General features: G+C 48.4%; 14 protein-coding genes across 14 annotated transcripts in view; 10 read left to right on the top strand and 4 right to left on the bottom strand.

The window, feature by feature from the left end:
- Nucleotides 1-796, top strand: part of BC939DRAFT_463306 (CCR4-Not complex component, Not1-domain-containing protein) — a 7,661-nt gene extending 6,865 nt beyond the window's left edge. The window contains exons 7-8 of the mRNA XM_051557211.1: nt 1-367; nt 461-796. The exon at nt 1-367 is cut by the window's left edge and continues 4,061 nt beyond it. Of these exons, the coding sequence (XP_051408345.1) occupies nt 1-367; nt 461-638 (545 nt within the window). The 3' untranslated portion in view covers nt 639-796. The remainder of the gene's footprint in view (nt 368-460) is intronic.
- A 981-nt stretch (nt 797-1,777) lies between these two features.
- Nucleotides 1,778-2,599, bottom strand: BC939DRAFT_506622 (uncharacterized protein; the record flags this gene model as incomplete). The annotated part of the gene is made up of 1 exon (XM_051560806.1): nt 1,778-2,599. The coding sequence occupies one exon, from the start codon at nt 2,597-2,599 to the stop codon at nt 1,778-1,780; it is 822 nt and encodes a 273-aa protein (XP_051408344.1).
- Nucleotides 2,600-4,372: 1,773 nt separating this feature from the next.
- On the top strand, nt 4,373-8,198 carry BC939DRAFT_295491 (uncharacterized protein). Its single transcript, XM_051551330.1, has 9 exons — nt 4,373-5,025; nt 5,119-5,193; nt 5,300-5,369; nt 5,458-5,621; nt 5,717-5,774; nt 6,041-6,375; nt 6,467-6,707; nt 6,807-7,147; nt 7,251-8,198. Exons 1-9 carry the CDS (start codon nt 4,585-4,587, stop codon nt 8,094-8,096), a joined length of 2,571 nt encoding a protein of 856 aa, XP_051408343.1. The 5' UTR covers nt 4,373-4,584; the 3' UTR covers nt 8,097-8,198.
- A 3,246-nt stretch (nt 8,199-11,444) lies between these two features.
- BC939DRAFT_506620 (auxin efflux carrier) lies at nt 11,445-13,471 on the top strand (the record flags this gene model as incomplete). The annotated part of the gene is made up of 3 exons (XM_051560805.1): nt 11,445-11,578; nt 11,666-11,795; nt 11,903-13,471. 3 exons carry the CDS (start codon nt 11,445-11,447, stop codon nt 13,469-13,471), a joined length of 1,833 nt encoding a protein of 610 aa, XP_051408342.1.
- A 5,087-nt stretch (nt 13,472-18,558) lies between these two features.
- BC939DRAFT_463280 (uncharacterized protein) lies at nt 18,559-19,482 on the top strand (the record flags this gene model as incomplete). Its single annotated transcript, XM_051557210.1, has 1 exon — nt 18,559-19,482. A coding segment is annotated over exon 1 (371 nt), but the record flags the coding sequence as incomplete, so codon positions are not given.
- Nucleotides 19,483-20,609: 1,127 nt separating this feature from the next.
- Nucleotides 20,610-22,407, top strand: BC939DRAFT_380433 (VTC domain-containing protein; the record flags this gene model as incomplete). The annotated part of the gene is made up of 4 exons (XM_051551737.1): nt 20,610-20,777; nt 20,894-21,632; nt 21,684-22,270; nt 22,375-22,407. Coding segments are annotated over 4 exons (1,527 nt in total), but the record flags the coding sequence as incomplete, so codon positions are not given.
- An 11,566-nt stretch (nt 22,408-33,973) lies between these two features.
- On the bottom strand, nt 33,974-34,378 carry BC939DRAFT_480430 (uncharacterized protein; the record flags this gene model as incomplete). Its single annotated transcript, XM_051558941.1, has 1 exon — nt 33,974-34,378. The coding sequence occupies one exon, from the start codon at nt 34,376-34,378 to the stop codon at nt 33,974-33,976; it is 405 nt and encodes a 134-aa protein (XP_051408339.1).
- A 2,956-nt stretch (nt 34,379-37,334) lies between these two features.
- On the top strand, nt 37,335-38,611 carry BC939DRAFT_295047 (uncharacterized protein). The gene is made up of 2 exons (XM_051551329.1): nt 37,335-38,099; nt 38,449-38,611. Exons 1-2 carry the CDS (start codon nt 37,436-37,438, stop codon nt 38,457-38,459), a joined length of 675 nt encoding a protein of 224 aa, XP_051408338.1. The 5' UTR covers nt 37,335-37,435; the 3' UTR covers nt 38,460-38,611.
- Nucleotides 38,502-40,354, top strand: BC939DRAFT_295038 (uncharacterized protein). Its single transcript, XM_051551328.1, has 2 exons — nt 38,502-38,703; nt 38,914-40,354. Exon 2 carries the CDS (start codon nt 38,973-38,975, stop codon nt 40,254-40,256), a length of 1,284 nt encoding a protein of 427 aa, XP_051408337.1. The 5' UTR covers nt 38,502-38,703; nt 38,914-38,972; the 3' UTR covers nt 40,257-40,354.
- Nucleotides 40,355-40,740: 386 nt separating this feature from the next.
- Nucleotides 40,741-43,926, top strand: BC939DRAFT_463245 (VHS domain-containing protein). Its single transcript, XM_051557209.1, has 12 exons — nt 40,741-40,909; nt 41,008-41,095; nt 41,228-41,303; nt 41,411-41,713; nt 41,838-41,891; nt 41,978-42,058; nt 42,182-42,319; nt 42,418-42,496; nt 42,595-42,840; nt 42,970-43,116; nt 43,193-43,393; nt 43,521-43,926. Exons 1-12 carry the CDS (start codon nt 40,858-40,860, stop codon nt 43,856-43,858), a joined length of 1,803 nt encoding a protein of 600 aa, XP_051408336.1. The 5' UTR covers nt 40,741-40,857; the 3' UTR covers nt 43,859-43,926.
- Nucleotides 43,927-44,577: 651 nt separating this feature from the next.
- On the top strand, nt 44,578-47,116 carry BC939DRAFT_463243 (uncharacterized protein). Its single transcript, XM_051557208.1, has 4 exons — nt 44,578-45,064; nt 45,163-45,642; nt 45,729-45,792; nt 45,878-47,116. Exons 1-4 carry the CDS (start codon nt 45,017-45,019, stop codon nt 46,984-46,986), a joined length of 1,701 nt encoding a protein of 566 aa, XP_051408335.1. The 5' UTR covers nt 44,578-45,016; the 3' UTR covers nt 46,987-47,116.
- Nucleotides 47,117-49,196: 2,080 nt separating this feature from the next.
- On the top strand, nt 49,197-60,677 carry BC939DRAFT_495988 (uncharacterized protein; the record flags this gene model as incomplete). The annotated part of the gene is made up of 18 exons (XM_051559668.1): nt 49,197-49,283; nt 49,388-49,683; nt 49,774-49,960; nt 50,058-50,174; nt 50,268-50,358; nt 50,442-50,474; nt 50,573-50,829; nt 50,942-51,369; nt 51,473-53,624; nt 53,708-53,904; nt 53,998-54,164; nt 54,264-54,422; nt 54,508-55,872; nt 55,966-56,606; nt 56,696-59,054; nt 59,151-59,952; nt 60,021-60,206; nt 60,316-60,677. The coding sequence occupies 18 exons, from the start codon at nt 49,197-49,199 to the stop codon at nt 60,596-60,598; spliced, it is 9,807 nt and encodes a 3,268-aa protein (XP_051408334.1). The 3' UTR covers nt 60,599-60,677.
- On the bottom strand, nt 60,678-62,558 carry BC939DRAFT_463235 (uncharacterized protein). Its single transcript, XM_051557207.1, has one exon. It carries the CDS (start codon nt 62,368-62,370, stop codon nt 60,853-60,855), a length of 1,518 nt encoding a protein of 505 aa, XP_051408333.1. The 5' UTR covers nt 62,371-62,558; the 3' UTR covers nt 60,678-60,852.
- On the bottom strand, nt 62,559-66,048 carry BC939DRAFT_463234 (uncharacterized protein). Its single transcript, XM_051557206.1, has 7 exons — nt 66,003-66,048; nt 65,783-65,882; nt 65,569-65,646; nt 65,051-65,455; nt 64,839-64,962; nt 63,807-64,753; nt 62,559-63,705 (listed from the first exon to the last, which is right to left on the bottom strand). The coding sequence occupies exons 1-7, from the start codon at nt 66,005-66,007 to the stop codon at nt 62,989-62,991; spliced, it is 2,376 nt and encodes a 791-aa protein (XP_051408332.1). The 5' UTR covers nt 66,008-66,048; the 3' UTR covers nt 62,559-62,988.
- Nucleotides 66,049-67,918: the final 1,870 nt, after the last annotated feature.

Raw genomic sequence — 67,918 nt, 5'->3', positions numbered from 1 at the left:
TGTACTCTGGTGGATCCAAGTACAATGTTCCAATGATAAACTCGTTGGTTCTGTACGTCGGCATCAGCGGCATTGCACAGTTGCATGCCTCGAAATCGGAGGAAAACAGTAGCACTGATAGCAGCAACATGTCTGTGTCGTTACCCGAGGCAGAATTGTCGTCGCCATCGCCGATTGCGCAGACAGCATCAATGGATATCTTCCAGAAGCTGCTGACGGAGCTGGACTCTGAGGGTCGATACCTGTTCTTGAGCGCGATTGCCAATCAGCTGAGATACCCTAATTCGCACACGCACTATTTCAGCCGTGTACTACTCTATCTCTTTTTCGAGGCCAACCAGGAGACGATCAAGGAGCAGATTACAAGGTAATAGATGGGGCTGGATGGTATGCAAGGACTCAGCAATGGACATGGTGATCATTCAATGCCCACACTGACAACGTCACTTATTTATTTTAGGGTGTTGCTGGAGCGTCTGATTGTGAATCGTCCACACCCTTGGGGCCTTTTGATCACGTTTATTGAGCTGATCAAGAATCCACGCTATGCATTCTGGGATCATGCCTTTACCAGGATCGATCCTGACATTGAGAAGCTGTTCGACTCAGTGTCGCGTTCCGTCAAGCGATCCGCGTAAAGGACATATCCTTCTTTCGTTTTAACTTAACCATCATACGTGGCTATTTTTCTCCTCATCATTTATTTCTTCAACCTGTATCATACACCAACGTTGTTCAAGAACAGTTTTTTTTTTTTTTTTGCAGTCAGTCAGTCAGTCAGTCAGTCAGTCAGTCATGTTATGGTAGTAGTGGATTTTTGCTTTGGGTTTGTTCATAATGTGTTCAATAATAAACGCGCGTATTGTTTCGTCTTTTGTATTGCCATTGATATCCCTCGGTCGTAGAAATGTGTGCAAAAAAAAAAAAGAGATGGGGCAGGCCTACAAATAGAATGGGACAATACGACGAACTTCCGCGGCGCGATGTGCCAGTGATAAGCTCGGTATCCGAGCTGAGGAGAAAAGGAGAAAAGGGAGTGTGGCTCTCAAGATAGATCAATCGGGCTCTCACAAGGCTTGGTGAGCGGTCCAACTGGACAAGCGAGATCGAACCGGGGGCTAGAATCGAATCGGAGGGCTAGAATCCGAATCTGGACCGACGCTGCGGTCCACTAACGATAATAAGATTGTACATGTACGCGACAAAAAAAAAAATGCTATCCCCCCGGCTCTGCAACATCACTGAGGACTCCATTGAGTTCAGATGGCAGGATTGTAGGATTATAAGATGATATGTGTTGAATGAACCCTCTTGTTTTGCAGTCGGAGGAGATGTGTGTGGCAATGTGGCAGTGTGACAGTGTGACAGTACCTGTGTGAGCTGTTCATATCACTCTTCATGAACTGTGAACTGTGTGCCTAAGACCATGTCATGCCGCGTGGTCGAGACACAGTTGCTCTGCAAAATGAGCACTTTCCACTCCAGTGGCAAAAAAAAAAAAAAAAAGAGCAGGAACCGACATTTTTGCTTTGTTTGTTTGTGAGAGGACTTTTATTTTTTTATTTTATGATGCTGTTTTACATTGATAGTAAGAGAAAAGAGAGAGGAGGAATATGCTATGATACAATTTTTAGATGAGATGATGAAAATAAAAAAATAAAAGCAATGGGCGATCGGATGAACGGACGCAGTGAAGAAGAACGAGCAAAGTAATATACAGGAGATCGCGTGTATCATCCAGTCATGAACTCGTTAAATAAACCAGGCAAGATCTTGTTCACGTCCTGGCGGAGAAGGCAGGCAGGGTCGTTTGGAACGAGAGTGTGTATCCCAAGAACTTTCTGCCGCTGCCAATGATCTCAACCTTGATCTGGTACTTCGTCAGGGGAATATCCTTTGGCAGGAGCACATAGATGAATCCAACCTTGGCGTCAATGTTCGTTGCCAACGTCCTCACGACCTCATCCTCGGGAGAGACCAGCAGGATGTTCACGCGCACATGTCGCTCGCCTTCCAAAGCCTTGGGGATTGTCCATCCGAGGGTATAAGGCGCGCTGAGGACGAGAGTTCCACGCATGGGCTGGTGGGTCAGCCTGACGAGCTCGGATTCCTGGACCACGTTCAGACTGTTGTTATAAGCTTCAGATTTAGAAGGACTCAAGATCTCCTGCTCGGGGTCAACGGACTCATCAGAGACAAGGATCAGGCTCTGGACGAGCGAACGACCAATGACGGATGAAGTGCGGCCGTTGTAGACCGTGAGAAGCAAAGAATAGGTACCGGGGACGATCTCAGGGCGGAGGTTGACGGGGATCGAGGCCCGGCGAGCGGGGACATAGCGGCGGAGGAGGATAGATTCTTTTTTGGCGTGATGGAGGAGGGCAATGTCGAGGGTTGAGCCCTCAGGCATCTGAGTGGCGTCCCAGGAGACGGTTGGAAGGGAGTTAACGAGCCAGACGGCGTCGAGTTCAGGAGAACTGACGGTGAAGCGGAAGGGCTGCGGTTTGAGGGATTGGGGGGCAGGGAGGGCGGAAGAGATGGTGGCGAGGATGGCGAGGAGGGTGAAGAAGAGGGCGATTGTGAAGTGATGTCTGGACATTTTTGAAAGTGTGATATGAGTTAAAGGTGTGAGAAGCTCGTTACGGAGGGGAGTGCGTTAGTTGGTCTTGTATGGGGAATCGAAGTCGACTGAAAAAAGAAGAACAAAGGACGAAGTGAGGATTATATAGTGGATGAGGATGTCAAATGGGCAGCGGGGTGCAAAATGCCGGGGAAGGGTATGAAAGCGAGATATGAAAGATAGTTCCGAGGAAGTCGAGGGAGGTCTGGAGCTGTGCCTGGGCCCCAATGAGAAAGATGGCAAAAGGACCAATTGGGGTTTCGCAGCTGAGAGCGGTTGCTATAGTTACAATGCGTGTTGAAGGGGGCGATGAGATGAAAAGAGTAGCTGAAAGAGGGAAAACGAGGGCCATGCGCACTGCTTTATATATGGTTCTGAGGCAGATATGGCGGGCAGAGCGCAGAGGGCGTGTATCTGTGCTTCTGACCTGGCTGGCTGTCTTCGACTGACTGGGCCGACTGAATGACCAACATCCTGTTGAAGTCTTTATCCTGCCGTCGTCACTCCTATTTGTTTGTGTTGTGCCAGAAAATAGAATGGCAGTGCCTATATTTATCCCCTAATACATTCCGCGGTCAAAGGTGTCCAATCCCTGATTGCGCCCCAAATTATCCCCTGCCTCTCATTCCCTTGTGTCTCTCTTTGTCCTGTCTTGGTCTCTTCCAATTGCTTTGCAGAGCAAAACAGCTAGCAATGCGAACTTTGCCCAAATGGCCGAGATCTATGATCCAGAAGAGCTGATGCAAAAAATGAAGAGCAGGGGTGAGACTTATCCACATGCAGCGTACGGAAGAGCTGACTATCAAGTCCGGGCTGAATGGGAAGAAAAAAACCTGCATGGGCGCAATCATGCACTTTTTCTTTTTTGGGGCAACTCTCACTCCTGACGCTTTTTCGTGTTACCGGCCTTTAGGCTCGTGAACGATGCTCCCCTCCCACATAGGGATTGACCACCCCAGGCCTTCGGCTTTTACTGGCAAAGGAATGCTTCTTCCACTAGTTCTCTTCATTTTTCCCAGCCGGTTGCTGACTTCAGGGGAGACACGCTACCAAAAAGAAACTACGTCGTGCGTACCAAATAGATAAGTCCACCCAGTTAGGGGGACTATGGTGACGGTACTTCCAGTCTCTGTCCAGGCGCAGCGGGAATCCGGCCTATTTTTAACAGTATGGTTTTTTTTCTTGCGCCTTTGTGAACAGTAAAGTCGAGGAGAATAGTCTACTCGCACGGATAAAGCTGCAGCATGGCAGGATCATGACCACATCGTGAGCATTGTAGACGACCGATATTGTATAATACAAACGTGCGTGGGAGCAGTCTGCGGCAGTTGGTGTGGATGTGAGCCGCCGCGGTGTGGCACTGTTCAGCTCTCTTCATCCAGAAAGAGAGAACGCATTGGCATCGCCATTGCCATCATCGGCTCTAGTAAGAGAATCTTCCTTGATCAGAGGAGCCACTCCCATTAACGCCGTGGCGGTGTGCAGTAAGAAGACTAGACAGAAGAGAAGCCCGCTGCATCCAGAACGGCCAGAGTTCATACGCGGGATCAGCCGCCCCCTAAACCTTGGCCGCCGTTCCTGGTCTTCCACATCCACTTGAAACTCAAGGAAAGGTTGTCTCTCGGATGAGACAATGCTTCGGACGTCCTGTGGGCTGCTCCTCCTAGTTCGTGATAGTAGGCTAAGTCTCTTAGTCTCGATTGCAGAAACCTTTTTCCTTGGAACGCGCGCGCCTTCAGACTACCGCCTGCACGATGACGGCATTGGGGGCCATTCCTGCCTTACAGTTGCAGGTACAAGCACGTCTATTGTTGGTAGTCTACTCGGTGCGCCTAAACGACTCCCGAAAAGACGTTCTGGTACGTCAATTGAACCAGCCAGTCACAGCACGTTCTTTTTGGACGGAATGCAAAGATGCTCCCCTCGAATCACCTCCATCGACTCTCCAACCTACTTAAACCGCCATGCAAGAACAGGACTTAGCAGCAGGCCGCAGGAGAAGCAGAAGTCGAAGCAGGGACCGGAGCCGCAGCAGCATTAGAAGCAGAAGCAGGGACAGGGACTCTCGTTATCCCTCCAGCCGTCATGATGGCTCAGAAACCAGCAGCAGGAGTCGAGGAGGAAGTCAAAGCCCGCACCGCGAGCACAACTCCTATAAGGGCTCCAGCTCAGACAAGTCGCCTCATAGACTACAGCGCGAAAGAGAGCGGGATAGGGAGTGGGATAGGGATAAAGACAGAGTCAGAGAAAGAGACAGGGACAGAGATGCTGGTTATGAGGCGAGATCCTCGGACAGAGACTACCCCAGCCGGTCTGATAGAAACCAGCATAGAGGCTGGCAGTCTAGCTCGGGTCACGACAGTAATGGACGCCAACGCCAACAGTCAAACTGGCGCAGAGGCGAGGTAAGCATACCGTACTATTGTTTACCTTAGCTTAACTGAGGGCCTAGCAGTGTCATCGGAGGTTTCTAATGCCATGAACCCGATATTCCATAGAACGATCGCGCGCAAGGAGATCCGCAACTTGAAATCATCTTGCAGGGATTGCCCCCGAATTGTCAGGAGGACGATGTAAGGACATTGGGTGTTGCTGAGTCCCTGATAGTGAAAAGATGTGCATTGCAGTGATGAATGTGGATTACTGATTCTCAAACACATCCCTGCCTATTTTTTGCAGATTCGAGCCATTATTGAGCAGGATGACATTGGGCTGGAGGCCGTTCGATTGGCTCGCGATCGACGCACCGGTAGCATCCACGTTTCTACTTTATTGCTGACGCCGCTGTGTAGAAGCATTTCCATGACCTGATGTCTATATTCTATTTTCTTCCGCAGGTGAATCAAGGGGATTTGGCTTCTTAAAGTTCCTTACGCTGCAACATGCGCAGGATTTCATGAAGAAGGTCTCGCCTTCGGTCAAAATCGGCCAGAATTTGGTCAGAGTTGCGTACAGTAACAACCCCAGCGGTTCACGAGACATACAGCGTCGTTGCCCTGAGGTAATAAGACATGAATATTATACTGGGTGGATATGCCAGTAAATTCATCGGTGCTAGTTCTAACCCTGCATTTCATTTGAACGACTTTCTGATAGTGTGGAATGAACGATGGTCATCATGAGAGCTGCCATCAGTTTTTGTCAAGCGCGCAAGGTTTGACAGTCGCTTGGACTCATCGCTACGAATTTCCATTCAACTGCCCCCAATATATTGCAGCCCAGCCTTCCCTCGAACCACAGCAATTATGCCTTTGCACCTGATTTGAACTGCAAGAATCCTGATTCTGACCATATTTTACCTGCGCCAAATGCTTCCTTGGATATCTGCCAACGTTTCCCGCCGATTCTCGTACTCACGGATTGGACCGTTTGTTCTATATCCCGCCGATTTTACCATGAATGTGCTATTCATTTTCCCAGGCGGCAGCCAATTCGATGATCAAACCTGGAGAGGCCAAGCGGCCGCAGCAGGGTCCCATGTAGATTTCCAAAACCAGCACCACAGGGCGTATCCTTCCCAGGCATATCCTCTCAATTATCCCGCCCAACAGCCTGTTCTGAACACAGGCGAGCGCGATGTCGGATCAGTCCCCAACTCCATCCTGGTTGTGACCAACTTACCGCCCATGGTCAATGAGTCTGGGATCTGGAACGCTTTGTCATTGTTGGGACCCCTTGTCCGGATTATGCTGGCTAAAGACAGGCAATCTCGGATCAGCTGGGGCTTCTGCTTTGCGGAATACTCTGATGTTGCGGTAACTTTTACCTCTTGTTGGCAGAGTAATAGATCGATATCTTTACACATGCGCTGATGTTCCTGACCAGCGATTGTTTCCTCAACTTTAGAGCGCCACGCGTGCTTTGGAAAAGTCGAACTCTGATAACTTCACAATTCAAACCAAGCCAGTCGAGGTTCATTATGCTCATCATGGATCATTTATCCCGGCCTATGCCCCAACACAATGGACTATCACATTGGGAGATGAAGGCAAACTGGCTATCTATTGGGATGAACAGGCGTTCCTCTCAGTCTATGTGAACCCGTCAGCAGCGACAGCAACTGCATCCAAGCGAGCAGCCGTATATGGTAATGTACTGGTCTTACAATTGGCTTCTGGTGCATGTCAACCGTATGGCCGGTCCATCTGGATTAACGCGCCGCCAAAAACTTGACGAATTTCTTCAGTGGCTGAGAAAGCGCCTCCAAAACCAACCCCCACAGACGAACTGGACGCATTTTATGCTGCCATGGGTAATGTGCTAAACTCAGGACCAGTATCTGGAGCGGATGCCTCAGTTTTCTCAGTCCCTACCACAAAAGTCACACCAGCACCAACACCCACACCAGCACTAGCGCCGGTACCTGTGATTCAGGATCTGCCTACTTTACCTACGACAGCAAAGATGGATAAGGTTCAACTTGCGGGTATTGCTGCTGCACAGGCAGCAGAGCAGCTCGCAAAGGTCGAAGAAAAGAAGCGCAAAGCTGGACAGTCCTCTATCGGGATCGGAGGCGGAGGAAAGAAGGTACAATAGGATTTGCCGTTTATGCATATTGTTCCTGTGATGTCCCTGATGAAAAGATGCCCATAATACTCATTCGTGTTCGCTCCACTGCATGATGCCATAGGTATCGATACAACTGCAGAAGTGGTCGAATAAGCAAGTAGAGCTGCAATCAAGCGAGGTGACTTCTCAAGCACCAGAGCCAGAGCCGGTCAAAGCAACAGTGCAAACTACTAGGCCACTGGATGAGCAAAATCCGAGTTATGAGCCCGATGAACTACTGGATTTTGTCTTGACCGCGTGTCTGCTCTGTCAGCGTCGACTGAAGAGTGTTGAAGACCTACGCAAACACCAAGCTCTCTCTGAACTGCACAAGAAGAACCTTCAGGATCCTCAGGCAATCCAGGCAGCGCTGAAGAAGAGCAGAGGAGCATCGTCGTCCAGCGCACAACAGCAAGAAACATCAACTAAAAGCTCTACATCAAGTGCAGTAAGCAGCTTTTCTGTGAATGTATTGCCGCAAAAGACAGAGGAGGAGCCAAAGTATCGCGACCGAGCTGCTGAGAGAAGACAAATCTTTGGCCAACCTGATTATCCATTACCGCCTACACCCGCTGGCAGAGAGTACGGCGGACGTGGTGGTGCAGGTCGATATGTCGGTCATGACAAAGGCGGTTATGGGGACCATGAAATGATTATACCAGAGCAACCGACCAAGGATGGTATCAAGGAGGACAACATTGGCAACCGGCTGTTGAAATCCATGGGGTGGAAGGAAGGCCAGGGCTTGGGTAAGGATGGTGAAGGAATCAAGGCGCCAATTGAGGCGAGTGGATACTCCAAAGGTGTCGGTATCGGGGCAGGGCTCGTTCGCAAAGCTGACGGCGCCAACGAGATCAGAGGGCCGCTAGGCAACTATGCAGAATCCGCAAAGGAGCTGGCTAGGCGACGGTACGAGCAATCGCAGTGAAACAAGAGCTGTGGACGAAAAGGAGCATCTGCCGGGACGACTTCGATGAGTTGCACAATTTTAGGTAGAAAACAATAAAAGGGTCGTGCACCGCTATCTCCTTGTTGCCTAGCGTCAGACGATATTCTTCGAATGATTGTTTATGCCGCGAAGAACGTTCCAGGGTTTGGAAGGGAGACAAAGGTTCGACTGGGATGGGATTGAATGATTCCTCTTGGGCGCAGCAGATGCGAAGTGTGCATGAATGTCCGTGCCCCTTCTTGTCACCCTTCGTTATCAAATCAACCCCGCAGAAAACAAAAACAAAATAAAGCACATACGGATAATCGTCAAGTGAGCAGCAAAAGAGTGATGTGGGTTTGCACCAAAAGGCGTTGGGCAGACTGAACTGCTGCTCGCTCGGTTTGGTAGTAATTGCAATTGTAGTTGAAGTCGCTGTTGGAGTTGTGTAGAGAGGATAGGGAGGATCGAGGTCCTGGATGGACGGGTTGTTCAGTGCTACGTAATTGTCACGGACTGAGCGCTGTTGTTACACAAAGGCCAAGGGCGGGAAAAGTAGAAAGTTTGCAGAGACCACGGAGCACTCAAACGTCCGCGTCCGTGTGCATGTGTAGGGTAATAAAGAAGAAGGAAAGAGACCATTAGGCTTGACAAGGCTCTTTTTGAGATGACTCTCCTTTTGTTTCTTCCCCTTGTGCGCTTTTTTCATCTATTTCTTAATGGCATGGCGCAAAGTGAATGGATGGGAAGTTCTGATGGTAGCGAAGACGAAAAACGCATTTCTTGCCTTGGTTTCTCGCAGCATCCCTTGGTACCCGGCCGAGTACCTGTCTGAACCTAGCGCCTGTGGCTCCCCTTTATTTCTCTTTTCCGCCTTTTCTGTCGGCACTCGCACTTCTCCCCATAGGCCTTGCCTCTTCATTCCTTTCCTTTCTTTTTTAGCATCTGGTACAGCTGGACTGGCCTTCCATATTCCGCTTCGAGTTCATCCTTCCTCTTCCATCTTCAGTATTCGATCATCGACGCTGATACATATTTCGGGTCCTCTCTCTCTTATTTGCCATACAGCATCACAAACACTATCGCTATCCTCCTGGCATCACTACACGCGCTATTTCTTCAGTAATACTAGAACTCTTATCCATCACAGCAATCTTCATTTCACAGCCTGCACCTCACATTTTCTCACTACCGCGTTGTCCACGCCTCTATCGCCTTGACGCATCTTTTTCTGTCACGTCATCTATTCACGCCCTATTTCAGTGATCAAGCTGCTATAACGACTTCCCAACTCTTCTTTCACGATCTCCAACGACCTTATTCTCGCACCGATCTGCTCATTCAAGGTGAGTGCTCGAGGACCCAGTTTTTACTCTTCCGAATATACCAATTCATCGACCAATCGGGTGATAACAATCTCGATCTAAGCACAGACGGATCATGGTGCCATGCCTGGGTGCCTTATCTTCCTTGGGCGCTCGCTTCTTACTCCAAGAACAGAGGCGTGCAGCTTTGCGCCTTCTTGGGCGGTAAAACTTCTTGTGATACAACGAAGGCTATGGGCTATCTTTGAGTTTTTCCTTTTTGCTCTCACGCCTTACCTCGACTCCTTTTTTTTTTTTTTTTTTTTGTGTGTGTGTATGTGCTTTTACCTTCCTCTCTAGCCTGGGTATCTGCTTATTTTTTGTTTGCTAGTACCCGTGTGTGCCACTTTTCGTCTTTGTGCTGTTGAGGGCGATCCTTGCTTGGTCTGTTTTAAGTTTTTGGATCTTCTCTGTTTGTTCGTCTCCATGCTCACTCCTTTTTTTTGAGTGGTACCTTGCTGTGAGCACGCGTCTCACTCCTTCGGGCTTATGTGATATGATCGTTGGTTATCAATGGAAAGGGGACGGATGGAGTCGCAGTATAAGTACAGTATCTAGCTACTACCTCTTCTACATGCAGCATCGAACCCGTTTCCCTCACGACTCATTCTGGCTCCTAACCCATGTGTACAGCTTTTCATTCTCAACATCGCTTCCTCTACCACAGCGATATCTTTACTGCTAGTTTCCACGCAATATGTTTGTTGAAAAGGAATGAGGAACCTTATTGCACCTCAGCTTTTGGGTACATTTAAACCTTTTTATTTCAGTTTCCGGTTACAAACCACCATTGATATTTTTGTTTACTCCGGATGCCGTTTTTGTGCTTTCGGGTTTATCTCTTTTCTTGGTATAAAAAGAAAGGACGTCTTCCAGGAGGTGCGAGGAGGCTACACCTCCATTTGTTTCATTGCCTCCGTCGTTTTGTTTTTCTGTCTCACGGCCCATTTTATGATCGCCATTTGTTATTGCACAACAGGACTATCGTTGTCACTATCCTGTTCATATCTAGCCTATCGCTCCATACTGTACCATATACCCGTCCTGACCCCATCATAGGCCTCTGACACCCTGAGTCCGCATCTCGTATGCACCATCAGAAAGCGCAAACGTCGATCTCATACATTTTTATTGCTATAGGTAGTGCCTCGTACTCGACACTTCAAACCGTCAGGCCACAATCCCATTATCATTTTCTCGGGAACGAACCAAGCAACGTACAGAAGCAACAATATCCATCACACCCACAGTAACCCGTCGTGGTGAGAGAGACCTTGTTATCGCCTGCGTCAGCCAACTCCTTCCTCCCCTTGAAAATAACAGCGGTAAAAAACGGACTGTTCAAGGGGCGGATTCATACACACGCCCAACACTCACGCAACGCTTCTATCCAAGCTAAATATCGGATACCCCATTCGGTAGTGACCCATGGTTGCCCTATCGACACTCTTCTGGACCAGTGCAAAGTAAGATTGTAGATAACAATTAATCTTCACTATCCTCCTACCCCATCTCTTTTTCTCCCTTCGCTTCTACCCTCTTTGTAGCTTTTCTCAACATATTTTTAAATACAATGGGCAGCAAATACTTTTATTTGTCCCCATGCCAACGCGTCGTAGCAGATATACTCCATTCTGTATTCCATGGTGTCTATGATCTGTGGCATGAAAATCTGTGCTGTGCACAGCAATCAAAGAGCCAATCACTGGTTCTCTGCCAGGGGCACTAACCGGGATGAACCTCCTTTTTGTACCTGCCACATCTCACATTCATCTACACAAACAAATAAAATGAAACAAACGCTGTTACCCCAAGGCCTATCATCAAGTTCCTGGTGCTGGGAGGTAAGCAAAACCAGGGAGCAAACCTGGCCCCATGCATGCTTGAGCATGGAACAGTAGGATGTAATTGGTTCCTGCTCATGCATAAGTAAGGACTGACATATTACTATTTCATCCGTGTGTGCTCAGGATGTGGTGCCCTCATGGCCAAGCGTGGCCTACTCACGCCTGCAGGAGCCAAGGTGGTCGCCGGCCTGATTCTCAACTACACGCTGCCAGCACTGCTCTTTGCCAAGATGCTAACATGTGTCAGTCCGGACAATGCTGAAGAGCTGGGGTAGGTCTTTCTTAGGCCTTTGAATTTGATATTCTTACATGTGCTGGGCGTCCAGTTGTAGTGGTTACTAAATTTATGTGCTTTCAGATTTGTCGCAATGATAGCGGTGTTTTACATTGCCATGGGTGCTGTGTTTGGATTTCTGATCCAGAGAACCAAGTTGGTTCCCAAGAGGCTCTACTGGGGCATCGTTGCAGCCACAATGTTCACGAACTTTGTAAATCACCGCTCATCACACTAATTAAAAATGTTATCCCACTTACCTATTAGTTCTTTGCATCATTTACTAACGTTTTATTCCCTTCTCCGCTCATGTCTATACAGGGTGACCTACCGATTTCTATCATTTTGGCTGTATCAGATCACCCACCGTTCCTGGTGGGCGATGGCGCGCAAGGCACAGCTTACTCGAGCGTGTTCATCTCTGTCTTTTACCTGTTCCTCTTCCCCTTGGGCGGGTACCGTCTAATCCGGTACGATCATGTCAAGGAATCTAAACGTTTGAGGAACTTGACGGCTTCACTCCAAGAGCACGAGTGCGTACAATCTTCGCCTGATTCAAGCGGCTTCGCGCTATCGGGCGACGTCATACCCTCAAGTCCTAGACAGTCTCCACGACAACAGAACCGGCGCCGTTTCTCATCTCCTGGCGAACACACCCAGCAACAAGAGAGCGGAGTGCAGTCTTCGTTCTCGGCAACGTCAACGATGATCAGCATGGACTACATCTCGGAAGACAATGCCAAAGAGTTGAGGTACCGACCGTATGACCAAGAGCTGGCTCATTCTCCAACATTGCATTCGCCACAGGACCGATATGAAGGACCGCTATCATCGAGAGAGACCAATCCATTCGTGCAGAACTCGTATATAAGCAGTAGTAGCGGTCGCGGTAGCAACAATGATCAACCTCTGCCATCATGCCCGCTGCAGCTCCTCAAATCCTCTGAGACTCAGCAGAGGTACAGTGTTGAGAGCATAGCGAGCAGTGGCACGGGCATGACACGCTTCTCGGCAGGAAAACAATCCCAGAGATCACCCCTGAGTAACGGATATCGACCCCCGCTACTGCAGCAACCTAGCGGTAGTTCAGGATCCTCAAACTCATCGCGATCCAATACATTGGCCCCAACTAGTACAGTTTTACCTTCTGCGCACGTAAGTGACCACAAACCTCCAACTCCGGAACCTACGATCGCTATCGGAAGTACGGCTTCCAACGTTGCAGAACCTATGGCGGCGGTGCCGTTGCCAGACCCACTGCCCAAAGTTCCACCGGCCCTCCAGAACGCACACATGTCTAATCGCTCAAAAGTCCACTGGTTCTGGCGGGTCTTTCACTTGACACGCGAGTACCTCACCCCTCCGACGATCGGCCTCATACTCGGTCTCCTAATGGCACTCACGCCCCTCCGAGCACTCTTCGTCTCAACCCCAAACCCTCTCCCCTCCCCGGATGAGCTTCCTCCATTGAGCTTCATCCTCGAGATCACACTCATGCTCGGAGGGTGCTGCGTTCCCTTGGGCTTGACAGTGTTGGGTGCATCTCTATCACGCCTGAAGCCCGGGCGGATGCGGCCGCTGGTGCCGGCGTTGACGATGATCACGGTAGTGAAGTTGGTGGTGATGCCGTTGATTGGGATCGTGACCGTCCAGATGTTGTTGGTAAAGCAGTGGAGATGGGTCAGTGCTGAGAACCATATGTTACAGTTCACGCTGATGCTGATGTCGGGGTCGCCGACGAGCATTACGTGCTTTGTGTTAGCCCAGGTGTGGGATCGGAGGACGAATAATGCGGGGGCGGAGATGGCGGCATTGATTGCGGTGCAGTATGCGGCCGCGACGGTGGTCTTGACGGTTGAGTGTGCTTTTATGATGTATTTCCTGTTTTGAGGAGGAGGAGAAGAAGGTGGTAGTGGTGGTGGTGGTGATGGTGCTGGTAGTAGCGGCCGCTTTTTTTTTTTTTTTATGAATGAATGATAATGTCTTACGAAACAATAATAGGGGGGAACATATCGATGTTGATAGAGACATAGAAGAAGCATAGAGAGATAGATGGTCCTTTGTAGCCGCGTCTTCCTATCCTATGGACATGATACCAATCACGATAAAGGTTATGTTGACTCTTCCTATGCCTAGTCCGAAAGGCATATATTTGGTTAAATTTTTTTTTGTCCCTCGGTTAGATATCCCCCATGGAGATCTAATAAACAGGCAATGGCAGAAAGATTCAGTTTCCGCCCGTGTTTTCTAGAAAATCGCGTAAAGAGAAGAAAAATCTAGGGACTACAGTTTTTGTGTGCGGATTAAAAAGGTAGCTGCTCGGACAAGGTTCTGTCCAATGGGCTCCATATACCTTCGCACGATGGATGTCCTTACAGTCCCATTTGACGATCTGGGGCGTACAAGGGGGGGGGGGAGACAAGAAACTCAAGTCCGCTGTGCAGTCAACGTTTGTGTACAGTAGGAGATGGTGGAAATGGCCCGAGAAGCGGAACTAGAACGGAAAGAGGGCGAATGTTTTTTTTTGTACCCCCAAACATAGATGAATAAGCAAAAGCAGAGCCCAGAGATTTTGAGGATGGACGGATCTTCATTGTTTTTTTTTTTTTTTTTTTTTTTTTTTCGCTCGCGTGAGTGGGGGTTCTGTGTAATGTCTCGTGGCACAATTAAGTTCAAAGAAAAGGGGATTCATAACTAATAGCGATAAACCCCATCTTTCTTTTGACAACGTTTCCCTTCTCCGGTACAAAGGGAAATAAAGGAAAAAAAGAAAATAGGAGATGAGGCGTGTCGGATCTAGAAGTGAGGAGGGTTTTCTAATTCATTACTCGTGGTCCATCTCACCCATCAACTCCACCAAGAGTGCATATCCTGCTATCCGAACAAGAAAGCAAGGACGTATACAAACATGCCCATCTCGCATCCCTGAATCCCTACATCCCTATCCGCACTCGACACAGAGATTTTTTTTGTACCCCATCGGCCGTAAACAAATCAGCACAGCACAGACCAACCATGCCGTTAGAAATGCTATCCATTTTTGGACAAAGCTTGTCCACTCATCAGGTCCACGTGCGTCGCTGATTGGTGGAAAGGCCGCGTTGTTTACCCATAGCTGCATGCAGTCTCCTATGTTTTTTAAAGTTCGAAAAATGTATCGAAGGGGATAGACTAGGAGTGGGCTTTTTTTTTTAGAGAGAGAAAGCATCTTCATATGGAATGGCGCCCATACCCTTCTCATTGCTATTAAGTGCGGGGGCCAGCCGTCGGAGCATGAACCACCTTGGGTCACTCGACCCGGTGGAGCGAAAATGAGCAAAGAATGGACCACTTATTCTCAGTTTGATCCGATTGTGTTTTTTAAGAGCTGTTTTGGATAGTTATACTACAGGAAATGTATGTGACATAGGCCTTTAACGGGGTAAGAAACAGAGATCGTGCGTTTTACTTTGGAGAGGACCTTATATTTAATATGTTTTACCAGTGCAGAGCGAAGCGCTTTCTGAGCCTGGATGAGAGGGAGCTTGGAAAAAGTAGTGCTGTTGCTGAATGGAAGGAGTACAGGAAAGAACACCTTTTTATTTTTTCCTTTCCTAATCAGCAAAAAAAAGGGAATGGGAATGGGAACTGCAGCGCAGATATTTCTGGAGGTTAATGCGGGTGTGTTCGAGATAATAAATGGCAAAACGTTCATGAGGCATGACAATCCGCTCTCCCTTCTTTTTTCTTTTTGTTCATGCTACAGTGAACCCCTCAAGGCAAAACAAAGCGCGTTTAGGCAATCCATGGACCTTCCTTTTGACAGCCTCCTCCAAATCCTTCACTCCCTATTTTTTTACGCTAACGTCAGGATGATTTAAAGAAAAGGTCTGCCTAGTTTCGACCAATAAGAGAAAAAATATATAGACGATAGTAACCCATGAAGCAGTAGGGTGGTTTTTTTTTGTTCCCATCCGCGATAGCTATTAGACTATCTATACAGCCGGTGGAATAACATTTTTGAACCTACTTTGTGTTGTCCAGGTGATGCTTGAAACCGCGCTTTCGACATGTCTTGTTGTCACCAATAAAAGCAATACAAATCGCGGACAATATTATTAAGGATGGGCGTGCATAAAAAAGAACGATCATCTAAAATGACAGCCCTCGGCAGAGCTCTGAGGAGGGCTAGAGCCGCAACGCAGCCTACGAATTTCAAGCAGTACTCCGGGTGGTACTCATCAACAAACAACAAATCCCCCAAGCAGCATCAAGGTTGCTGATGAGAAATTCTGCATGGCATCGCATCGTAAATTCAAAGAGTACATACTTGCATACACAGTATGCTCGTATGTACCTCGGATAGTGCCGGATTAAGACCAACAAACAAGCAAGCCCTTCTTTTTGGCCAAGAATGGCATGTAGAAACCCAATGCGTGTGCTAGGGAAAAAATAAAAGAGGTGCTTTAACTTCACACATTGCTATGCTAGCCCGCGTGATCCCTGTAATATGGGCACGGTAGTCCTTGTGGGGGAACCGTTTTACTCGATCGTGCTGCGGAGACGGTGTGAATGAGATCAAGAATTAATGTCTGTTGCTGCTGTTTTTTTGTTTTGTTTTTTGATCGATGGAGGTGCATCAGGCGTTACACAGTTTCGTCGGCCATTTTTTTTTTGACAGCCCAGGAGCCCTGACCTTGAGGTTGACAGCTACACATTCTGGAGTGCGCTTCTGCATCCCTATAGCTGCCCTTGCTACCTTCCTCGTTGCATTGTCAATGTGGGATTGTTTTAATCAGAGTTCTTTCTTTAATTGCTCGTGTGCGTGCTAGTTTGCCAGCTCGCATTGTAAAGTATAAGGCTCATCCCATTGACCCCCTCTCCCCAGGCGTTGTGGTTCAATCTAACCAGAAAGTGATAAAAACAAGATGTATGGCAGTATCGCTAAACACGATTTCCTCCCCCACCCCCCTAACATGGGAGACAAAAGTTATGCATGAAGAACACGTTTTTTTTTTTTTCACTTTCATTCATAAACACACATATCTTGCGGCATAACATGGAAAGTTTGGCCATTGACAGCTGACAGCTAACTTGTTGCTTCTTTTCCCGTGAGCTACTGGGAGGAACGATTACCTCCCTATCCATCCCCCTAGTCTAGATTTCAGGAAAGGGTGTTTCTGCGTAGAAAAAAAAACAGAAAAGGGGGCAACAAGAGAGAGGCATAGGTGATGGAATGTCTACCATGCATTCTTACCGCCCTAAACCCCATAAACATTGCCTGGGACGAGAAAAGGAAGGAGCAGGGATAAGCTGTTGCTGTTCTCCCTTTCACGGGCAATTTCGATCTTCAAAATATGTCGACCAGAAACGGACAGTCGATTGCCGTGTTACGAGTCGGCCCAAAGAATTTTTAGGCTACAGAGGAGAGAAATGGTTATTGGTCGTGTGGGGTCACACAAGGCAATGAAGGAGTTGAAATAGAGCCGGAGATAGTGACTATTTGTTCTTTTTATTTTGTCGGTAACGATTTACCTTTCCGCCCTGTTGCAGGAATTGGTTATGCGCCCTTTCGGTCAACCACGAACGTGGGCGGTAAGCGAGGGCGCATGAGGCTAGGCAAGGGGGAAAGCAGGAGGTGTTTCTTCAAATACCTAGGGGTCCATCTGACCGACAGAAGCATGTCTCCGATATTTTCTCGCTACATCTCAAGCAGGCAAGGAATTGTTGCTGAAACGTAAGAACTGACAGCGGTCTTCAATTGTTAACATGTGTATGATTATGAAGTAGCGTCCAACACTCTAGCATGGACTGGGGCACCCTTTTCGTGATCAGAAAAAGAAAAGAGGAGTTATGGTTAGCAAGAGTGCTTAATCGTGTTCTGCAGGGTTTTTTTACGAGGCGTCAATGTTGGTAATGCTAAGCACCATTGTTGCAAATACCTCAGATCTGTACTCCATTGCTGCACAGCTGCGTTTTCCGACGAGGTTTTTTTTTTTTTTTTTTTTTTTTTTTTTGGAGGTGAAGGACATGACACTTGTCGTGGCGATTCATAATAGGAATTAACTGAATTGCTGATTCTAGAGATGGCCGGATGCTGTTGTGGCCGTAGAGGGCTTCTCCGCGGCCAGTTAGCCGAGAGGGGACTCTTTTTTTTTTTTTTGCTCCGCACCCGATCTTTTCAATAATAAAGAGATTCATTCAGAGCGCCACGCCTTTGTTCCTGTTCCGCTTAAGTTTGAATTGTTTTCAATAGGAAATATTCAGTCGAGTAAAGTTGCAATTCATTCACGCGCCCATGGGTTAACATGGACGATGCTAGGCTAGCGTTGGCCCGTAGACATATAAAGCCTATGCCCAATTGGCATATTCCCCTCCACTGCATTCTCCCTTTGCCCTTCTCGTCGCGAGTCCGTTCTTTCTTCTAGATCCTTCCCAACGCTTTCACAGCAGCACAGCATTGCTCAATCCTGTCCTCTCTTGCCATTCTTTAGACCCTGTTGGAATTATAAAGTTTCCATTTGCTCGTCATTCCCTCCCGTTCCCTCACCATACTCTCTTTGTCGCTTGCACCACCACCCCCGCGCCATTGCTCTCTTTTTAACAATCTACACCTTTTCATCAAAGGTAAGCATAAACCATTGAGAACACACAGCTATAACAAAGACCAAGCGGTCTATCGCGCCTTTACCGTGCCCAGTCCTCATTCATCCTGCTGTCTCGCGTGTCATCCGTGCCATAATTACGTTCATGCACCGATGTACCTGAACACGTATAGTCGAGAGTTGCTTAACATGTGGTGGCCTGTCGAGGGCGTGTTTCCGCCCTGTCTTGCGTTATCAATATTTTTCTCTGTCGGATACGGTACACTGTCATTCCCGACCCTCTTCGCTTTTCCTGCTTGTCTTGGTCTCTGGTCTATTTGCAAATGTGTCGGTCCGCGCACAATAGTCGCTATGGTCGTAGAACGAACTACAACGGGGTGTTCTGTTTGGTAGCCCCCCCCCCCCCCCCCCCTTTTCTACCACTCGACTGTTTACTTTTCCAGCACGATTCAATACACTACGCTCGTCTTATTGACTACTTGCCCCTCTCCTCTCCTCCCATTCAGCTCGCCTGATTCAACACCTCCCATTCAGCTCCATTGCCATCACTCGCCTCATTCACACCCGCCTCTTCCCCCCTTTCCTCCTTTCCTCCCCTCCTCTCCTCCTTTTCACACTTATCCGCCGTCAATTGCACACCTTCATCACGTCGTTTTTGTTAATTCATTGTACCACCCTCAACAAACAGACGTAAGTCCATCGTCCTCTCTTACACATCTCCACAAACATCTTCACGAGCCGGATCAAGGATGACATAGGTGGGGGATCTACCATCGATATGGCTGTGCATGCAGCATCTCGCTTGAAGCTAGAGATCCCATCCGAGAAACCAAAGATCCTGCTAGGCATCTTTTATTTCATCTCAATGGTTTCCAGTCCTGCTTGCACGTTTCTCTGTCGCTCGCATACCATGGCTTCCTATACCTGTTTTCATTCGATGCATCCTATCGTCATGACGATAATTCGAGCGATGTCCTCAATGGACGAAAGGGCCCTTCTGGGCCAGAGAACCTTCATGGTGTCATCAATTCTTTTCGTCTATCTGCTCTCGGGTGTGGGTGCGGACACATTTTTTTTTTTTTCATTCTGGTCTATGTGGTCCAGACTGATGTGGATCAGGGTCTTCCCGCAAGCGTTCCATTCGTCTAATATCTTTCCATAGACTCCTTTTTTCTTTGTAAGGATAACTAAGCCCACACAGCCCCACTCTTACTCATCCATTCCCATTCCCATCTTGGCCTTCCCACCCCTTCCTTTTGGCTGCTTCACTTTCCTCCCTTTCGATACATTTGGCTCTCAAGCTCTGCATCCCCTCTCCCTTCGATGCTTGCATGTCGAACAGTATTTGGATGGTCAATGGGTGTGTAGGAGGAATGCGCTGGGGAGGGAGATCCAAGGAGAGTTTGGATGAAGGGGATGGGATGCATAAAGCGGAGAGTGGCCTGTGTGTTTCCGTTTCATTTGCAGCCATTCGATTGCACCACCACCACACGACCAAAAAAAAAAAAAAAATGGGTTGTGAGCAATTGAGTAGCTTTGTTATTGCTTACATTAGTCTACATGCCACTGCCCTTTTATCAGCTTTGAGGGATGGGGGGGGGGGGGTTCGGGACCGATTATTCCCTTGAGCGAAAGCCACCCCTATCTGGGAAGCATTACCGAGCATCCCATTTTTATGCATGAGATCTGTGTATGCTTCAGGGCAGCAGTGTCATCTATGATCTTTTCTCAGCACTTTATTTCGGCACTCACACTCCGTCTCAACTGCCTTCCTCGCATTCGTTTTTCTGGAATCTATCACCCTTCCTTCCAATCCGCTCGTTCTCCCTTCATTTGAAACGTCAGGCGTAATGTTGGCTCAGCAACTACTACGTGACATGGTATATGAATATTATGAATATTTCTATGTATATTAACGGGCTGTTTTTTGTTGTTGTTTTTGTACCCTTCCGCATATTCTTTTTTCTTTTAGTTCCAATAGACCATACACACAAAGTTAATCCCAAAAACCAAGTTGAGGTAAGGTCAACTTTGAGCAATACCATCATCATTGGGAGGTTGACGACCAGTGACGGCGGATGATGCTGGTGCCACCACGGGAGGATCGTGGACAGGAATCTGTGGGGGGAAGCAGCAGAAGCATTAACACATGTGCAGCGACAATGATGATGGGAGGTGGAATGGGAAGTTGGGAGAGATACTTCACCTCCTTTTCGTTCAAAAAGAAAAAATTATCTTTCGATGCCCGATGCGGAGACTTGCATTGGTCGTGTGTGGTGAGAACACGAACAAACCCCGACGAGAATGTGCGCCAAGCGCATGCATCATAGTAAAACGCATATGGTACTCACACCGCTTGGTTTCTTGTTCCTCTTTCTCTCTTTTAATCCCTTTCCCTTTCACGCCTGTTCATACGCTCGATCATCCAGTCATAAAGGCAGGAAATGAAATTCGGCACGCAGCTCAAGGCTCACCGGGCATCCCATTGGAGATACCACTATGTCGATTATGATGGCCTCAAGGCCCAGCTCAAGTCCAAAAGCCAAGACCGCGAGTTCACAAAACAAGATGAGGTCGAGTTCGTGAAGCAATTGAACACCGAGCTTGAGAAGGTAAGAGGACCCAACTATCGTCAAGTTTTAAGCAGTGCATTGCGCCTCCTGACGTTTGTTCCCCTTCTCAACGAACTGCACCGCACTAACATACTGTCACCCTTCTGAAAAATTAGGTCGCCTCGTTCCAAGCTCTCAAACTGGGCGAAATTCAGCGGAGGACAGAGCACTGTGAGCACACAATCGAACAACATCAGCAGCCTTCTGGAAAGTCGTCGGAAAGACTGACCCTTTCATCCTTTGTCGAGACAGAGTCTGAGATCAACAGAATTACACATGATTTACAGGATCTGGCCCGGTTCCAGCGATTGAACTACACCGCCTTCTTCAAGATTGTCAAGAAGCACGATAAGCACACGGGATTCACCCTCAGAGCCTACTTTATGAACCTGCAACTCAACAACCAGCCGTTCCACAAGGAGAGCTTTGCGACACTCGTCAGCCGTCTATCGTGTCTGTACAACATTGTCCGCACAGGAACTGCGCCCGTTATCACTAGGACACAGTCGATCGACTCTGAAGAAGATGAAGAGCTGGAGCACCCTGGCTGCATACCCAAGAAGACGGCCTTCTGGGTCCATCCAGACTGCGTCATGGACCTCAAAATGCTTATTCTCAAGTATTTACCCCTGGTTGTCTATGAACCTACACCTGCACTAAACTCGTCCCACAAGTCCACCAGCCAACTGAGCTCGTATCTAGCCAGTGAGAGCCCGGTCTCGACCATTTATCTCGATAACCAGGACTTTGATATGTACATGGGCCAACTGGAACATCGGGAGCAGAGCGAGACGGTGCGTTTGAGGTGGTATGGATCAGAGCAGAAGCTCATGTGGGTCGAGCACCAGCAGAGGAGTCTGCAGTCCGTCACAGGACCTTACTCGGCGACGTCGTCCTCGCCTTCAGCGCCGCCGGCAGCAGATGAGCCCATCGTAACCAAGCATCGCTTCCAGATCAAGTCCAAGTATGTTCCCAAGTTGATCGAAGGTGCCGCCAAGATGAACAAAGCTATTGAGCAGATGCGTCGTTCAGGACAAAAGTCAGAGCAGGAGATCCAACAGTTTGAAGAGTCGACCCGGACTGTGCAGTCGCGGATCAAGAAACGTGGTCTCCAGCCCGTGACACAGACGTTCTTCAACAGGACAGCATTCCAGGTGCCCGGGGATGCTCGAGTCCGCATCACGATTGACACGGATGTGGTTATGGTCCGAGAGAAGAGTATCGAAAAGTCAGATTTGTACGAGAGGCCATGGAACCCTGTTGATCTCCAGACTGAGAACTATCCGTTTTCGCACATCCGTGAACAGGATATTGTGCGATTCCCCTATGCGATTATGCAGATTCGTACGTTGACGGAGCCTCAGGAGGAGATCCCCAGCTGGGTGGATCACATTGCTCAGAGTCATCTGGTCGAGATGGTGCCCAACTTTGCCAAGGACCTTCATGCAGTCGCTACTCTGTACGAGTCTCGAGTCGGACTGCTTCCTTTCTGGGTACGTTTCCGCGGCTTATGTTTCCCTGGACATCCTGCTGGCTGTTAGTTTATTGTCGGCATGGGAACTCATACTAATCTGGTCTACTCTCTTTCATATTACAGCTCTCAGATATGGATCGTGATATCCGCAAGCCCGCCATGTTGACCGGCGGATTCCCGCGCCGATCTACACTTCAGGACTCGAACTCGAACTCTGGGTCGAACGATACATTGACCTCAAGCCATTCAACTGCCGCAACCAGCATGTCCGACAATGGACCACCTTCCTCCCCTTCTTCGTCATCCAAGAAGCCATCTTCCAAGAAGCCATCTCGCTCCCGTAGGAGCATCCTGGATTCGAACGAGATTTATACCCCCAATGTGACGTTTGACGAAGAGGTCCAGGATCTCGAGACAGTGAACCGCATGTTGTTGCAACGTCAGGACAGCGCTAGTTCAGCGGTCCCCAAAGTGACGAAGCCCGTCGTCAGCTGTCTTAAGAAGCACGGGTCGTTCAGGAGCATGCAGAGCCTCAGCAGCTCAAGCGAAGACCTGCGTGTGCTGAGGGGTAGTGAAGGATATGGATCTGCCTCGCCAGAAGGGTCGGTCACATCGAGCAGAATGAGTAACAGGAAGCGTGTAACATTCAAGAGCAGTGCGGTAGTACATTGGTTCGACAACGTGGCAAGCTGGATTCCGTTCTTGAATAACGATGGCGACGAACAGCGCCAACAGCATGGCAGCGGCAGCGGCAGCAGACGGTACTATAGAATGTCATATGATCTGGAAGGCCAACACGAAGTCTATCCGCAGAGGAGAAATAGTGTCCGTGCTTCGATGGCCAAAGTCTTCTGGACGGGTCTGTCCGGCATTAACATCGCTCTGCTATTTATTGGGCTTGTCCTGGCGCTGATGAACTTTGGAGACGGTGTTGGGTTGGAGGCGGCGTCGTTGTTCTTGGTGGTGAGCTGCCTCTGCATGGGCACGACTGTGTGGGCACATTTGATCCGCATGGAAGGGCACGAGCCGTCGGATGAAGGCGAGGGAGAAGCGATGCCCTACAGGACAAGTGGCAAGGTAGACGAACGCAGCGGGCTGTTGTCTACAGCAAAGGTTCATGCGAGTCAGTATACGCATGCGGCGCATCGAGGCCGATGGGTGAGGACGCGTCTGATGCCTGTGATCACATTTATGTGTCTAGCAGTCGTAGTGGGCATGAACGCTGTCGTAAGAATGCGTCCATACAGCGAGGACATCGAGGCTGATTAAACTACGTCGAGCTGGATTGGCATGAACGCATACAAGCATCTTTTTCTTCCTTAGTGTTGGTCATTTCTTATGTAAACTAATAAATACGCTAAAAGTCAAGAAATGACATTAACCTTGTGTCAGCAAGTTGTAAGATAGAAACCTGAAGCTTTTTGCCACTAAAATCGATGTGGACGCCCAAGTAGTATGCTGCATGGAAATGAATTCAAATAAGCTCTAATGTTGCGCGTATCCCTGATTGCATCGTTGGCACTTGATGGCCCAACCCTCAACCTTTCCTAAGACACCGCACTGATAACATGTTATAGAGGTCCTCCATTCATCAGTACGGATTATGAGCATGTTGTGGACCAGGTCTAGCGGACCTAACGAGACCAATACTCACAAACGAGCTTTGACGAAAATGCTGTGTGCAACTCGGCCGAACTTTAAAATGGATGGGGACGAACGTTAGATGTGGGGTACAATAGGATTACGGGATATGATGCCGCCGTTGTAGGCAGGGTGGACAGTGAGATAAAAGTAAATGGGGAAGTAGGAAAGAGTGGGGGGCGAGAGACCTTATAGGTGTTGTTGGCGAGTCTAAACGACCACGTTCCGAAAGAGTGCCACCCTCAGCATGTGCCTTTTTAGGGAGCAGTGGTAACGACAAAGCACCGAGCTGCCAATTATCGCCTCAGCGTCTACAGTTCTCTTTGTGGACCCCGCTCTCTTTGTCGCCGAGTTCCTTCGAACTTGTAGCTACCTATAGACCGCTTCGGATGTCACCCAATTTCCTCTTCTTTTTGGATATGTGGCACCTCGCAGTTACTGCCTCTTGCGCCGACGAGTACCTCAGATCATTACTTGTTAAGTAAGGCGAACGAAATGGATCTCACTGTGGAGGGCAGCTGTTGAAACTGATAAAAATATTACATTCAAGAGTTGGTCTATATAAATAGTAAACGAGTGTGCTTCGTATTATGCATGGTATTCGCGTCGTCTGAAATTTCGACATACACGCGGTTTTCATAGTCTACTACTCCTCCCATGCGTTGCATGCGTTATGGTTAAAATTAGAGAGCAGACTTAGACTCCTCATTAGTGAACCTCATAACGCTCTGGAGATTGTGGCCAGCCTCAATAACCAAATGGGGGCCTCCCGCATACTTAACGAAGAACGCCAAAACCATCCTCTTCGCATGATATTTCAGATATCAGAGAACTGCAGCACTTGACTCGGCGCATCACAACAGTAACAGATACCAGGTCGATTACACGAGTCGAAAAATGCACTGGTGCATGTGAGGCACGCGCTCTTCCGCTTGCGTCAATCCTGACGGACAATGAAAGAGCATCCCACTGGGAGAATAATTGACCAAATTGCGGAATACCTCTTGCTCTGAAAGAAGGAAACGCACAGTAGGGCAAAGAGGCGGTGTCCACAAAGCAGCACATTATCTAGGCTACTGACATTAAGCGAAAGACCGTGGGCTTATCTATGTATACCAGACAATGCGACATTCAAGAAAAGATCTCATGAGCAAAGAAGTGCAGTTTATTTCTTTACGATCTGAAAATAAGGGCTAGGAATGCGGATTTCTGCAATGGTTCAAAAGATTAGTTTTTAGGCCGAAACTGGTTTTGATTCCATTGTTGTATGTAAAGTGGGCCCATAACTTTAACTGGGAAATGAATTGAACCACTTATTCTAAAGACGAAAATACAGTCACATGTCGCGCCGCAACAGTACTTCTTGTCGCACAATGCGTCTCCATCGACACGTCTCTCATGTTGCATTCTATATTTCTCAACACCATGGCTACAAAAACTCCCCCAAAAAGACATTATGAGCCGCTCTCGACCCAGGCAACGACGACAAGCAAAAAACAAAAACCAACTCTTGTACACCTTCCTGCCAAGAATGACAAAAAATACACCGAGCGCGAACTTGAGGATATCGAGCGCATTCGTCGACTGAGATACAACGTCCTTTTGAATTGTGCCAGGCGCAAAGATATGTCTGCGCGCCTTGTATTTCCTACCGCCGAGCAGTTCGAGATCCCAATGGCTAGGGTCTCTCACACCCTGGAGCAGCAAGTCGAATTGCTGGACATATATCATTATCTCCATGATCGGAAGGAAACCCTCCCGATCAAGCTTTCTCACAGCTCTTTTGGGCCCATGGTAGGAGTCTATCTTTCGAGATATAGCCTTGAAGGCATGCTCAAGCGAGAAGACAAATTGCGTGCTGCAGCCAAGACGCACCCCATGGACGCCCATCACATCGTCGATCGCAAGGGTGCAATGATTGAGGAGGTTCTCTACCGGTGGCTGCAAGACCAGCGGATTCTGAACGTCCCTGTCAACGGCACGATTCTAGTCGATCTTCAGGATAATTCGGGCAATACCGTGTCTGAGACACCACCGTCATTTTCGGTTGCGTGGTTTGATGACGTAGCGGACAAGACGGCGTCCAAAGTATCACCGTCATTTTCAGCCTCGGGGGTTAATGCCTTCAAGGGACGCTATCGAATAACATATTGCCAGCTTCATGGAGAAGCAGGATCAGTCGATCTGGAGGCGATTGAACCGGAGCTTACCGACATCCGTCAGCTTTGCGCCCAATACACTCCGGACAACATATTCAACTGCGACGAGACTGGCTTTTACTTGCAGGAGCTGGACGACAAGTTTTACACAACCCCAGGGCCAAAGTCGGGTACCAAGGCCAACAGAAGCTGCAGGGTCTCCATCCTGTTTTGCATTAACGCTTCTGGTTCCTCCATCGCCGTGGCAGACACCAAAAATTCGTTGAAGCCGTTGGTTATCGGTAATGCGTTGAATGTATGATTTATGTTGCAATCGCCTCTTATTTATTCGTTCAATTCTTGACCTTTACTATCTGTAATGCCCATTATTTTAGGCACAAGCATCCCAAAGGATCTTGAAAAAGATTCGGCGGATAGGATGCTCATGAACGAAACGAACTCGGGATGGATGAACGAAGACCTATTCGTAAAATGGCTACAAATGTTTGATGACGATCTCTCGCAGCCGACCCTTCTTCTCCTTGGCTCCACAGGTGTGCACAACAGCATCGACATGCGTGATTCAGGAACCAACACGCCTTGGAAATATCTTCGCATACAGCGGCTCCCGAAAAGCACCACATCAATAATTCAACCTCTCGACGCGGGCGTGATCAGTCTTTTCAAACGAGTTTTCCTAGAGATGCTCAGCTATGAAACCTATCTCGTTCGCAGCAATGATAAAAAGGAATATATCTCCAACGAACTCGCTTGGACATTGATCCCTTATGCATGGAGTCAAGTGAAGCCTCTAACGCTGCGAAACTGCTTTGCTAAAACGCCAGTCCTTCCGACGGAAATGCGCGAGCAGCTCAGACTACGGCAGCCAACCCATGCTGAACAGCAACAACCACTTCAATACTCCCGACACAACCAATATAAAGAGCAGGAGAGGGCATATTTCGAGCATCTGATCGCCGAGACTACTATGGAGAACAGCTGGGATTTCCGAGTAGTAGGAAATAAGGATGAGCAGGAGCTAGCTGAGGAAGCGCTACAGGTGAATGTAGAGGGAAAAGGAGAAGATGACCAGTCCGAAGACGAAGTTAGTCGTGATAGGTGTGTAAGCTCACCGATCACAGACGAGGAATGGGGCGCAACTATTCAAACGCTGAAGTATTTGGCAGGAGACTACGATGTATTCAGTGCCGAAGGCCTCAAACAAATCCTACAGAGAACGAAGCACGGGTCAAAGGATGAGCGGGATACTCGAGAGGTAGTGAAGAAACTGGTGCATGCTCTTGCAGCCGCGGGGAATGAGAATAGCAGTGGATGAGAATAAAGGATTCTGCAGCAACAGCAGAGCATGTGACTGAATATGCGACTGTATTTTCGTCCCTTTCAGAGAGGTTCAATGTTCAACGGAAATGGCTTTCTAGGACGCGTTTTCATAAGAGAATGCGGCCTAAAAACCATTTTCGACTTTACCAGGATACTTCCTCCCCAGCGAAAACTCGATATAAATACATAGACAATATGAATTTGCTACTGCGTGTCCATAGGGTGCTTGGGTATAAAAAAAATAAAAAAAATGAAAATAATGCAGGAAGCTGTAGCGGGATTGATCCTGATTCAAGCGACTAACGCTCATGTCCTAACGATGACAGAAAGCATGAGTCAAGGCACAGCTGCCTGCCCTTGGTCCGTCCACATATGTAGAGCTGCTTGAGTGCGCACGGGAAGAATCATTCGCAAACAAGAATTTGAGATGGGCGTTCAAGTTGTATAGCACGTTGGCGGTGTTAGCATATCTGGTGAGTGGTGGGTCTATTTTTCTGGATAGGCAAGGGTGATATTTCGTGAACCGCCTAGACATCCAGGTTGGACATGCCCTCTTTTATTTGTTTTTTTTGTGCGCGAATGTGTGTATTGGTTATCACAATGCGCTATAATCAATCAATAGCTAGGGCATCATGGACGGTGCAAGCTTTACAATGCGCGCATTGAGGTGTGCAGCATCCAGGAATAATCGATAGACATGTCCAGCATAAAAAAAACCCCAGTGCTTTCGTTCAAAAACTGGGACTTCATGCACTATCATACGCGCCATGTGTAAACAAAAACTAATAACAAGGCTGTATGTGAGCCATAGAGCTGCACTGACGGACAACTTTATTTCTCCACAAAGCATTTAAAACTACGCACAGCACTTGATGGGACACGTTTCAAATGAAGCATGTACTTGCAATGAGCAAGCGTTCTGCTCATCTCTTCTTTTACCTCTCCTTCTCTGCTTCTCCCTGTGTTTTTAAATTTAGTTATTTACGTATGTGAGTATGTGAGTATGTGAGTATGTCTTTTTTTTTTTTTTTTTTGAGAAAAAAAAGAGTGTAGTGCCGAAGCACTGACCCCAGAAGGGGTGCCAAAAATTCTGGCCAACTGAAAGATACATACTTTGAGAGGCGTAATGCACCAGGGCCTGGACCTTCCAACTTACTAGGTGCCTCCCGCAGGAAGTATGCCATTGCGTCTGAAGGCCCTGCTCCCGAAAGAGCACCCTCAAAAGAGGGCAACCTCCGACGGAAAGACTTAATCGCGAGTAAACCAATACCCGGTCAAGCATGATCCATTCGGAGAACCCCAGTGGCGAGCTACGAGCCTTACCTTCATAGGGTTTAGGACCCGCTCGCGCCACCAAAGGGGGTCGAGCCTCCAGAACACAACAGCAACTTGACGCCCTCACTGCGTCGGGCCCCTACTCCTTACACGCCCACAGTTAAGAGGCGTACTCGAGATATAGAGTAGGAACCGGCAGAACTCCACTACGCAGAGCCTTAGAGAGCATCTAGCAGGCCAGTTGGTCCAATAGAACGATAGAGAAAAGAAAAAACCTCGAGGAGAAGGGTCGGCTTTATACTCCAAGGGTGACTGTCGTCCCTATGAACCCACTGAGACAAGCAAGGAACTGATTCTGTGGCGACCTGTTCACCTTGCTGATAAGATGAATTGAAGCCTGCTACGCTCGCTGGGACAGCATTTGATTCCCAGTCACAGTACGCGCCGTATGTCGAGTAAGATATCCTGCAAGCAATCCATACTGCAATCCTCCTTGAGGCTCCTAGCCTGGGAGGAGCTCTCCTTCAGCTCCTCCTAGGTCAAGAAACGTACTTTCTCAGGCACAGCACAACCTTAATCAAACAGAGACGCACTCAGCCTGTAGTACGCCATCTAATGTATAAGCTCACCGACGATAGTTGGATTGTACAGTCACGGTATCATTAGTTTAAAATACAGAGGTTCATATGAAAATTCCTGTGTGCTCTTGGATTCAAACACTGCGAATGGCTGATATGTGCCAGAGTCGGAAAAGCTGAGGAAATCTGGAAGGGACACAAAAAGTGAAAAGTATTGGGTACCTTAGGACCCTGAACGATGAACGAATATGGGCGAGAGATCAAGATCAGGTACACACATCTGGGTGGGATGGATGAATGGATCGCGCTTCTTAGTTATTCATCCTTCTCTCCATCTGCCTTTCCATCCGTCTCTATGCCTCTCTCCCACTCACCATATACACACTTACACACTTACAACCGCAGTTAGAAGCACATTTTTTATTATACAGATTACAGATTATACATATAATTACATAGACCTTTTCAAACAGCTTCCGCTCGCTTCAACGCCTCCTCTTGGCAATATTTGTGAAGCATATTGCAGCTCATCCTCATACCATCAAGACTCTTCATCGCACCTTCTATCGCCGCATCGAGGCTAAGACTGCTATCCCTGGCTTGCGCTTGCTTCGCACGGAACTCAATTTCCTCCACGATCCGCAACATATTGTTGAGCGCCTTTCGGTCTTTCTCAGCCAACTTCGGGCGCCTTCCCTTTCGTCGCTCATATTCCTCCTGAAACTTTGCAAAGCTTTGACGCTCATCCCAGATCTCCCTTGCGTTCCTGGGCCTCTTGCTCACAGTGAACCCTGGTTCTTCAGATTCTACTTCCTGAGCGGAGACATCAGCCACACTTTCGGATCGATGAGGGGCTAGTGTTGGTTGTGCCTGCGGTCGTGCTTGCGGTTGTGCTGGCGGCGGTACCCAAGCGGGCGGTACCCAAGCGGGCGGTCGAATCGGTGCTGCAATTGGCGCTACAGGTGGTATAAGTGCCCCAGAACTAGTAGGTTGCAGAAGCGGCATCGTTGTCGTAGGTCCAAGCCATGGCACTCTTGATGTCTCCTGGTAAAAAGCTGTGTGTTGCTGCACCTGCTCACCATAATCATAAGGACCATAGGCACAGCAAGTAAAAGGTGGGGTGGGCCTATTCGGAGGATGACGACAGGCACAGGCATTCGATTGCTGCACTTGAACTGAGAGCTGCGCCAGTTGACTTGAAAGATACTGCTGCATTTGCTGCATTTGAGATGCCATCCAAAGGCGAAATGATTCCTCTTGAGTCCTCTGTTGTTGAGACTGAAGTTGGACTTGTCGAAACTTGTCATTGAGAGCTTGGTAATGGCCAGAATACTGCTGTCGTTGATCCGTTATAGCTTCAACCATAATGGGCGGAAGGTCAGGCGGCAGGGTAGTATCCTCTCGGTCCAGTACAACCGCCAGGTCATCCTTGAACTTGAGAAACAACTCCGATTTGAACAGGCTATGCTCCAGAAGCGGTGACTTGGCGCTGCTATGTGTGTGCATATACGCCACGGCGTCCTGCAGTATGACTCGTCGCAGGCGGAGGACCATCTTGAAGAAACGTTTCTTGCTCATATCAGCGTGCGCCTTATGGATAGGAGCACTACCTAGCTCAGACGGTGATGGATCCAGGGGCAAGACATTTTGAAGTTGGTCGGGCTGATCCTCATCCCTCTCATTCATCTCATCAAGACATTCCTGCCTCCATCTCTTGTTGGCTTCAGACCCTGGTTCACCGAATGCAGTCTCGACGAATGGGAAGATCATCTCCTGCAGCTCCACCGGCGGCGATACCTCGTTCCTCTTGAGATGAAAGGGTTTTCCTTCCCGAAAGCCCGCCATACCAAACGCGAACCTGATAGGGATGTTGGACATGTAGTGCTGGTCCATCCTGCCATTGCCACGCACCCACCGGCCTCCAAGCTTGATATCCTCAGCTCGAATACCCAGCTTCTGGGCCTCAATCGTTCCGCTGTGACGTCCAGAGTGTGTGAGATGAACGCACTCCAGTTCCTGAGTCTCAAACGTCTTCAATGTTGTTTCGCGACTTGCCGAATACGACAATGGCGCTAAACGGCTAGCATGGGTTCCTTTTGTTCCTTGCAAAACCTTGATCTCCTTGAAATCCGGGTCGCTGATGTCTGGCGGAGGCTCCTCCCTGTTCTATCATAATTAAGTCTTTTAGTCAGGTAGGAATAAGAACTGTGGTATATCGTGCAAGGTCTGTTTCAACGTACATGGAAGCGATCAAACAGGTAAAAGGCAAAGGCGCCAATGCTACAGCGGCGAACGTCGCTATGCCTTAGAGCGCACCCGTACTGCGTATGGCCGCTTCGATTGGTCTTGCCGCGATGCATTGCACAGACGAGCGCCAACGCTGACTGCGATCCTCTGTCTCGGTTTTCGACCTGTATCATGAAGCAGTCCACGAGGTTCAAAAGACAGAGGTCCTCATTGCGTAGAATCATGCTATGCCGAATTGCCAAGGCCAGATGTTCCCTCGCCCAGGGTGACAGGATCGTAATGGGCTGGGCCCATGTGTACAACAGACACTTGATGTGCTGAGCGACGGTATAGGCATTTCGGATCTCGCACTCAGCTGAAAGATCCTTGTGGTTCACAAGGATGCCAACTACAAGGTCGTTAGAGTACTTGTCGATGGCGTTATTGATGAGTGACGATTTACGAAGCTCGGGCTCCTCGTTCGGGCGTATCGGACGTTTGCTCTGTCTATCCTGGAGATAGCAAAGTGCCTTCAGCGCATTCTCCATGGTCTGACGGCCACAGGGGACGCTCAGCACCTTCCGCCCTTTCGCATCCGGTTTGATATCATGCAGGACTGTTCCATATGTCATATGTATGAAAGGAAGGCCACCATGTAAACAGTTAATGGCCTGAGAGTGCGAGCGTCACGAAATTCCTTTCTTTTGTGCATACCTTGTGCCAAAGTCAGTATGTGGTCCTTTGTAGTGGTCGATTTGAACATATACGGTGTCCGAACGTCTCTGCTCTGGTTCATACTGAAGTACTTCTTGGTGGTTGACTTGAACATGACCTCCTTGAAGAATCGAAGCACCTTCACCTCGGAAACATCGTAGATGTGAGCCCTTCCGCTGTCTCCGTTGATATTGCCGAGAGGAAGATTGCTGCAAAATTTCTAAGAGATAGAGAAGCGACAAAACTTGGTTATTGAATCAGCTCCATCGCAGCCATGTCTGCTCGCCAGCGACGTATGTTGCTGTCGTCATTTACTAAGAACTTTCTCAAGTGCGTCTTGTATTGGTTCTTGGTGTTAACGCTCAGGTTCGAGGTCTGCAAAGCGAGGGCTTCTCTCATGATCTCGCTGTCCGTCGATTCACCATGGTCCCCTGCCATGCCGCCTTCAGTTTGGTAAAGATCCGGTGGGGCTATTAGGTATTGTAAAATCGCTTCAAACTTGACTAGGAATAGATAGTTGATTATTACGAGCAAGAGCCTTCGGTGCCTTTCACTGGGTTGGATTCCACAATGACAGCATTCATACCATGAGTATTAAGCTTGGCCTCGTCGACATCCACGTTTTCATCCTCGGTTGTTTCCTGAATCGAGAGCCTTCGCGCTGACCCGCCATTGATCGATTCATTAACCGACTCCTCATCCGAGTCCGAGTCGTAATCTGAGTATGATTCAACTTCTCCGTGTAATGGCTCGTCGGTCATATCCAGTAATGCTGGGTTATCCGCAATGACTACATTGACACAGAGTGGATTAATGAGGAGGGTATAAGCGTGCAAGTCTATGACAATGGTGCCTGAGATAGCAGGGCAAGCACTCTTGTTTAGTGCAAAGCCCTACTCTCTAACTCTCTACCCCCTGATTGTTCGATCACGAACCGTCCAAGTGAATGAGTTCCTTGATCCTCCTCGAATGCTTTTTTGTAGGTTGCTTCTCGGTCGACTGGGCATCAGCGCGGCTCCTTGGTCGCTTTCTTTTTTCTGAGGCAAGAGAGCTGAGTGCTGACATGAGGGGTGGAGGGTGGAGGATAGTTCAATGAGGGAAGTGGAATGGGAGGAGGAGGGGGAGCAGCCGCAGGTGTGGAGCAGTTGGTGATTTGTAAGTGAGTATTGACTGGGCTGGAGGTTGTTGCTGTGAGCAGACGGACAGGCAGAGAGGAAGAATGAGAGAAAGAGAGCAAGCTGCAAGCAAGGGCGGCATGTGGTGAATGTCATGACCATTTGGCCAATGAAACTCGACCATACGATTTAGAGTTCATAAAAAATTGTACTGGGACGGAAATTCCCAATGTACTGACCACCACCATATGTCAAACCCAATGTACTGGCTCGCCGCACGTTGTACTCAGCGCAGGAAATTTGAGAAATTTTTGGAAGCGCCACCCGATACAGTCCACATTCGGATTAAGGTACATACACCTTGGCTCTTGACCCGAAATATAGTCGACGTATGATTTGGGTCGTACCTAGGTGTCGAGGAGAATCAGAATCTGGCAGGACCTCCATTCGCAACTGCTTTGTCCATATCCCTACTATGCCTAGAGAAATGCAGGATCATCTACGAACAGCCGCCAAGGACGACAGGGACGACAAGGACGACAAGGACTATGAGACGGGATTAAGAAAAAAATTTATTGACTCTCCTCTGGCTCATTGTCAGGCGCTTCCATGGTATCAATGGTATCAATAGTAACTTGCCTCTCCAACCCTACTTCAAGCGCAATCACATCACTCAGTATACCTAGCCTGTCTCTCACGATTGCGGCAATACTGCAAGTAAGCGACTGTGCAGGCTGGACGTCAGAGGATAGCAAGCGCCTCTTTTTTGAGAAAACACAGCGCTGCATATGTTCAAAGCTTCCTGAAGACCCTGCACCACCTGCTCATGCGATTCTCCCTCAAGGACGCCCGGTTCTTGAGAAGAGCCCACGTCCGGCGGCAGTTCCATCTTATGTTGGCCAGGTCGACGCTCCATGATACGCTTAGAAGCACTGCTCTTGAGTGGTTTGACATCGTTGCTACTCTGTAAAGAATAATTGGTATCGGCAGGATGATCATCTTCACCTTCATTGTCCTCGTCAATCAAGGTTACACTCCCAGCCGGTAGGATGAAGCTTTTAAACTTCTCGCTGATGGATACACTCTTGATGGCACCCATGAGCTGCTGTGTGGGGCCTTTGCCCTTGCAACACTTGGGGTACGTGAGTATACCAGAATACTTCCACCGTTTGATGGCTTCTGCACGATGTGGGTATAGTTCTATTAGCTCTTGCTTGAGCTACCCCGTTTCATAGTCCTTGTCGTCCTTGTCGTCCCTGTCGTCCTTGGCGGCTGTTCGTAGATGATCCTGCATTTCTCTAGGCATAGTAGGGATATGGACAAAGCAGTTGCGAATGGAGGTCCTGCCAGATTCTGATTCTCCTCGACACCTAGGTACGACCCAAATCATACGTCGACTATATTTCGGGTCAAGAGCCAAGGTGTATGTACCTTAATCCGAATGTGGACTGTACAATCCAACTATCGTCGGTGAGCTTATACATTAGATGGCGTACTACAGGCTGAGTGCGTCTCTGTTTGATTAAGGTTGTGCTGTGCCTGAGAAAGTACGTTTCTTGACCTAGGAGGAGCTGAAGGAGAGCTCCTCCCAGGCTAGGAGCCTCAAGGAGGATTGCAGTATGGATTGCTTGCAGGATATCTTACTCGACATACGGCGCGTACTGTGACTGGGAATCAAATGCTGTCCCAGCGAGCGTAGCAGGCTTCAATTCATCTTATCAGCAAGGTGAACAGGTCGCCACAGAATCAGTTCCTTGCTTGTCTCAGTGGGTTCATAGGGACGACAGTCACCCTTGGAGTATAAAGCCGACCCTTCTCCTCGAGGTTTTTTCTTTTCTCTATCGTTCTATTGGACCAACTGGCCTGCTAGATGCTCTCTAAGGCTCTGCGTAGTGGAGTTCTGCCGGTTCCTACTCTATATCTCGAGTACGCCTCTTAACTGTGGGCGTGTAAGGAGTAGGGGCCCGACGCAGTGAGGGCGTCAAGTTGCTGTTGTGTTCTGGAGGCTCGACCCCCTTTGGTGGCGCGAGCGGGTCCTAAACCCTATGAAGGTAAGGCTCGTAGCTCGCCACTGGGGTTCTCCGAATGGATCATGCTTGACCGGGTATTGGTTTACTCGCGATTAAGTCTTTCCGTCGGAGGTTGCCCTCTTTTGAGGGTGCTCTTTCGGGAGCAGGGCCTTCAGACGCAATGGCATACTTCCTGCGGGAGGCACCTAGTAAGTTGGAAGGTCCAGGCCCTGGTGCATTACGCCTCTCAAAGTATGTATCTTTCAGTTGGCCAGAATTTTTGGCACCCCTTCTGGGGTCAGTGCTTCGGCACTACACTCTTTTTTTTCTCAAAAAAAAAAAAAAAAAAGACATACTCACATACTCACATACTCACATACGTAAATAACTAAATTTAAAAACACAGGGAGAAGCAGAGAAGGAGAGGTAAAAGAAGAGATGAGCAGAACGCTTGCTCATTGCAAGTACATGCTTCATTTGAAACGTGTCCCATCAAGTGCTGTGCGTAGTTTTAAATGCTTTGTGGAGAAATAAAGTTGTCCGTCAGTGCAGCTCTATGGCTCACATACAGCCTTGTTATTAGTTTTTGTTTACACATGGCGCGTATGATAGTGCATGAAGTCCCAGTTTTTGAACGAAAGCACTGGGGTTTTTTTTATGCTGGACATGTCTATCGATTATTCCTGGATGCTGCACACCTCAATGCGCGCATTGTAAAGCTTGCACCGTCCATGATGCCCTAGCTATTGATTGATTATAGCGCATTGTGATAACCAATACACACATTCGCGCACAAAAAAAACAAATAAAAGAGGGCATGTCCAACCTGGATGTCTAGGCGGTTCACGAAATATCACCCTTGCCTATCCAGAAAAATAGACCCACCACTCACCAGATATGCTAACACCGCCAACGTGCTATACAACTTGAACGCCCATCTCAAATTCTTGTTTGCGAATGATTCTTCCCGTGCGCACTCAAGCAGCTCTACATATGTGGACGGACCAAGGGCAGGCAGCTGTGCCTTGACTCATGCTTTCTGTCATCGTTAGGACATGAGCGTTAGTCGCTTGAATCAGGATCAATCCCGCTACAGCTTCCTGCATTATTTTCATTTTTTTTATTTTTTTTATACCCAAGCACCCTATGGACACGCAGTAGCAAATTCATATTGTCTATGTATTTATATCGAGTTTTCGCTGGGGAGGAAGTATATCCTTGTAAAGTGTCCTATTAATGCGCTCTAGACTAATAACAACAATATTAATAGTTACTTAACCGCCAGAAATGTAACTTGGACCTTAAATTTGCGTTGTTTGGATGCGGATCAAACTAAAGCAGGTTGGCATATACCGGCGCTCTTTACTGTGCCACTCTCTATCCAGCCTTCAAAATTAGCTGGAGCGAGGTATATATATGCAACAGAACCCGTGGCGTAATTGCTCCCTGGTCGAGTGATACGAGGTTGCTTTTTTTTTTTCGGTTGATGGCTTCTTTGTGCTGCGAAGGGGCTGTCCCAACAAGCTGCTTTGTGTGATGCAGATAATGATTTCGCTTGCACCATGGGAAAAGATGATAGACACACAAAGCAAGGCAATACAGTGTAGTCGCGAACTGAAAAAGGAAAAAGAAAAAAGAAAAGAAAAGGATAGAGTCCGCATATTGTGATGCTGCATTGCCCTGGCGTAAGTGAGGAGAAAGAGGAGCGAGCGCGCAGTGAGAGAGATAAGATGGATTGAGGGGCGATTCGCTGGAACTTTATTCGCCTTCACTTTCCCCACAGATTTGGTCTCCCCAAAAATTATCTTTCCGCACTAGACTGCACAAGAGCCATTCAACAACAAGCCGGCACAGGAACCAGACTAGGAAAACAACTAATAAAACTCCTTCGGAAGGGTTGTTCGAGGGTTTGATGGGGGGAAGGACAGGACGGAGTAGCAATTGAAAGAAAAAGAAAAGAAAGAGCGGGTCAAGAAAGTGTCTTCATCCTCTTCCACATTCCGTCATCGCATCCTCCATTGCATCGACATCCCTTCTCTTGCCTTTGACTTTACCCCTCCCCTTCTTTGCCTGTCCTCGACTTTGTACTTGTCTGTCTCACTTTCATTTGTATCGCACCGCACTGCACCGTACCGCATCCGATAATTATGCATCCCCCATTGTCCATTTCCTTGGCCCTGCAGCCACCTTCCTTCCACAGTCTGCCAGCCCACTCCAAGACAAGACTCGCCACTACAGCAGCACCTTCAACAGCGACAGTAGCAGCGGCAACGCGTTCTCGCCGAGGATCGTCGTCCTCGTTGTTGCCATCATCATCATTGTCATCGTCACCATCATTCTGCTACTGCCGTTCACACGCACCAGCCGTTTCTTCGCCACTGCACCAATTGACTGCTGCTCCACCCAATGCTGTTCCTGTTGCTGCAGCAGTACATTTGAACGCGCACTTTATGGGGACAGGGGGCAGTCGTGGAGTCTCCTCTTATTGTTCGTCATCAGCATCATCATCTTCGGCAACATTGGCGATATCAGCTACGAGCAGTGCAATTGCGCCCGATAACTATAACAGGTCCAGTAGAGATAAAGCCTCTATCGCAACGGATCAAGGCGTCCTCGCATCCACTGTGGTCTCGGTCTCGGCCCTACCTTCTTCCTTGCCCTCTCTGTCTTCTTCACCTTCTTCGTCCGTGCATCTCCCCACTCTTCATTCTCATTCCACTTTGGCATCACTTGCATCGCCCGCGATTGATTCAACAGCTGGATCTCCACCCGACAGCACTGCTCCTCATACGAGCACTATTCGATCATCAGGTACAGTACATACTATATATATACAACACGTATATTTTTATTTTTTTTTAGATCGATGCCATTCGGAACCCTCCAGCTATAATGCCATACCATCCAATTGGTTACGTTCTTTGCCACCGTTTGACCCAATTGCTTTTTGAAGGGGTCGGGTGGGGGCAGTGTCCATTTATATTTGACAAGCGCAAACACATGGTCGCACGACAGCAACCCTCCGCACTATTCTGCTTTCATTTTTTCATTTACAGAGACGCAGTTTGCCACAACAAAAGTGCATGGACCAACAACCCCGCTTGGTGGTTAGATTTTTGCATGAATGATAAATACTCGCTATCTATCTTATTGTCTATAGCCCTTGTCTAGTCCCTGTCTAGTCCTTGTCTAGTCCTTGTCTAGTCCTTGTCCTGATAATCAACTTTGCGCGTCTATTTTTTGTCACCTATGCGTCTCCATGATGAAATGCATTTCTGCCTACAAGCGGCACCTCGAATCGAGTGCATGCCTAACCCGTTGAACTCCTTCTCTCCATATCATTTATATGACATTCCGGTCCATTCCTAACCTTTTCCCGTCACCGATGCAGGCTCGAACAGTGTGCTTTGGAAAGGTACATAATGAAAGGAACACTCTTCATGTCCAAAAGGTGTCCTTGCAATTACTCTTTTTTTTTCTCCTTTACCTCCACGTTATGGACCCTTGCACCGTCCTGCTGGACCTTTCAGTCTCAATCTCAAACCATAGTTATCTAACCACGTTTTTTCACTCAATTTGTGTACCTGTCCCTCCATTGCATTTGCATGCACGATTCGAAAACAAGCCTATTCGCGTGTCAAGCAGACCATTGCCGAGACCCACACCCCTAATCCTCTCGACACCATGACCGAATATTGGTATTCATTGGGTTCCCCACGGTCTCAGGACCTTCACCAGCGTCAGCAGCAGCGCCATCATTACACCGATATGGATTTAGTTGTCGATACCAACCCCTATACGGAGGAGCCATCCATCTCGGCACCCTCCTCTGCTTCGCCACCTGGTTCTTCATCCTCAGCCCCCTTGTCACCGTTGTCGCTAAGCAAGATTGACGGCGGTAACAACAAGCACAACATCAAAGAAGGACCCAGTAGCGGGGCGTCAGCCAGTACCGATATTGCTTCATTGACGCCATCATCCATATCGGGATCATCAACTCGATCTCCATCGCCTGGATTAAAATCGAGTCAGTCCATCAATGGACTTTCAACATCGTTGACGAGAGCAACGGTCTCTGCGCGTTCGTCCTCTGCGTCTGCTCTTGTTGCAGTTGCATCATCGCTTCAATCGGTTCTTCAATCCACGGTGACGGAGGAAGGACGTCGACTGCTGGCCCAGCGATCTAGGACGTCACTGAACAGGTTGCTGGACACGGTGTTGGATAATGCGACTAGTCTTGCGGAATCGAGCACGGCACATGAGTCGTATTCGGAAGAAGAGGCTGTCGCACAGCAAGGTCAGTCAAAGAGACCGACAGGAACGCCACCGTTGCAACGAAAGACGACCACCCCGAGAGTTAAGTTCTTTGTCTGTGAAGAGAGCGAGGAGGACGAAAGCGAGGAAGAACTGAGGGAGGAGTCCGTATTCAAACATCGTGTCTCGGGTCAAAGAGCGCAGACGATGGCGCCTTCGAGGATGAATGAGGAGGAGCACGATGGTGATTGTGAGGATTTCGATATGCAGGAGGACGAGAAGGATGAGGTGGATTTGTTTGGCAAGAAGATGCCAATTACTTTCGGTTCTCGTCGTCAGGGACCTTCACCGCTTGCTATGTCCGCTGGATTTAAGAGCACAGTCATGGGGAGACGACAATCGTTGCTGTCCGATCTATTGAAGGCGGAGAAGCAACAACAACAACGACAACAACAACAACAACAACAACAACAACAACAACAACAACAACAACAACAACAACAGCAACACCAGATTAGCCCTGCTAACTCGGATGGTGAAGCAACCATTAGCAATATGACTGCCACCATGATGCCGCGCATATACCCGGTGTCCCAGCAGGCAAATAGCAGTTTCCGTCGCGAGACGATGTCCAGACCGTCTTTGGTTAGAACCAAGAGGGTCTACAAGAACTTGGCGGAGATGGCCAAGACCTCGAATGCCGCTCATGTTTGATCACCCGTATTTTCTCAGCAGGACTGGAAAACAACAACTCTCTACTCACTTTTTTGTAGTCGATGGATAGCGACCACACTGCACCGCAACCACTACTACTGTCATCACTGCATTGTCATTACCATTCGCATATTGTTCATACCGCACCAATCCATCAACGTCGCAACCGAAGGTTTTCATCTGGATTTTGAACTCGATGTCTCAACAATACAGCGTAGAGCATTGTTTTATATATTCACGCATAAAGAACCAAACACTCACCACTGTGATCAATACAATGCTTTCGTTGTCTGCTAACTTGTAAGAGTTGAAGGGTCATCGCATGGCAAACGAAAGTCGAGGACTACTCTTGTAGTGTACTATCATTTTTTTATCCACGCACGACAGTTGGGCAGCATGAGCGATGGCTAAGTAAAGCTCAATGGGCTATGCGTCACATTCGCGCTATTGGGGGATCGTTGGAGCGGATATTCTATAGCTCTCATCGTCATGGCGCTCCGTCCATTGATCCATTGTGTGCATCCTCTTCTTCGCCCCACCCTTTCGCTTCTTTGAGCCCTTTCCTCTCCCCACCTTTTTCTTTCTTGAGACAGCAAAGAACATGAACTACGGCCAGACACGCAGGCAAAAATCGGTTTTGGAGACCTATATTGGTATAAAATAGTATACGATCAGGCTGCCATGGTACCTCATGAGGTCGTTGCATCGCTCACCGAAGCATGTTGTATTCACGTCTCTTCTTTGGCAATAGAACGCGCCTGTGATCCAACCCGATACGAGCCGGATCTAGCGTTGAATCTCGAGATCTGCGATGTTATCAAAGAGAAGCAGAAGAACACGTATGGAAAGCTGCTGTGCCTCAATCGGACAGCAATTGAGCTTTAACCATGGTTGGGGAGCGTAAACGATCCCTGAACATCTGAACACCGCCGATTAACGCCAATGGATGCTGGTTCATAATTCACCTTTAGACCGCGAGAAGCAGCTATCTATATCGTGCGACTCATTAATCACAAAAATATGCATGTTGGCATGTTGGCTCTGACTGTAAGTAAACTCGAGCTCCAACGACCTCCAATACTTCGCGTATATGATACCTTCCATGATCAAGGATAACCGTTCCATTGCATCGTTCATGCTCGTTTCAATCATAGCTTCTAGACAACTGTGTCAAAAATTGCGGCTACCCCTTCCACTTGCAGATCGCGACCAAGGAGTTCCTCAATGGCTTGGTCCGCAAGTTCCCGGAGAGGCCTCTCACGGTCCCAACACCAGTGCAGACGCGTATTTTGGAGCTCATTCAGGAATGGTACACAACGTTGTGCAAGGCGTCGCGGTACAAGGAGGATCTCGTCCATATCAGGGATATGCACCGATTGTTGGCGTTCAAGGGATACCGTTTCCCGCAGACCAAAACGACAGCGGCAGCGGCAGCGGCAGTGCTGAACACTTCAGATGTAAGTATTAATCAGCTTTTTTTTTTTTTTTTTTTTTTTTTTTCTTCGTTCAGAATGTCTTTTAGCGGTCGGTGAGCACAAATACCAATAAAACAATTTTCTGTTATCTGATCAATGAAAATAGTCCTTAAAGTCGCCAGCAGAGCTCGAACAAGAAGATCGAGTAGCGCAAGCAGCTGTAAGACACCGTGGAAATCTTGTGGTTATTGAGTCACCGAATGGACCTGTCTATTGATTCTATATATATATATATTTTTGCTCTAGAAACTTCAAGAGCTAATTAGGAGAGGACGACCGGAGGATGTGCGTGCGGCAAACGAGCTCGTTAAAAAAATGACAGGATATGTAAGCATCTTCAAACAGTGCTATCGATATTCTCCGAACTTTTAACCAGTGATCATTACTGACCCTGTATCAATCGTGCTTCTTGGAAAAAAAAAAAAAAAAAAAAAAAAAAAAAAATACCAGGAGCAAGAGGACAAACCAAATTATGCGGAGCAGGCTTCTGCGGAACAACAAAAAATCATGCAAAAGGCGGCGTTTTTGACAGAAATGCTAAACGATGTCAAACCTGGAGAGATCATAGGAAGAGGTGACATTTTCGAGGTGAGGTTCTTATCCGCTCTTTTTGAGTTTCATGATGATGTTTAAAGGCGTCGTCTCTACACTTACTAACGTGCTTCTTCACCCTTTATTCTTTTCAGGAACTGTACCAGACCTGCAGGTCAGCCCATGTCAAGGTCAAGAAGTTTATCAGCGACGATGAGGATCCTGACAACATGGGTAAGGAAGGGAGCAGAGTCTGACTATGCGGAGCAAATTATTTCCACCGCCTTTGACTAACATCTCGCGCATGGTTGTTTGACTCCACCTTATTTTAGACAAGCTGCTACAACTGAATGAGGCTTTGAGTAACGTGATCGAGCAGTACGACCAGGTCAAGGGCGGAAACCTCGTCAAGGTCGCGGTTCCTGACATTAGTGAGGAGAGCAATGGTCAGGGCAGGCAGGGATCTATTCAGCAGGCATCATCACCGCAGCAGCAGAAGAGAGAATCTTCGAGCAACCTGTTAGATCTTGATGACTCGCCCAGCGGATCTCCGACGGCCACCACTCCAAAGACAACAGGCAAGGAAATGAGCAACAACTATTCTGCAGGTGCAGCTGGATGATGCGCATACAGTGTCTTAATTAACAATCCTGTATTCCTTTTTTTTTTTTTTTTTTTTTTTTTTTTTCTGGTGCATCATTTGATAGGCAACCTAATGGATGATCTTATGAACCTCAACTTCAGTGACATTACACCACCACCTTCGTGGGGTGCTGCTGGATGCATCAATCTCGGCCAATCTGATAGCAGCAGCAGCGGTAGCAAGGCGGGTCTCGCTTCATCGTCCTCCAATGGTATGTGAAAACATGCAGCCGACACATTTTCATATGACATACAGTGCCTAATTCCCTAATGTCACTGTAATCTTAGGTGGAGCACCCAGTTACAATATGTTTGCGTCGCCCGTTGCCAGCGTCAACCCAGTTTCTGTCGAGTCGTCCTCATCCACGTCCTCCTTGAAGCCTGTACTGGCAACGGCATCACCTGTACAAGCCATGTCATCGCCAATGGACGATTTCGAGTTCGTATCCAACACAGGAGCTTCTCCACAGGAAAACGGTATATCAAATGGTAAGCGTTATTCCGGCGATCATATGGTGTATGGTATCTTTTGTAAATTGTTCATAAATGAATTATTCATGCTAACATTTTCGTGAGCGTGTTTTACCCTTATTTCGCCCTTCTCGTCTACAACCAGTCGTCCTCATAAACAAGAATGGACTACAAATCGACCTTGATATAGAGAAACAATTTAACTCAGACCGGGTCTACAAGGTTAAGGCGTACTTTTCTAATCACCAGAACAGCCCTCTTACGGCCCTGACATTCCGTGTCGCCGTTCCAAAGAAACTGCAGCTCAAGCTCGACCCTCAGTCCGCGCAGGCCGTTCCGCCCTTCAGTAAACAAGCGGTGACTCAGGAGATGACGATCTGGGCTCCTGTGGAGACGGCGGTTGTGAGGATGAGGTATCATGTCTCTTATGTGATCGGTGGTAGAGTGATAGAGGAGCAGGGCGAGTTCTCGCAGTTTCCTTGATGATGAAGGAGATGCTGCTATATGAAAACATAATATACGCATAACAATATAATTCCGGTCGAATGAAGTGCAGCTCATGTTCTATACCTTCAGAGTGTGACAGGCAATATGACACGATAAAGATGCTGTGCTTCAGAGGTTTAGCAAGTGAGTGATATGTACGCACATAATAGCACTTGATCAGGGGAGGGGGAGCAGCATGAACGCACTCTAATACCGCTCTTTGTTGGATCTTAACCTCCAGCGAGAATGCTGTTTACCTCCCTATAAGAATTCCGTTACAGAGGATTATCCTGCTCCCTTGAACACTTTTATCTCTTCCTAAGATTTCAGGCACTACTTTTTTGCTTCCATTGTACGACCATTCCAATGGAGACTTGACTGTGCAATGACAAGATAAAAACAGAAAGGTATCACGGGCGATGGAATATGTGGGATAATGAGGGAGGGGAGTGAAATGATGGGGCAAGATGGTCCATGGTTGAAGCTTGTGGACTATGGTTGTACAACGGAAGCAAAAGTGGTGCCTGAAATCTTAGGAAGAGACACAAAGTGATGTTCGATAATCCTCTGCAGCGGGATTCTTATAGGGAGCTAAGATGCAACTCTTACAGGGGGGTTATTCCATTGACGAAAAACCTGCTTCACGAGCGGCTACTTCAATGACCATTGACCTGGCACGCGGTAGTTGGTGAACGCGTCGCGTTCACTATAGCGCGTTTCAATTGAGCGAAACGGATTCGAGCTCCCCCAAAAGCCACTTTTCCCCACATTAAACCCTTTTTCGGGGAAGACAGGGGTCCAACGATCCCCTCGAATCGGATTCACTCTTTTGTCGATCACCCAGGAGCACCAGGAAAATGGCATTCATGCAGGCGCAGATCACCATGAGGGCCTTTGGAGCTGTAGAGCTCGGACACTGCGGCCCTTACAGGACAGTCGCGCGACATGTCTCGACGTCTACAGTAGAGTCTTATCTTTCAGTTTCGCAAGTCATCCTACTACTTCACACTACGGATTTATTGCAGCTCAGGAAGCATTGGACTCATTACTGCCAGCTATCTATACTATATTGAACACTGATAGTTTCGACATCGTGTCTCCAAGACTCTGGTGCCGACCTCGAAGCAGAAGTTTGTCCATGTCGCCGGTCAGGAGATGGTCCCTAGTCAGCAGCTTCTACTCCGCTCCGGCATGATGCGCCAGGTACATCCCATTCAATTGGTCAATTCGCAGGATAAGAACCCATCCTCACCTATCACCGTGGCATTAATGTAATCGAGGGTTCTGATCTGTCAAAGTAGTCATCATCTGGTATCTACTCCATCCTTCCATACGGTCAGCGGATCCTCGACAAGATTGAAGGGATCATTGATGACGAGCTGGAGAAGATCGGATGCCAAAAGCTATCACTGCCAAATCTGCTCACCGCCGAAAACTGGAAAAAGACAGGCCGTTGGGAAAGTACAGGACAGGAGATGTTCAAGGTCAAGGATCGTAAGGGTGCAGATTTTTTACTGGCACCGACACATGAGGAGGAAGTCACCACTTTGATCGCTAAGGAAATCCAAAGTTACCGTCAATTGCCCATTCGCGTCTATCAGGTTGGAAGAAAGTTTCGAGATGAGCTGCGAGCAAGGAGCGGGCTGTTGCGCGGAAAGGAATTTTTGATGAAGGATCTGTACACATTTGATGTCTCTGAGGAGGAGGCCATGAAAACTTATGATGAAGTTGTGTTGGCGTACAGGAGGATCATGCAGCGACTTGGCGTGCCATATGCTGTCGTAAGTGGTTAGCGATTTTTATGGTGGTTTCAAATGGGATCCTCTACAAGAGATCCGTAGTTAACCCTTGCTCTGTCTCGTTGTAGGCTGAGGCAGACACAGGAAATATCGGAGGCACGCATTCTCATGAATTCCATATTCTTTCAAGAGGTAATAGCTGGGCTATTTATTTGCATGCATCAAGGATGGATGCGTTTGTAGAAACTGATATGAGAGTGACAATTTGTTTGATTAGTCGGAGAGGACTCGCTGCTGTCGTGCGCATCATGCGGATACACCTCAAATGAAGAACGCGCTATCGGTGTAATCCCTACCGATCCCACCAAGGCTGCGACGAAGTTCCGTAACTCTGAAGCAGTTCCCAAGTGGATCGAGTCGCTGGATGTAGTCCCCCGATCTGCTGTGAGAATCAATCCCAAGCTCAAATTCGGAATCATGAAGACCCCCTCAGCTGATGACGCACAACCCGAGATCTGCACAATGGTCGCCGTGGCGACCTCCGGTGACCGTGATGTGAACGAGATCAAGGTATCAAAAGCGATCGGAAAAGTAGAATTTGTGGACTCGCTAGAGGATCTCAAGCCGTTATTGGGAGATACCAAGGTGGACAAGCTGAAGCTGTGCGTGGACCAATCACTATATCCAGGACAAACTTCCTTAAGATCCAAACAGGTGGCCCTCCAGGGCAACATTCCTGATGATCTGAAGGCCATGGTTCGCTCGAGGGATGCCAATGCGGACCTCCAGGTGGTTTATGGTGATTACCACAATTGCAAACCAGATGACGGATGTCCTCACTGCTTCCAGCTCAAGGACTCGATGGAGCCCATGCAAATGACGAGGGCTATCGAGATCGGTCACACATTCATGCTCGGCACCAAATACTCTCAGCCCCTGGATGCGGTGTTTGCGCCGGCGAGTGGCACGACACCGGAGCCGATGCAGATGGGGTGTTACGGCCTAGGTATCACACGTCTGCTGGCATCGATCATCGAAGCCTCGCATGACCACAAGGGCATTATCTGGCCTGAGGCAGTTGCGCCGTTCAGGGTGGTGATTGTGACCTCGGAGGACGAAGGGTGCATCAACGCGGCCGAGGATGTGCACGATGTAGTGCAGAAGGCGCTGAATGCAAAGTCAGAGGTGATTATTGACGACAGGACGGACACGACGCTGGGATTCAAGATGAAGGATGCCGAGCTGATTGGATACCCCTGGATGGTTGTCATTGGAAAGGGCTTCATGAGGACTGGTCAGGTGGAGGTGCAACACCGGAGTACGGGTGAAAAATGGGCATTGGAGTGGGACAAGATCCACCCTTTCTTTCAGGAACGGCAGCTGTGAGAATGCATCATAGATCTTCAAAAAAGTATTAGTTGATTGAATATGATCTGGACTCTATTCCACAGTTCTACAGCTCTAGTTTACAGCAACTGTCAACAAGCACAGCCCGAGGGACAGACACGAATAGAGCCGCGGGAGAAAAAAAAAAAAAAAAAAAGCGGCGGGCTGAAGCTCAGACGAACGGATTGACTGACAGATATGTGGAGGTGCATCTGAGGCGATGCAGCACAAGGCTATCATTGACCTTACAGGCTTACGAAAGAAAAGAAAGCGGGGGCGCCATCTCAACTCATGGGCCATTGACGAACCCACCTTCATACTTCTTCTTTTCTGATTCGACAATACTGATGCTAATCAGTAGGAACCCTCTTCCCCCTCCTCGTCTTTCTTCTCCTATTCTTGTTGCACTCACTCCCTTTTCCACATTGCAATTCGCCCCTTCTCCTTCCTCTTCTTGCTTCCTTCGTTGCTGCAGTCGTTCCATTCAACAGAAAGAAAAAAAGCGCTCTCCTCTTCTTTCCCTTGATTAGCGCCCTCTGTCCTTTTCCCGCTCTTTTCTCTTTCAATTGCCATCGTTCAATTGCTTCCGATAGCGATACAGCACCTTTTCTCACCTCCAATTGTACTATACACACCCTCCTTCTTCCTTCCTTGCTCCAGCGAAAAGAAAAGACCTCCCCCCCCCCCAGTCGGCCATTTCAACATGTGGAAAACTCTTGTGGGCAAGTTCCAGCCTCTTCCAGCCTCGTCATATAATGACTCGCAGAACGAGCGGGATCTGGAAAGGTGCTGGGACGAACGAGACACGACAGGCGTAGCAGGTATACCCGAGAATACCACCTCACAAGCAGAATTGGCCCAGTACGTTCCTTTTGCGGTTCTTTTATTGGTGTGCCTTGGTATCATCATCATCAGTGACAATAAAAGGTGACAGAGCGCGAGCTTAGCCTCTCTCTCGACGGCGAGGTGGAGAAGAACAGAGGGCTGGACACGGACATAGGATGTTTTTTTGTACCAGACGCGGATGAGCCTGGCTGATCAGCATTGCCATTGCACGGATCCGACAAATCTCTGGAAACCAACGAAAGTGAAGAGCTCTTTTGGACTTTGATGCTAATTGAGCATGTGTGTATTTTGCACGCGCTTTGAATGGCCTATGGTAGACTGCGTACTGCGTTCTTTGCATGTATGGAGGCCGAGCAGGACCAAGTAAGTCAGGGCAACTCGACACGGTTCCTTGAGAAAAATGCGACTCCACTGGTACCCCATCAACACTCTAATCGTGCATGCTACCTTGTTCTTGGTTCTTCTTATCCACGAGTAGCAGCGGTCCCGACAATTTCAAGTTGCGCTACAACTGTTCACCTCGATCTTTGGGCGTCAGGTCTCTGGTCAATTGGTCGCGGAAAGGTAACGAACGAGAGTTCTCGAGTGGAATTCATATCAAGCCCTTTCAGGACTTGGCGAGATCGAATGGATGACAGCGGCAGCACGAGTTCCGACAACGACTTTGCAAATTTTGCGGATATGACCGGAGCAGGGCTGTTTGTTAAGATACTGCGGATAATGGTCTTCAACTGTGCGCGTACCGTCAAAGGAAAACCACTTTATCAAACCATCAGGTCGAAGAGGACCACTCTGTTGTGTGGGTGGGTGTTTATTTATTTTCGTTATTCCAATCACACCAAGGGAAGGCATTCGGAGGGTGATGGTGTGACCAGATCAAGGATACATCTACACATGCGTTTGCACAAATAAATGTCCAAGGAGGGTGACCGCACATGGGAAGATGTGTATAGTCCCAAGGATGTATCTCTCGTTTGAAAACAAGGAATAACGCCAAAAGATTTATGCAACAACGCTTGGATGGGAAGAGGAGCTGCGAGGCATAAACATGACTACCAATCTGTTAGGGGATGGGATAGGGACACTGACCGGTCTTTCTTTCTATCTATCCCGTTTGTCCTTGCATCCTCCCTGCATACTCGCTACCTTCATCGTGTGGATCAACAAACATGTTCGCATATACAGCATCCATGACATCAAGGCTTTCACAGCAATGGCAAGCGCCCAGTTAGTTCAAGCCGTTGATTCTGTTACCCAGCAGTCATTGCCGAAGAGGAAAGCAAGCGTTGGTATGCGCGGGATTGGATTAGATGTATGTGTCTTCAAGCTTTTGCCGCGATGTATCGTCCTGATCCTGATTTCAAATGTCGAAAATAGAATACATGAAAGTTCTCCGCAAGACAGAGACGTTTCATGCTTTAAAAGCAATCGATATTCTGTCAAAGGCACCGGTAAGACATATCCGGAAGGCGTTGCGGAATGGAATGTAGGATCGTGTTATCGATACAAAGTGTGGAAGTGCTTATGCATCAACCTCCTTATTTTCTTCCGACAGGATAATCTCCTGGCGATCCTGGCACAGCAAAAGGTGCATTTGGGACTACTGACAGTATTCTTGACATTCGTTGAGTTTCCGTCTCCAGAATTCGACGAACCCTTGAGCCAGAGCGTAGCATCTATTCTCGTCGTTTCAACACTTACGAACGGACTGAAGAGGCTACTATGGAGGAAACCTGTGATCTCTGTTCTCATTAGCCAGGATGAGTTGTATGGGCTATTTGAGGCATTGGTCATCCAACGTAACAGTAACCTGGGAGGGGATCCTGCAGAGCTGTACATATGGAAAGCAAGGTAACGAACTTATTGATCGAGTAACTACGGCGTTCGACTTTGCGCATCAAAATGGATCTTGACTAATACTAAAATTTTGAACGACACTAGGGTCATGGACGTGGTTGACTTTGTAGTAGAGACAACGGAAACAGATGTCATGCCCTATCTTCACTCGAAAGGGTGCGCCAAACTACTGTCTGACGCATTAAGGGAATACCTCGTTGACGGAAGCATCGATTCCGTACATCGGGAGGAGGGCATTCTCATCTTGCGCATAATTGTCAAGTTGATCAAGGTACTCATACGACCTTCTTTTACGTTCGCTACTAACGAGCACTCTTTATTGCCTGCATCGGATCAGGATGCTAACAGAGCGTTTCCGTTTACTGCAGAAGTCGTCTTTGATGTCTAGTGTATTGTTGGATGACTTTAAGGCAAACAAGATCTACGAGATCCTGGCGATGCTTCTCGTCTCCCCTCCCTTTGACGAAGACATGCTTACGTTCAAGGTTGGTTCATGTAGCAATGTCCAGTCAACTATTAAAAATGCTGCAAGAAGTAGTGTTCTAATACCATGTTCTACTTCCTTGATATTGGACTAGTACACTATCATTTCTCTGATCGAGGAGCTGGCATTCATCGACAAGGAGGCATTGGCACCTCCAGAAGAGGGTACACCTTACCAACACCAAGGTAGAGCTGATTGTGCCAATCATCAAATACATTAATGGACATCTCCCGTCACAACTTGGCTGACAACGTCGATCTCCATGTAGATTTCGTACTTCCTGTCGTGGGCCCTGAACATGGTAAGATTGATGTTTGTTGAGACTAGTCTGATACCGCGAGTAGTACTGATAATGTTTTGGTACCTAACGCCGTTCCGTTATCCTTTTCTGTGGTTTAGCTGGTGCCGTGGTGCGGAACCTGGTGGCCTGCCAAGTGTTGGTGACAGCGCTATTATACCCTGACATTTCCAACATGACGCTCTTACCCGTCGGCAACAAGGACCAGAACGCACCCCCCCATCAGTTTCTGTTGACGGTGTTCTCCACTCTTCTGTCGATCATCAGAGACCATCCCATTAACTACTTCTTGCTGGAGAGGCTGAATATTCTTTCTTGCGCCATTGAGCGTCTCGATACCTATCATCCAGAACTCCAGGTGAGCGTCTTTCTATTTATTCGTTTCCTTGCTGCTATTAAAAAAGGAAAAGAAAATGCCAAATCGACGCTAATTCTCCCTCACTTATTCGCTCCTACAATCGAACATATAGTCGTCTGTCATGGAGTTGTTCACATATGTGCTCAAGGACTTGAATTACGTGCCTTTCCGTGATCTTGTCATCCTTTCAATTCACTTCCAAGGGACGTCGTCACCAAGGACAACAGCACTTGTGTGCGATACCGTCGCTAGTCTCCTGCAGACATCGCATGGATTCAAGGACGTATTGCGTGAAGTTGGACTCATCGACATGTTCTGCAACATGCTGGAGGAACTATCGGTCGTACTGAGAGAGACATTCGGCAGCCCTCAGTTCAACAACCGGATCTCAGTGTTAGATTTCGGAAAGGCGTTCACGCCCGGCGAGTCAAAGCCGCGAAAATACGGGATTGAAGTGGTCCACCATTTCAACAGCATCATGGCATGTCTAGTAGAACTGCTCCGAGGCAGCAGGAGTAACATTGCGCTCTTCCAGTCAACGTATGTCGGTCCACCTTCGCTTTTTAACCACAATAGAAGCAATGTCCTTCAACAGAGCAAGCTGTTAACTTTTTGAGGTATCTCCTTTTACTCTTCATTCTAGTTTCCGAGGCGATCTGTTCTCGCTTTTACACTATAACGAGACCAGGGATGGCATCCTAAGAATCATCGTCGTGCTTGTTGTTGAAAGCTATCGATTTTTCCTGGAGGACAGGGAGGCATCGGCAAGTAAATCGCCGCCAACCAATTCCTCTGGACCACTTACTCAAAAATCGCTGTCTGCTCCATATCAGCTCACCCAACTCTGTGAGATTCTGCAGTCTCTGAACCGATACGACTTCAAAATGAAGATGGCGATCCTCAACGCTCTTAATGAAGTGTTCTTGGAGTGCCCAGAGCTCAAGGATGTCTTCAGAGAAGGTGGTGGATATGTCTCTATTGTCTCGCTGCTGATCCGCCTTGAGGATGCTTACCAGACTATCGAGAGATTTGAGAAACTCGATTTACCGAAGAGGAGACAACGCCGCGATCCAAAGACAAATGAGCGGATCCCTACAAAGGTTGACATGCTGGAGTTGTTCACAAAGGTATTTTCCGTGCTCTCAGAGTCGATGCGGGACCATCCAGGGAACAGCAGCTACTTTGAAGAACATATCGGATTCAGATCGATTGCGGATGCTCTTCAGCTCACAGGAGTCTTTAGTCCCAACGGAGATGCTGCAAGCATGCTGGGGATCTTGTTCGCCTTCGCCACCCAGAACGAGTCTGTATTACACATATTCGACGATCCCGAGGAGATTGAGCAGACGCCTGAGATGGTAGCCAAGTGGCTCAACAGCCCCAAGATCTGCGTTCAAAATCCTCACGTCGTTTTGGGAATCTGGGGGATCTGCGTGAAGTTGCAAGACCAGGAGTCGCTCGCGTTTTGCGGGATGATGTCACTTTTCGCGTTGTCATGCGCAAACAGGAGGAACCAGGTTCTTATGGGTCAGACTGCATTGCTGGATGAGCTTTTGAAGGCGCTTTTCGACAACCCATCGTTGGCGATTGAAAACAGTGGCGATCCATCTTTTGACGAGAACAACGTCATGCGCGATATCATGTCCCGACTTGCGAAGCGATTGATCGAGATGGGCATGTCTTCTGTTGGATTCAGGTATCTCATGGAAAAGTTCAGTGCGACCAAGGAAATTTCGTTTGGAGAGTGCTCTGGCTTGTTGGATATGCTGCTTCACGGCGTTACGCATTCGCGTTGGCCCAGTTTCGTGCAGTTTGATGGGTACAGTCGCCTAGAGTTGCGTTCATTAGGAGCACACAATTTCCCGCCGACAACTGGATACACGTTCTTGGGATGGCTATGCATCGAGTCGTTTGATGAGGAGCTCCCTATTCAGATCCTGGAGATTTCTGATGAAGATCAGCGGTGCTACCTCAGCGTGCAGATTGAACCGGAGACGCATAAGCTTGTTGTGAGCGTTTCGCACCATCACTCATTATCGTTCAACTTTGCATTCGAGATCGGGCGTTGGTACCACCTCGCAATCGTACATTCAAAGCCCAAACTGAGCATACCTGGTGGCTCGCTTTCGGTCTACATCGACGGCATTCTCGGAGACAAGATCAAGTGTGGATATCTTTCCTCACCTAGCGGAGAGGTCAGGGGGTACCTAGGACGACACCAGAAGCCAAAGATGACAGCTAGGAAGGATGGGTTAACCCTTTCTTGGAATCTGGGGCCATGCTATCTCGTAGATGAGCCACTGGATGTACAGATCATGGATGTCCTGTACAACCTGAGCCCGCGGTACCATGGTAACTTCCAGGATTCACTTGGCAAGTTCCAGACATACGAGACCTCAACCGCATTGAACATCAATTTGGAGGCAGCTCGACGCCGATCATCACCCAATAGCCGTAGTCACGAGGAGCAGGTCGCGCTTATGAACGCTATTCGCGGTACAATTGGAAACAGCATTCCAGAAGACAAGCTGGTGTTTGCATTCTCAGGCAGGAATCTGCTGGATACTACAGACACAAGGACTGTTGGGCAACTCGCCGGGATTCAGCAGAAAGATCAGTTCTGCAGGATTTTGTTCAATTCTGCAATCCCCAGGATTCACCGTGGCATCAATCCACTCTCAGCGATTGGGATCCTTGTCGGTAACCCTCTGGTTGCTGCTCCACGCGGACTGGATGATTCGATCTGGAAAGTTGGCGGATGCGTCGTCGCTCTGCGAATTGTCGAGAGTGCAAAGGTAACACCTCTCGCCAAACCGGTTTCTCTTCACTGACAATGCGAGGTGGATGGAACTAACCCTGCATCTACTCTTTCTTTTAGGATACGGCTACGCTGGAGAAAGCAGTTCTGTTGCTGGATCAATTGATCAGATGCAGCTGGAGGAATTCCGAGGACATGGAACGCATCTTTGGTTATGAGATCCTCGGGTATATCCTAAAGCAAAAGAAGACGCTGTTCTCGATTGAAATGATGAACACTCTGCTGAGTGTTGTGGGCATGGATCTCGAATACCCAGAGTAGGTGAACGCCTATCAGAACTGCAAACTCGTGCGGGGAATTTTACTAAGTTTGCTGACCATCATTCTTTATTCGCAACTCCAATGCTATAGTGATTCTGTGATCACGAATTCGTTTGCGTTCAGACATTTGATGCTGGACATGGATATTTGGAAGAAGACAGACATCGAGATCCAACTGCTTCATCTTGAGCAATTCAAGATCTTTTTGCAGCATAGCCACAAGTCCTCCTTGAACGTTAAACGCCTCAGCACCATGCGTAAGTTGCTTATCCAGTTTTCTTTTTCTTTTTTTTTTCTTTTTTTTGTGCCAATTGTAAGTGGCTAATCATTATGATGTATTATTCCTCTGTTTCCAGATGTTGTCAAAAAGATGTTGGCTCCTTTGCGAACTGGAAAATACCCTGCCGTCCAGCTTCCGAGCTATGTTGATGCGATGAAAACGGTCGTTTTCAATCAATTCTCGACGGAGACAGTGCGCAACTTAGCGACATTCCTGGTATCGACTTTAAAGCAGAGTAAGGAGGCGATTTATTCATGTAATTTTATGAATACCCGATGTGACAGTACATTAACAAAAGTAAGTTCATAAAACTACAATAGCCAACCTGAACCGTTCAACGTCGGTGTCATCCCATCGACGAGCGGATTCGGGTGCGGACGATCTGGAGAACGCAAAGGCATCGTTAAATGTTAAGATTGTGCTGGACCCTCGAGAAACACCCATTTCTTCGACTCTCAAGCACGCTGCCATGGGCAATGCTATCATGGAGATGCTGGAGCAAATTTTGTGCGAGCGAGGCAATGTCGACTATGTGCAAAAGTTTGCGACAACAATCACCAACAAATGGACATTGCTATTTATCGAGAATCACGGCAATCCTTATGGTGCGATCCTTGCCACGAGGATCCTGGCTCGACTCTTGTATACTCAGGGCCCGGCTTATTTAGCAAAGTTCAAGGCATCATACGGATTCTTAGTTCTTCAGTCGTATATCCCACAGTTCTGGAATTTTGTGCCGATGATCCATGTAGTGCTCTGTATCCTGCTCGGCGTGGATGTCTGTGAAGTCCCCTTGCGCACTCCATTGGACAATGAAACGCTTCACAGCCTATATGGCGAGTCGATTGAGGCCACTGGTCGAGTTGCCTGCCTCGATATCTTGCCCACGCTGATGACCATGCTCAAGAATGGAGTTGCCACTGCGGTGACACCTGCAAACAGCAAATCTGGAACGCATCAGGATCGAGCTGCACGCATTGTGGAGACGTACCAGACGTTGATCGAATTCTTTATCGAGATGCAGATGAGCTCGAGAATCTTCAGGGAAACTTTTGTTCGCCAGGATTTCATCGACGATATGGCCAGCATCATGTTCCCATTCATCTGCCACAGCTCCAAGGCAATGGTCGTCGAATCAGAGCTGGATTATATTGCGTCTGAACCAGGACAGCATACAAGCGAGTCATCCGGTACGACTGGTATAGCAATCGATGCAGAGCTAGGATCGACAAAACCAGCCTCAGGACGCAGCTCACAGTATTCGTCTGTGTCATCTTACATCGCATCAGAGGCGAAGACCGTCGACACTGACTCGGTACAAGAGTCAGAAATAACGCCTCTGACAAGCACACGGTCGGAATCACCGCCTGCCATAGCCTCAGCCTCCATAGTCTCCATGCCAGCGTCTGCAACACTAGCAACATCCAGTCTATCTTTGACAGCAGCTCAGACAACCTCTTTGCAGGTATCCCAGACGTTCTCGGAGGGATCGTTCAGGAGAGCATCCTCGAATGCCAATATTGGCCGTGTTCGCGATGTGGATCTGAAGATTGTGCAGGAGCCCATTGCTTTGTCGTTGCTGAAGCTTTTCGTTGTCGTCTGCATCGACTCTATCCTGGACCCGTCTCAACGACCGCTGGCGGTCATTGACTTCGTTATGCAGTCCTGCCCACCAGCTTACAAAGGCAAGTTGTTTTTCTTTACGATAAATGTAGTTGTTTGAGGGCTATTCTAACGTGTTTGTCTTTTTTTATGGACGATATAAAAAAAAAAAATAGATCACCAGATCTATTTCCAGAGTTTCCTCCTGGGACATGTTGTTATCGGGCTGGAGCAGAATATTGAGGCGCAACCGGAGGTACTGGCGGACAGTCGCGTCATGGCTAACGTCGACCATTTCTGTGAACTGATTGTGGATCTCACCTGTCAAGGCTGGTTCGTGGGCTCCTACCTCATCCAATTCGACCTTATTGCAAATGTGCTGGAGACGATCTCACACGATATCTCCACCCCAGTTTCGTCCGGACCACCCGCCTCTGCCTCTCGACCAGATGCAATTCGAACACATCTGACATCGCTACTGTATCGCCTCGTCTGCTTCACATTGGGACAGTGTCAGGCTGGAGTTGAGATTCAAACATCCAAACTGGAAGCACTTTTGGATAAGTGTATCTATTTCCAGAAGATCCTACTGAGCCATAGCCCAGGCGATGTCGAGTTTATGAAGTGCTTGATTTTGCATCTGTTCTCGTTCCTACCTGAGGCCGACGCCAAAACGCGAGCTAACATGATGATTTTGATCAAGTTGGTCTTCTTGATGAGACCGATCGAGGCATCTGGGCTGTTGAAGCTGAAGCCTACCCACCCGAGCGACGATGAGGATTCGGTGGACGAAGGATTCAGCGCCTTGGTCGAGGGAGTAAGTCATTGTTGAAGGGGGCATTAATTTTATGGATTGAGTCGTTTTCGTTACTAAGGGCTGGTCTTCCTCTTATCTTAAAATAATAGAATTATGGCGAGTTTGTCAAGTGGCGAGATGCGCATACATTGGAGCTTGAGATGATATTTGCAGAATTTCGTAGGTCCTGGGATACCATGATGTCTATCGAGTCCAGGACCGGCGAGGATTCTCAGCGTCAAAAGTACAACCGCAGGACACAAAAGCTGAAGCGACTTTTCCGCCGACAGCACCTGGAGCGAGATATTCTGCAACAATACCGACTCAAGACTCAAGGCTGGACACGGAGCATTCAGGAGATGGAAGAGGTCCGTTATGCGAAGTCACAGCAGGACCTGGACGATCACGTCCGTTTCGTCAAGAATGAGTGGAAGAACCTTGTGCGGGATGTATGCCGCAAGGGAGCTATCTGGGAGGACAAGGATTCGTTGACGAGCAAGACCCCAACCCGCTGGCGACTCGATTTTACAGAGGCCCGCTCCAGGATGCGGAGGAAATTACGCGTGGATGACCGAAAGTCGGACGAACCTTATCTTCCGAAGCAAGGTGGATCCTCGGCTTCGATGGATGTCAAGATCTCTAACCTGAGTATTCCAAAGAGCGTCAAGTCCAGCCCTATCCCTGCACAGGCCGCTCCCAAGAGCAGGATTGAGAAGTTGAAGGAGGCGGACGTGGCCTCCGTTGCATCTCTTGACAAGAGCCAGGATGTCAAGAGCGACAAGGACAGCATGAGTGATAATACCAGCACTCATCAAGATGAGGCATCGACCACGGGTTCCGAGAACGCTGCCGAAAATGACGAGGACGTGGCTGAAAACGAGAACGACGGGAATGCACCTGAATCTGCAGATGTTGATCAGGACCGTGATGCGGAGCCAGCATTTGAGGAAGCTGCGAACCGCAAGATCCTACGACTGCTCGAAGCTGGGGATGTTGTATACGAGGTCTATAACATGAGTCGCGTCACTGGTCTGGATGCTGTGGAGGGCTTGCTCCTGCTCTGCAAACACAACATGTATCTCATCGACAATTACTTCCAGAAGATGGATGGCGAAGTGGTAGACATCAGGGAAGTTGCTGACTCGGAACGTGATCAGTATCTGCAGCTCCTCGCGTCGAATACACCTTCCCAACAACCGTTGTCAGATTCATCCGAGGTCCGTCACCAGTGCAGGAAATGGCGATTCGAGGATATTAAGGAGGTCCACCGTCGCCGATACCTGCTGAGAAACGTAGCACTTGAGCTCTTCTTTGTAGATGGACGAAATTATTTGATCAACCTGAACTTGCAACAGCGCGACCTTGTCTACAATCAACTCGCAAGCCGTGTGGGGTCTCTAGCGACCAACAGTCTCCAGATGGGAGAGCGTTCAGCCATGGTGGAGCCTAACAGCAATAATAACCAGGCACAGACATCGCTCGGATCCAAGCTCGCCAACATCTTTGCGCCATCTTCGATCGCCGACATCACTGCCAAGTGGGAGAAGCACGAGATTTCGAACTTCCAGTACCTGATGCACCTTAATACGATGGCAGGAAGGACCTATAATGACTTAACGCAATACCCTGTCTTCCCCTGGATCCTAGCTGACTACACCAGCGAAGAGCTCGACCTGACCAACCCAAAGACCTTCCGAGACCTGTCACGGCCCATGGGTGCTCAGACGCCGGACCGCGAGAAAGACTTTAATGATCGCTATCATACTTGGGACGGAGGCGATGATCGTACGCCACCATTCCATTACGGAACCCACTATTCATCAGCTATGATTGTTTGCTCGTACCTGATCCGTCTGGAGCCCTTCACTCAAGAGTACTTGAAGCTCCAGGGTGGACAATTTGATCATGCAGACCGATTGTTCCATTCGATTGGCAAGTCTTGGACTTCGGCCTCTCAGAAGACCATGTCGGATGTCCGCGAGCTGATCCCAGAATTCTTTTACCTGCCCGAGTTCTTGATGAACACCAATGGATTCAACTTTGGGTCACTTCAGACGACGGGTGAACAGATTGACCATGTCAAGCTGCCACCGTGGGCTAAGGACGATCCCAAGATCTTTATTGAGAAGCATCGCGAGGCGCTGGAGTGCGACTATGTCTCTGCACATCTGCACGAGTGGATCGACTTGATCTTCGGATACAAGCAGCAGGGACCGGAATCAGTTCGGGCTGTGAACGTATTCCATCATATGTCGTACGAGGGCGCGATCGATCTGGATACGATCGATGACCATATTCAAAAGTCTGCGACCATTGGTATCATTCACAACTTTGGGCAGACGCCTCGACAGCTGTTCAAGAAGCCTCATGGACCGCGCTTGCCTCCGAACCGCGATCCTCTGGGCCCTAATTACTATAATTTGGCAAGGCACGCCGAGTACTTGACCCAGTCCGTGGTTCCAGTCAAAGGTAATAGTCTAATGGTCTGATCTGCGTTTGTTTCAAGGTGTTGAATGAAAAAGAATAGGGGAATTAAATGCTGTGGCTGTACCATTTCTCTGATAGATATTGGTCTGCCCGTGGGGGAGATCATATATCAGGGAGACAAGGCGTTCGTTGGCCATAGCCAGCGTGCATATGAGCCTTTTGCATGCAGCAAGTATGTGGAATGGGGATTTTCCGATAACTCTGTGCGCCTCTTCTTGACGGAGACTGGCAAAGTGCTGGGGATTTTTGAGAATCTGCATCTGGAGGCGATCACCTGTGTGAAGTGGGCGGATGACCGGACGATTGTCACGACGTCTCGGGACACTGTGGTGTGTATTTGGCGCATTGTGCAGTCGCGATCGTACGAGCTCAAGCTGATGAAGTGTCTGCGTGGACACCGGGAGACGGTTCATACTGTGGCGATCTCTGTGGCCTACTCGATCATTGTATCGGGATCGGAGGATAAGTCTTGTATCGTGTGGGATCTCAACCGACTAGAATATGTCCGCCAGTTAGGCAAGCATGAGGATGGAGTGCGAGTGGTGGCCATCAACGATGCGACAGGTGATATTGCAACGTGTTCAGGGCCAGTCCTTAGGCTTTGGACCGTCAATGGAGACTTGATCCTGCAGAAGTACACGACCCAAATTGGCGACCCGATCCTGGACTGTGTGTTTTACGCTGGAAGGACAGGAGAGTGGGTTCCGCAGGAGCTTATTTTCACCAGTCATCGACGCGGAACGATCAAGGTGTGGGAAAAGGCAGTTGTTGATGCGGAGCACCAGCGCAATTCGTTCCAGCAGGGCAAGGGAGGGGATACGTCAACCAGCTCGCTCAGAGCTCTTTGGATTCGACAATCATACCTTCGTCAGGGTCTCAGGTTACGGATGTTTCGGCCTTCCCTGAAGGCGAATCGTCGACGAACGGAGAGAATAGGACTAATGGCAGCACTACTGGGGCGACATCGCCCTCTGTGGAAGATGAGTCGTCTTCCGGAGCAAGGTCTCGGCAGTCTTCTCAGGCATCGCGTGTCACCAAGTGGGCGCTGAGGTTGCGACAGGCATATAAATATGAGGATCGTTTGAGGATCGATGGAGGCACTATTCCCAACATTGTCTCGCTCTATGTGTCCAGGTAACGTGTTTTCCATTGTTCCGTCTATCTACTTTGGTTTTGTTCAGCAAAAAGCTCTCTTTACAATATGATTAACAGTCTTTATTCTCTTCGTGTTGATGCTACACAGTGCAAGACGAGCGCTGTATACAGGCGACTCTCTCGGTCGAGTATTCGTATGGGTGCTCCCGGATGGAAGTGGCTGCGGTCATTGGATGCAACCAGGTCGTGATACCGTGTGTGTGAACTGTCAGACGCGGTTCCCGTTGCTGGAGCGAAAGTTCAACTGCAAGACATGCGGAGGCGTTTTTTGTGGTACCTGTACATTTGTCCCGATCTCTGGGTTTGCAGAGAAACAGGCGCGGTTTTGCTTCAAGTGTTCTAGTGGCAAACTGAAGGAGCTCATGGGCTGAGCGGGCCTAGTACAAAGGGGGGACTGAAAATCAGCACTAGAAAGTTTTTTTTTTTATTATATATTATTATAACAATAAATATCTCAATTGTCAATCCACTAATTGCTTTTCTCAATGACTGCTACGACAGGAAAAGGTAAACTCTCGTATTGTTGAAAGAAACGATCCAACTCAATGGATGCGGACTATCGATCCTCGTCTTTGTCAGTCCTGGACAAAGCGACCTATCTATTGGCGTTACTATGGGGTTTTTATTATTGTTGTGGATCCGAACCAATGGAAGTTCCTGTGGTTAGAACAGCCTTCCCTGAACGTCGTGAATAACCTCCCCTGGACTCGGTTCCTGCACCGCGATCTACTTCCAAGACTATGCCTGGTTCTGTTTCGACAGCCACTGCCTCATACGAAGTCCTCGTTCTCCTGTCTATCACAGCGCCGCTACCTTCCTCCATACTCCTTTCCGGAGTTTCGTTTTTGGATCCTAATCCTGCTGATCTGGATCTGGAAGCTGAAAAATCCCCGGCCATGGCGGCGACACATAGTTCGATGACGACAAAGATCGCCCCGACGTATGTCACGATGGGACGAATTTCTTTGGCTCGACAGTAGACCACGGCGCTTTGGTTGTCCCCAAAGGCTTTTTCATAAGCGCACCAAGGCGAGAAGTCGTCAGAGTCCATGTCGCCGGCCGAGGTCCCCGGGCTGCTGTTGTTGTTGGCGTAGCCATGGCCTAGACCGGGGTGGGAATCATAGTCATGATGAGTCCCTGAGGCGCGAGTGTAGTTCGTGAATGGGTAGGATGAGTCGTTGCCGAGTGTTGTGCTGCTGCCCACTCCTGATCCTTGGGATGTGTTGTTGCCACCTCTGATGGATGTCCCATTACGATATTCGTCACCATAGTTGTTAACATGGTTTGGGCCACCTTCCACGTTGGGGTCGCTGCCCATGTTGGGGAGGTATCCCATCGGCGGAGAAAGCTGGCGGGCGGGCCAGTAGAGCGCCAGGGCTGCGAGGCCTAAGCTGAATAGGATCCGGAAAACGATGTAGGACCATAGCCGCCGCCGGCTCCAAGTTTTCTTGTTGTTAGAGGTAGTAGTGGTGGTGAATGATGATGGTGGGGGTATTGAAGGTGAGGATTGGATGAAGGATAGGTCTGTAGAGGTCGGTCGTCGTCTGTGCTCTTGAGCATCCTGAGCATGCGTTGGTTCTGTATAGGTCGTGGAAGGATCGTTATCCGGTGGGGCGGTAATAGCAATCCTTGGTGTAATAGTCGTTGTGCGGGAGTGGATTCCTGAAGAGGGTGATATCCTCTCCGGAAAATTTCCATCGACCACACCCCTTTGCCTCCGCTCCTCCGGCTCGATACCGTCAACCGACTCGGGCCCACCTCCATCTTCATTCTCCTCCTCATGATCCTCCGGAGTAACTTGGAAACAACAGCAACACGCCGCCTTGGACGAATAGACCAACAGCACAAACGCCATCATCATCGCAAGCAAATCCGGTGTGAGCAAAAAGGCCATCTCTGTCGATACATCGCTCAGGGACAAGCCCATAACGTTGATCCCAAAGGATATAGTAATCGCATCTAGGATCAGAGACACAAACGCCAGGGCCAGAATCAGCAGACGGATGTTTCGAAGAAGTTTTCGAAAGGATAGAGTTCTCGCGACCCAGTGGAGTAATGCCTGGACTTTTTGCGACAGAGGTGGTCTAACATTAATATTGGTGGGATAAGTTGTTGTATCGGCGGTAATAGTCGCTGCGCTCATGGTGATGATGGTCGAGTGTGAACCTCAAGAGAAAACAGTTGACTTCATAATGGGTCGAGTCAAGGAGGGGATAAAAGTCGAGAACGGTGTCGAAGGAAAAGCAAGGCGTGGGAGGTGTGATAACCAATTGGGCGAAATACAAAATACAGAGCGATGAGCGAAAGGGTGGGAGGGATGGAAGCGGAAGAAGCGAAAAGAGGAAACAGGGTCATTTTCTTCAGAACAAACTTGTTTAGACTGATTGGATCGAAATCTTATTTTACAGTTTTATTGCGGAGCTTATCCCTTTGTCTGTCAGAAAACTTTGTTACATTGATTTGGAGCGGAATATCATTTTAGGGAGGGCGACTTTGCTTGCCAATACTCACTTTGAAGTATTACGGATCTGGAATGTAAAGGCATGAATCAAGGCACAAACTACCCTTCAATTTGCACCAAGGGCATGGGAAGCGGCAGCATAAAAAAAAACTTTTTAAATACAATATTATAGGGAAAAGTTACGCACGAAATACATGTAAAATTCGGAATACCAGACGAAGGGATACCAGGCGCAGTGTCCGCGATAAGGCCCTGACCCTGGTCCCTAGTTCCTGGCTCCTGGGATCAGCCGACTTTGCTTTAACTAACATCCATGTACGCTGCTCCAGTCGTCCGTTCATGCAGTAGATGTGCCTCTGCTGCTCCGTACTGCTGGTAATGCTGCTGATGCATTCCGCCCTGCTGTGCAGCCCTCTCCTGCTTCTCCTTCTGTGCCCTCTGTCGCGTAAGCACATCCTCCAATGTCCACAGACTGACCCCCAGCTGTGCCTGTGTCTCCAGTGGCTGTGCCATCGATCTCAGGAACTTCTTCGCAATCGCAATTCCCATATCCGTCGATAGGTTCACACTCGTGTCCGTGATGTATTGGTTGATCCACTTCGGTAACTTCGACCTCTTATCCTGCCGTGCATACCGCCGATCTGCAAACACCATCAGCCCATAATCCGTCTTTCCTCGCAGAACTCGTCCGAGGCACTGAGCAGCATGGCGCAGTGCATCGAACGTCAAAAAATCGTTCTCGCGTACTCGATGCTCATCTCTCAAAAACTCCAAGCGTGCTTTCAGGATCCTCGATTCAGTATACTGGTATGGAATACCAAACATCACCACAGCACGTCCATAGTGATGATCAAAATCGATTCCCTCCGACACCTTTCCACGAGCGACGGCAAGTAGGATGGCCCCGCGACCATTCTCACACGCACGACGGTAATTGTCTAGAGCAATCGATGTCTCTGCTGCATCAGGCGTCTCAACAAAGATCAGCTTTGTTTTCCATGCCTCCGTTAAAATGCCCTGGTTGAAAAAATGTCAAGCATAAGCAAATCGTCAGTAGTGTATTGCAGCAAACTCAGGAAATGCATGATACCGGTCGTCATTTCAGCTGTGTCACGCACCATTTCATGCCACATAGCGATGATGCTCTCCATGTAGAGATAACTTGGGAAGAAGGCCACAATGCCATCCGGAACAATCTTGCCAAACTCAATCAAGATGTTGCCAAAGTTTCGCACCACCGCTGGGTCATTCCGGACCTCAAACTTGGACGAGATAGCAACCTGGTCTGATCCACGTGTGATGACCATCGGCAAAAAACAGTTCCGTGTCAAGGTCATCGGATAACTCTCCAAGACAGTCGCCTTAAAGTCTAAAATCTTGGGATACATGTCCAGAGGCGAAAGCGTTCCTGAGGTGATGATCACAGACGAGAATCGCTCGAATATAGGTCGGATAGCGATTGAGGCGTCGAGGCAGGCGAACCGCAGGATAGGATTGGGTACCGTCGCATTCTCGGTCTCGTATGGCTCCAAAACCAACATGAAGCCTTTGTCGTACGTTGCTACCAATGTTGCTAGTGCAGCGACCTTCTGTAACGATTGCAGCTCATCCACGTTATTCAGTTCCAATGTGCGGATCAAAATCGATAGCCGTTCTGCGCAAAATTGGAGCGGCTTCTTGTCAATATAAGTAATCTCCTTCAAATGTCGTAGGAACGAAGACGGCGTTTCTGCAGTAACATTAAGAACCCGTAATCGTGTCTTCAGGTACTCGTTAAAGCGCTTTAAGAATGCAACGAAGTGCTCCGCCTTTCGAATGTTTCCTGGGACCGCCTCATGTAATAGATCGTCTGGTAGTGCTGGGTTGGCCATGACCAAGCCATCATCCCGTGCCTGCAGTGTATCTTGTAAACCCTGAACCAGCTTTTCGTACTCGTTCTTCAGCTTTTCTGACCCTTGCTGCTTCATCTGCTCGATTTTCTCTGACAGCTGTGTGATGCTCTTTGAGCTTGCTTCCAGCGTCGGTCGCATGACATCCAGACTCAATGATTCGATGCAGACGTTATCTAAAAGCCGAAAAGAGCATATTCAGCTGTTAGATGAATTCATGCTGGTTAGTACGGTCACATAAATTAAAAAACGCGTACGTACCGATATTATGCGCCTCGTCGAATACAACAATCGAATCTTTTGACAGCTCTTTTGATATCAAATCCGCAATCTTGGGGTCCAACATGTAGTGGTATGAATAGATGATAACGTTCGAATACGCTAGCTAAAGGACGGATGTACGGGCAAAGTCGTTCAGATGCTGCTCAGCAAGGACATATTACAATAAGTGCATGATGTAAGTAATCACTTACCATGCGCCGCGCCATGTAATATGGACATATGCCCTTGGATTTTCCCATCTCCTTGATGTCGTCTAAAGTGTAGATGGCGTCCGCAACTTCCTCCCGAAGATCAGCATTCTCCAGAGTCTCATAAAACGAGCACGTCTCGACATCCTGTCCTGCTTGTGCTGCCTCTCGCACCCACGGTGCTGTCAAATTGCGGCAACGGGCATCTACAACCTTGCCCTTCTTCTCTTTGCTGACCGAGGGGTGAAGACACAGATTTCGACGACTCGTCAGTCCCAATCCCAGAATTGTCTCATTTAATCCGCAACTCTTTCTATATTCGATCAATCGCTTCAACTCGGCCAGGGCCTTCTCGATCTCGGGTACTGTACGCGAGCAGTAGATTAACTTGCGTTTTTCTGGGTAAAACTAGTATAGTCATTAAAGGAGGAAGGGGGGATAAAAATATGCGTTAGCAAAGGAGTGTACTACATGGCAAAATTGGTGGCGTAGAATGTCGAATCAAACATCCTCATTCGTACCTGTTGATATGAAACGATTAGGGACAGGAGTGATACCGTCTTTCCTGTTCCTGAGGGCATCTCCAACACTCCATGACCCTGTAGGAGCAATGAGGATGGGGACAAGGCCAAGAACAGAGCGTGTTAGCATATCCTGGTTTTTGCAGACTGAAAACCCTACCGCAGAGAATTTTTCTGCATCCAACAAAAGAGATAGCTTTCCGGGGTAACGCACCTGAGCATCGAGGGTCTGTTTGAGAGAGCACATGTAGGCATATTGCTCTGGATAAATCCTGTCATACGGGAAGTAGACTGGCAGCCCATCGATTTCGAACCTAGGAAGAAAGCATCAAAACGAACATGCATCAGAGCTTGCGTCGCTGTTTGGGGCAGGCCATTGAAAAGTGGGTTTGTCCTAGCACTTGATGGTGTCGGGAAAAGTGGTTTGGTCATACAGCATGATGTATGGCGAACTCTTGTCCTGTTGATTATGGCTATGTCCTGTTGATTATGGCTATGTCCTGGTGGTGTTTGCGATGGAACAATGCCGGCAAGTAGAGAAGGAAGAAGGAGCCAGGTCAACTACAGAGGGACGTTCGCCACATGGACTACGTCACCGACTGTGGAGAGTAGTCTGAACTTTTCCGCACTAACTCGCTGATTGGCTCGAAATAGCGTTGGGTTTTATTGTTTTCTCGCGTGCGGAAATAATGAATGTGCACTACAGTGCATTTTGCTGAATGCTGCAATTTTCATAGTGAAAGTGCAGCATTTCGATTAAATTGAAATATATTAAAGGTGTTATTCAATCGATTTTATTTCTGCTTGGATTTACGGATCACACACCTTGCTGCCCTTCGGCTAATAGCGTCCTTATCCTTGAGCATCTCCACCACCGTTATTGCAAGACTCTGTCCTTGGTACATGAACTTGAATGAGTCGATAGCATCTTGCTCGATTGAGGAACTCCTGTCTCGTGGGCCATACCTCTTGGCGATCTTATTGCGCAACTTCTGCTTGATCTCCTCTGCCATATCTTGGGCGTCCTTTTGGTTCTTATCGAGAGAAAACTGGATCCTTTCTCCGTCCATGACTGAAGCAATCAAGCGCACATAACGCTCCTTGACTCGACTTGCGTCAGTGTCTGGCACAGGTGGATACATTGGTGTTTGCTCCTCCACGTCCAACGATTCCCGCTCCAGCCTGTCAACTTGCGCCTTTGAAAGGACCCCCGCTTTGCAAAAACAATGCCTCACTGTCGCAGCCTTGACATGAGACCACGCGTATGGAATAAGCGACCATGCCTCGCCGTTGGTAATCTTCCTTCCGGTGGCATACTGTTGTGTAACTGCTTTATTGCTGAGCATCTCGAGGTATTTTCGTTTGAATACACTGATTATCCCTTGATCCAAAGGTTGGGTGACGGATGTTGAATTGGGTGGCAGGCGCCCGATCTGAAGATGTTTAAATATCTCTCCTACAAGCGGGTCGTTGTCGCTAGGCTTGCCGTGTGCCCCACATGAGTCGATAAGCAGAAGACTTTTTTTCGTGAGTATGTCATCGAGAGCATGAAGCCATTCCTTGAATAGCCTCCCGGTCATGTATCCTTTTCCATGTTTTAACGAGGTGACAGGAACCTCAGGGCATGGTTGGATATTTCGAGCAAGATGCGCGCCTAGAATAAGTAAAGAGACAAAATAATTAACATTTATTTTTTTTCTTCGGAACAATGATACGACGTGTTTGAGGGCTTACTTATGACAAGAGGTCTCAAGGCCTCTACTGCTGCTGCTCGGGCAAGCGAAGATCCAGTAGCATTGACACAGAAGAGAATCGACACTCGAGCTTCTCCCCGCTCTGCTTTGGCACCACTCACAAATTCCTCCGTAGTGTAAGAGTGTGTGGAAAGCTCCTTAAGGTACATGCCAGTCTCATCGCAGTTGTAGATGTTGTCGGGCTCGAAGTTAGAGCATATGTTGCGGATTCCCTCCATTCTTTCTGCAATGGCGTCCTTGTCGACAGATCCCGCTTCTCCTTGAAGACTGCAGTAGGTGACACTATACTCTTGGGTCATCCTCGATCGCCACGACGCCGTGAAAGAAATTGCACGACCATGATGAATATCGTCGATGCCGCAAATGTCGTCCATCAAAATGTGAAGAACGGAATCGGCTGCAGCCTCAAGCTGGAGACCACTAACAACGCCATTGTTTTTTCGAACCTCCAGCAGCCAACTGTAGATGGTCTCATCCATGATATGTCGTAATAGGTCGACTGGACTTTTGGAAAGCGTGCACTTATTGCCTCGACCATGCGCCACATCAAACTTGATCTTGTCGAAGTCCTTGTCCCACTGTGTGATCGACATTCT

This window comes from Gamsiella multidivaricata (genome assembly GCF_025024155.1).
Source record: "Gamsiella multidivaricata strain RSA 2152 chromosome Unknown BC939scaffold_76, whole genome shotgun sequence".
Classification (NCBI taxonomy): Eukaryota; Fungi; Mortierellomycota; class Mortierellomycetes; order Mortierellales; family Mortierellaceae; genus Gamsiella; species Gamsiella multidivaricata.
The sequence above is the reverse complement of the archived record's forward strand: the minus strand, read 5'-3'. Positions and strand labels throughout refer to the sequence as shown.

Excerpts from the sequence above, each read along its gene's own strand:
- BC939DRAFT_295491 (XM_051551330.1), top strand. The coding sequence starts at position 4,585 with ATGCAAGAACAGGACTTAGCAGCAGGCCGCAGGAGAAGCAGAAGTCGA. Across the intron at positions 5,026-5,118 it reads CAAACTGGCGCAGAGGCGAG|AACGATCGCGCGCAAGGAGA; the intron begins GTAAGCATACCG and ends GATATTCCATAG. Across the intron at positions 5,370-5,457 it reads GGCTCGCGATCGACGCACCG|GTGAATCAAGGGGATTTGGC; the intron begins GTAGCATCCACG and ends TTTCTTCCGCAG.
- BC939DRAFT_295047 (XM_051551329.1), top strand. The coding sequence starts at position 37,436 with ATGCATCCCCCATTGTCCATTTCCTTGGCCCTGCAGCCACCTTCCTTC.
- BC939DRAFT_295038 (XM_051551328.1), top strand. The coding sequence starts at position 38,973 with ATGACCGAATATTGGTATTCATTGGGTTCCCCACGGTCTCAGGACCTT.
- BC939DRAFT_463245 (XM_051557209.1), top strand. The coding sequence starts at position 40,858 with ATGAACTACGGCCAGACACGCAGGCAAAAATCGGTTTTGGAGACCTAT. Across the intron at positions 41,096-41,227 it reads AAAGAGAAGCAGAAGAACAC|ACCGCGAGAAGCAGCTATCT; the intron begins GTATGGAAAGCT and ends ATTCACCTTTAG. Across the intron at positions 43,117-43,192 it reads CGCTTCATCGTCCTCCAATG|GTGGAGCACCCAGTTACAAT; the intron begins GTATGTGAAAAC and ends CTGTAATCTTAG.
- BC939DRAFT_463243 (XM_051557208.1), top strand. The coding sequence starts at position 45,017 with ATGGTCCCTAGTCAGCAGCTTCTACTCCGCTCCGGCATGATGCGCCAG. Across the intron at positions 45,643-45,728 it reads TTGGCGTGCCATATGCTGTC|GCTGAGGCAGACACAGGAAA; the intron begins GTAAGTGGTTAG and ends GTCTCGTTGTAG. Across the intron at positions 45,793-45,877 it reads ATTCCATATTCTTTCAAGAG|TCGGAGAGGACTCGCTGCTG; the intron begins GTAATAGCTGGG and ends TTGTTTGATTAG.
- BC939DRAFT_463235 (XM_051557207.1), bottom strand. The coding sequence starts at position 62,370 with ATGAGCGCAGCGACTATTACCGCCGATACAACAACTTATCCCACCAAT.
- BC939DRAFT_463234 (XM_051557206.1), bottom strand. Across the intron at positions 65,456-65,568 it reads TAATCGTTTCATATCAACAG|TTTTACCCAGAAAAACGCAA; the intron begins GTACGAATGAGG and ends TGACTATACTAG. Across the intron at positions 64,963-65,050 it reads ATTACATGGCGCGGCGCATG|CTAGCGTATTCGAACGTTAT; the intron begins GTAAGTGATTAC and ends TCCGTCCTTTAG.